Here is a 70544-nt window from a genome sequence, read left to right as displayed (position 1 = left end):
CTGCATGCTATTTCTTCCCCTCCATCACCCTTCATTCCACCTCTCTTTCTCTCATACTCACTTTGTACATGAACATCTGTTGTCTTTCTCCTAGGACACAAAGGAAACCAGACATTCACAGAGATAAAAAGGCACACGTTTGCACACACGAAAAAAAAAAAACATGTCTGAATCTGCAGAGGCCGTGGCAGCCAACGTAGGCACCCGTCGGAATGCGACCATTGAGATATCCAACATCACCAATAACTACTGCTTGCTCAACCCCAGGTGAGTGCACATTGTTGGGCTCCATCAGTAAATTACACCGGTCAAGACATAGTGGAACAAAGAGTGTCTCAAAAGCACAAGGCAGAAAACCGCAGTGATTCTTACAACTGTCTCCTGGACTCTTCCAGCCCATTCATTTCACTGCCACAATCCATACCTCAGAATGTAAACCACAATTTATGCACCAGTATTTGTATTTGCATTTGCAGCCTGTGTGGTCACTTCTCCTGCTGCAGCCATGTTTGGCCACTTGGGAGTTTGCTCATTGCTCATTTACATAGATTTGCAAGAGAGACACTTATTCAGAAACGGAGTTTGTTTGGGAGAAATCACACATGCAGAAAAATATAAGGCAATTGAAGTAACCTCAGTCTAGATTTCCATTACTCATTGGTCGTTTATCCAAATGAACTCTCTTAGACTTCTCTTGATCTCCTGCAAAAAACATATGTTACAAATGCATTTTTGTTATAACTGTATATAACCAGTATATAACCCCCCCCATATTTTTACATAAGACCTTAGGCCTTACACTTTGTACTCTTTCTACCATTGTACAATTTTGTGCTATGAGAAGAACCTGTTGTCTGCAATTCCACTAAGTAGTGCATTCTATATGTAAAGTGTGATGTTGTGGGGAACAGGGTCTTCCTGGAGAATGGGGAGACGTTTAACCCCCCTCAACCCACCGTGCGCCCCCTGAAGACCGAGGTGTGCACCTTCAGCAAAACCAGCGCTAAAGCGAAGGGCAGTGTGGGGGTCATGACCTATGACCTCTTCGAGAGGAGCCGCAACGATCACATCGAAACTCTGGCCATCATGTGGTCTGTGCCCTGGGACTACAACCTCTACAAGAACTGGTTCGCCGTGGGGATCTACCCCAAGAGCCGAGCCTGTGACGAGTCCCTGTACAAGGAGATGTACTACGAGAAGAACCAGCAGGGCTTTGTGAGGGAGGAGGCCAACGGCTCGGGCATTAATTATGTGGGAAGCTACCTGGACATCAAGGCCACCATGTCCCCCTTGGGTAAAGCCATCATGAAGGTGGAGGTGTGGGACAAGCTGTTCACCCCTGCCGGCCAGCAAGCGTACTGATGAAGAAGTAATGGCTGCTAGAGAGACAAAGCGTTATGCCACATTTGCTCACTGTTGTCACATGGTCAAGGAAATTAAACAATAAACAACTATATGTGTGCTGTGTGTTGCTACATCATCGCCTCCACTCACTGAGCAGGTCCCAGCTCAACAAAGTTAAGTCTGAAACTTTTAGGAATTCGTTATGCATCCATGACCAAAACTAATCTAGCATTAGAGCATTCATCCCTCTCTTCATAGCATTTTAGTCTTTTATACATAGGATATTTCAAACAGCATCTGTTATTAAACCTACTTTAGATAATCTTTATAGTCTGTTTATGAATTCAACTGCTAATATTCAGCCTTTCATCTCACAGTCTAGCAGGTGTACTGTTTCCATTCACTGGAAGCATCTTTATATGGGAATGCATTTTTTTTTCTTGAATGGATCAAAGGCTGGCTAAGCTCAGGAAAGCTCCTGAGCCAAACCCACTGTCTGCTCTGACTCATACTGTGTGGGCATTGTGAAATAAATATGGATTCAATAGAAGATGTGCCTTGCCTCTTTCATCCCAAGAGCAAACAATCAGGAGAGTTCTCCAAACAGGTGAGACCAGTTTCCAAGGTAGGTTTCTCATATCACCCCAAAAAAAAAAAAAAAAAAAAACAAACACACACACCACCACCACCCTCCTCGTCCTACCTCCCACAGAACACACAAAATCCCTGGAGAGTATTAAAAAAAAAAGCTGTATGAATATCCTGGCTATTGTGTTGCTAATCGTCACGAAGCATGGGCCCTTGGGCTGTCAGTTTCTCACTTGTGCGCACCTTATCAGCACACTCGGCCGGCTCTACAGCCACCTTATCTGTAGCCTTCTCCTCCGGAACGCTCTGGACTTGTGTGCCGCCATGTGTGTCTCAAAGAGACTCACCCAACACCACCGTCTCATCGCTGGCTAACACAGTGACTCACTCCCAAAAGTATGGTTTACACAAGACGAAAGGCATTGTTAAAATAGAGAGAGGGAGAGAAAAACAGGGAAAGAGAAAAGAGCTGAAAAAAAGAGGTGAAGTGAGAGACACAGAGTGCAAAATGAGAGTGTGAATAAACTGAACACATTTTCTAATAGAATCTCTCCGCCAGTCCCCACGGTGTAGTCATTACACCCGAGCACTGTTCGCCTGTTAGTGCCACAAAGAGGAGCTGATCAAAGGTTTCTGTCAATGCTGTGGCATTTGCATGGGAGACCATGCATAATACAACAGCATTCAGTTAAGCTATTTAGGTCCAATCTCTGAAGCATTGTTGTGCAGAGCATCCAAAATGCTCCACCCAGTCTCTAACAGTTGCCAGCTTCTCTCTCACACCCCACTGCAAACGACTGTAGTTTGCGGCTTGTTCATCGATCGCAACATCTCACATTGTTCTATCAAATGTGTGTGTGTGTGTGTGTGTGTGTGAATATGTCCTTCCGTGTATCTTTCACAACCACTCTAACAAACCTGTTAAGTCGGCAAACATGTCCTGACACGGGATCAGGACAAACAGTACCATTTCAAAATATTGTCACCTAAACTGAAGTTCTCTTACCTTCTGATCTGGCATATGTTTGTCTGCCTGTGCTGACTAAACTGTTTCTTGTTTGATTTGGAGGCCCTGTCACTGGCTGATGTCCTAGTTATTCAGTTATGAGGAGATAGACAGGCAAAACTTAAGGCTTCACCTCAAACTTCAGATGCATATTCCTCCTGCCATCTACTGTATGCATGGATAGTCCTGTTAATCTTTATTCATTAGGAGGGCACAGAAAGGTGCTAGCTCCCATTTTCCCTTGTTAAAGATGGTGTCCTAATTCTGGTGGCCAGCTGTTAGAGGGAAACACAACACTCTCTATCACAAATTATCCAATTTAAAAACAATAAAGTTCTTTGATAAAGACAATACATGTTTTATGTCAAGTATTACCTGACATGGAAAAGCTACACAGTGAGCTGTAGATTCCATAAACCATATTCATTTTCGAATTGTCCATTTCAAAAATTAATTTTCATGTTGTATACATGTTTTGCAATGTATATCAGTATAGGAGGGGCAATTTCACTTAGTATCATCACTTTACCACCCCATGTCTTGGGCTCTGAAGATAACTTGGAGATAAGACTATGGATCTCCCAAGCATTTAGCATTGGCTACCCTGAAGGTTTTGGTTCCCAAACTTTTTTATTTACTTGTTTGTTTGTTTGTTTTTCCTCAGTTGTTTCTTCAGGAGACACAGGCCCTTCCCACATCCCACATAATTTAAAATATCATGATTGATGTTAGAAGAAGACCACCTGGCCATAACTTCCATTTACTCTGATTTGGACAGGTTTACCATAGAACCAGGGTCAATATTTATCTGAGCCTTTCATTAGTAAAAACAAGGGTGTCTTATATAGCACACACAGATCTTATGAAGCATGTATAGTGCGTGATGCAGAACAGTCTATAAAATAATGAATGGTTTTCGGGAGTTGACTGTTATGGTACAGTGTGATTTGTGTGAGATGTACATCATTTCAGACAGTCACATTTTCAAGTAAAGCTTAATCTCAAATTATGCTTATTTAATTTAAATACAGCCATTGACCAATACCTCTGATATGGAATATAATGCAGAGTGTCCACCTATGCCTCCAACTGTACCAACTATAAAATACCTCCTTTTGAGGAAAGAAAGTGTCACATATTTTTACAGAGCTCCCTGCATGAACAGAAACCATTTATCTGCAACTTTCTGCTGTTTCTGTGAGAGAAGTGTGCCCCCTGTTGACAGTGAGAGGCAACACTAGTCAGGCGGGCACCCTGTGTGAAACCATCTGATGTGAGGCATCAGTTCTGCTCTCCTGTGCACACAGAGCACATATGTGACTGGCCAACCCCATTCCCAGTGCCCGCGGTTGCTGAGGAGGGAGCCTGGAACCACTGACAAGGAGAGAGGGGCTCCAGGTCTGTGAGCCTTTGATAGCACGCTCCGAGTGCTAGAGTATGTCGCTCACACACATATCCAGAGCCACAAGCATGTGTGTGTGTGTGTGTCTTGCAGACTTCAGATCCGCCATCCAGAACCGCCTGTGGACAGAGCAGTTTGTTTCTTTTGTGTCTTCCAAAAAAAGTTTTCGGCTAGCGGAAGGCTCAGTCAAAGTAGGGGACCAGAGGATTCATGGCGTGCAAGTTGTGGGACAAAAACAAAGCCTTTTATTCTTAATTGCTTGGGAGAATCTAATGTTGATCATGTCAATATTATAGACAACAGGCTCTGAGTGTGGGGATGCTGGGTAACAAAGGCTTGCCTAGGAGGGCATGCTGCTTTAGATCCATACAAGATCCTGTGGAAGGAGTGCAGACTGTTGATTGAAACCGATTGAGGACAGAGGAAGTTCTCCCATGTGTCTTACAGGGGCTGCCAAGTAGTTCAATGCAACAGAACCAGTAGCACATTTGAATTAGAGTTGTTCTTACTTCTCTTCTTTCCATGGGTGAGACACTTTTAAGAAAAAACAACAGAGATATGTTCCAGGCTGCATGCAGACAATTGTAATTTTCCAGTCAAAACCCCCTTATACCCCCCCTTACAATGAAGCAGTATAAAATGCATGAAAAGTGTTAGTAATAGGAGACTTGTATTTCTTCATATTCAAAGATTGCCATCTTCTGGTGAACTGAAGTGATAGCCATAAGATATAAAGCTTTGGTTTGTCAATTAGTCCCTCCAAAGTGAAATCTTGTGAAATTCAAGGATATCAAAGTATTTCCCAAAAAGCAATAAAAAGCAATACAAATATGCATTCATTTATGCATGTTTATTATTATTTACTATTATTTATTACTATTATTTTTATTATTGGGGGCATGAGGGGATAAGGGAGCGATAAGGCACATAAATCAGAACAATATGCAAAATAATGTTTTCAAGAAAATAATTGTTCACGGTTCTGATGAACCTTGAATGCAACAAGTGAACATCCTGCTAAAAAAGGAACGTTTGCAAGTCCTCTGGCCAGAAGAGAACACGGATGGAGTATGATGGGCAGGGGTCTCTACACTTACACCGGCTGAAGAGGGGAGAAGAAAGGTGAACAACAACAACACAACAACAATAATAATAACTGTACCGCATAGCGGTACAAAATATGACCGCCGCTCAGTCCTGTACATCCGTTCCGCGAAAATAAATCACACTTCAATTTGTCTCCATATTTTACTCCATCCCCCACTCTTGAAACTTTTGTGTATGCTTGTTTGGCATGCCTGAGTGTGTGTGTGCGGCTGCACAGAAAGTACCCTACTGGTGCTGAAAAGGTGAATAGATTGTAGAATAGCCAAAGAAGATGTAGAATTGTTATAAAACCTTTAAAATCTCTAAACAATCACAAGTAGGGCAGTTCATCACAGTTCATCCATTGCAACTGGATTGATGAAAGGTCACTTACACCTGTAGGCTACATTGTATTTGGGAAAAGCAAAAGGTATCAGCATAATGTTATTTATTTATTTATTTTTATGTATTTATAAACAAAAACATCTCTGTCAGTTCCATGCCGTTTTCAATAGCTATCAAAACAAAGGTCATTTTTGGATGGATGGATTTTTTTGTGAATGTTTCTTCTTCTACATAAGATTTTAGTCATCTTTAGTTCATGTAATACTTTATTGTCAATGCACAAATTAAGTAACAGTAGTCTGAAACGTTATTGTTAATGCACAAATTAAGTAACAGTAGCCTAGTCTGAAACGAAGTGCTGTTTTACATCTAACCAGTGGTGCAAATAACTGACATGTCCAAATGGGCCTTGATGAAATGCGCCGCTAGACTGTTCATACACATTTTAACGGGCCAACGCTTGAAGAGCTTTTGTCCGCTATTGTTAGTGCAAATATAGGCTGATTCATGTTCCTTGCATTGTTTAACTGAGGTCCATGGCTAGTCTGGCTTTCATCAGACCAAGCTCAATCTTTAAGAAATCAAAAATAAATAGCGGGGCAGATCAGGCTGGGTTCACCCAGCCTAGTCCATAGGCACCCGATATTGTTTAATTTTTCCGATTGAGATATACACGCTGGCTATTCTAAATGCAAAAAATGCATCAGGGAGTTATGACAAAACGGTAACTAACAAACTAGATCCTAATAGAAAGTTGTTAGCTTCCCTAAGCTACAGGTAGGATTATAAGGCCTATTGACAACATAAATTGTCAATAGGCTATGCTGGCTTACACAAAATAAAATCTCCTTTGAAACCAATGGCTTTACGCCTTTACAGTATCAAGCCGGACTTAAACTGTCATATCGCGGGCGAAAAGTTGTAATAACATTCACGCAGCTCCATGAGTCAAGGAAAGCGCAAATGAAGTAGCCACTTCTAAATGGGACCTACTACACAGTAGCTTAAGGTGTTTTGCTAAAACAACCATAATGAAATGAAGGTGTCATTGTTTGGATACTTCACACACACGTGCTTTTAATTTCACAGACTACAACTACCAAGCTGTAATCAAAGCACATCGATTCCCCTCTCACACCCTGCACGCACTTAAAACAAAATAAACAGGCGCCTCAGTCTCACGCATGTATAGGCAAAACTGCATCAGACCGGGTGTAACGTTGGTAAATCTTCCATTGCACAGAATGATTTTGTAGCACGTGGCAATAAATGACAGTCGAAAGATACAAACAGTGCTGCTATACATTTGTTTGGTATAACCGCATTTATAGTTTTCTACAAATGCAATAAATCAAATGCCTCCATCACTCAACCAACGCTTAACGGTAACATTACCTAGGTCCTTATTGATATTACAAGATTAACGCACCTGCAGTAAAACCAAGCATGTCCGATAAACATCCTCAGATTTATTTCGGCTTCAAGAAGAAATGGGAATTACACTTCATGTGAACATCGTCCTATCCTTATTATGACCGCCCTGCAGCCAAGCGGGCGGTCATATAGGTTTAGTCAGATTTTTTTTTTTTTTTTTTCGCATGTCCAAATTTCCGGCCAATGATTCCCGACACTGAAAGACCGGGTAGACAAAACTTGGTGGGCATGTAACCCCATATGGATAGCATGGAACCATCGTTTTTCGTTTTGATCTGTAGCCCCCCCACGCTGGACTGCACCCCCGAAAGGAGGGTAGGGCAGACACAGTTTTCTGTGAATATCTCGAGAACCGTAAGGTTTAGAGGACCACCTTTTTTTGTATGTTGATCTCAAGGGGCCATGTCAACCCATTCCATAACCACTAATTTCATGTATAGCGCCACCTAGTTAAACACAAAAAAGTAAAAAATGAGGTGTTGTAATTGTAGGTATCTGTGACCTAACATAGTCAAAACTGCACGAAATTGGAAGTGTAGGATCATTTTGACACCTTCTGAATGCACGCCAAGTTTCGTGGAATTTTGTTCATGGGGGCCCACACAATAAATTAATTTATATTACTATACACCAACTGGCCTGTAGGTGGCCGGAGACAGTTTTCTGTGAATATCTCGAGAACCGTAGGGCCTAGGAGGGTCCACCTTTTTTGTATGTTGGTCTTAAGGGGCATGTCAACCCATCCCATTACCACTTATTTCATGTATAGCCACCTAGTTAAAAATTAAAAAGCAAAAAATTAGGTGTTTTCATCTCAATATCTCTGGCTGACAAGGTCAAAACTGCACGAAATTAAAAGTGTAGGATCATTATGACACCCCTCTGAATGCATGCCAAGTTTTGTGTACTTTCGTTCATGGGGGGCCTTACAATAAAATAATTTATGTGTACATTTAGTGACGTACACCAACAAGGATTCCTGGACACTGAAAGACCGGGTACACAAAACTTGGTGGGCATGTACCCCACATGGATAGCATGGAACCGCTATTTTTCGTTTTCATCTGCAGCCCCCAGCTGGACTGGACCCCCGAAAAGGAGGGTAGGGCAGACACAGTTCTCTGTGAATCTTTTATGGTATGTTGGTCTCAAGGCCCACATCAACCTGGCTCATAATCACCATTTGTGATTTGCCCCCCCCCCCCCCCCCCCCCCCCGTAAAAATGAAAAATCAGTAGGATTAAAAGAAAGCCAAAATAAATATTCATCATCATCATCATGGCTGCATTTTCAGTATTGGTCGCTTATCGCTTGTCCACTAGATGGCGATCGCTGCAGTGAGACGTAATTTTGTTGGAAGTTAAAAAGTGGGTTGGAAAAACAATGGACGCTTCATACAAGGACTGTAATTTACCGCGCAGCTTAACATCTAATAAGGATAGGACGATGTTCACATGAAGTGTAATTCCATTTCTTCTTGAAGCCAAATAAATCTGAGGATGTTTATCGACATGCTTGGTTTTACTGCAGGTACGCTAATCTTGTAATATCAATAAGGACCTAGGTAATGTTACCGCGAGCGCTGGTTGAGTGATGGAGGCATTTGATTTATTGCATTTGTAGAAAACTATAAAATGCGTTATACCAAGCAAATGTATAGCAGCACTGTTTGTATCTTTCGACTGTCATTTATTGCACGTAAGTAAAAATCATTCTGTGCAATGGAAGATTTACCAACGCTACAATCGGGTCTGATACAGTTTTGCCTATACATGCGAGACTGAGACGCCTGTTTATTTTGTTTTTAAGCGCAGCAGGGTGTGAGAGGGGAATCGATGTGCTTTGATTCCAGCTTGGTAGTTGTAGTCTGTGAAATTAAAAAAGCACGGTGTGAAGTATCCAAACAATGACACCTTCATTTCATTATGGCTGCTTTAGCAAAACACCTTAAGCTACTGTGTAGTGGGTCCCATTTAGAAGTGGCTACTTCATTCGCTTCCTTGACTCATGGAGCTGCGTGAATGTTATTACAACTTTTTCGCCACGATATAACAGTTTAAGTCCGCTGATACTGTAAGGCGTAGCCATTGGTTTCCAAAGGAGATTTTATTTGTGTCGCAGCATAGCCTATTGACAATTTATGTTGTCATTAGGCCTACCTTATAATCCTACCTGTAGCTTAGGGAAGCTAACAACTTTCTATTAGGATCTAGTTTGTTAGTTACCGCTTTGTCATAACTCCCTGATGCATTTTTGCATTTAGAATAGCCAGAGCGTGTATATCTCAATCGAAAAAATTAAACAATATCGGGTGCCTATGGACTAGGCTAGGTGAACCCAGCCTGATCTGCCCGCTATTTATTTTTGATTTCTTAAAAGATTGAGCTTGGTCTGATGAAAGCCAGACTAGCCATGGACCTCAGTTAAACAATGCAAGGGAACATGAATCAGCCTATATTTGCACTAACAATAACGGACAAAAGCTCTTCAACTTTGGCCCGCTAAAATGTGTATGAACAGTCTAGCGACGACATTTCATCAAGGCCCATTTGGACATGTCAGTTATTTGCACCACTGGTTAGATGTAAAACAGCATTTCGTTTCAGACTAGGCTACTGTTACTTAATTTGTGCATTAACAATAACGTTTCAGACTACTGTTACTTAATTTGTGCATTGACAATAAAGTATTACATGAACTAAAGATGACTAAAATCTTATGTAGAAGAAGAAACATTCACAAAAAATCCATCCATCCAAAAAAATGACCTTTGTTTTTGATAGCTGTTGAAAACGGCATGGAACTGACAGAGATGGTTTTGTTTATAAATACATAAAAAATAAATAAATAAATAACATTATGCTGATACCTTTGCTTTTCCCAAATACAATGTAGCCTACAGGTGTAAGTGACCTTTCATCAATCCAGTTGCAATGGATGAACTGTGATGAACTGCCCTACTTGTGATTGTTTAGAGATTTTAAAGGTTTTATAACAATTCTACATCTTCTTTGGCTATTCTACAATCTATTCACCTTTTTTCAGCACCAGTAGGGTACTTTCTGTGCAGCCGCACACACACACTCAGGCATGCCAAATAAGCATACACAAAAGTTTCAAGAGTGGGGATGGAGTAAAATATGGAGACAAATTGAAGTGTGATTTATTTTCGCTGAACGGATGTACAGGACTGAGCTGGCGGTCATATTTTGTACCGCTTATCGCGTACATCTAGTTAGATGTTCGCTGGCGGTAAATTACAGTCCTTGTATGAAGCGTCCCATTGTTTTTTCCAACCCCTTTAACTTCCAACAAAATTACGTCTCACTGCAACGATCGCCATCTAGTGGACAAACGACTACTTCTCGCCAATACTGAAAATGCAGCCATGATGATGATGATGAATATTTATTTTGGCTTTCTTTTTAATCCTACTGATTTTCAATTTTTTTTTTTTACCGGGGCAAATCACAAATGAGTGATTATGAGCTAGGTTTATGTGGGCCCTTGAGACCAACATACCATAAAAGATTCACAGAGAACTGTGTCTGCCCTACCCTCCTTTCGGGGTCCAGTCCAGCGGGGGCTGCAGATGAAAACGAAAATGACGGTTCCATGCTATCCATATGGGGGTACATGCTCACCAAGTTTTGTGTACCCGGTCTTTCAGTGTCCCGGAATCCTTTGTTAGTGTACGTCACTAAATGTACACATAAATTATTTTATTGTAAGGCCCCCATGAACGAAAGTACAAAAAACTTGGCATGCATTCAGAGGGTGTCATAATGATCCTACACTTTTAATTTTGTGCAGTTTTGACCTTGTCAGCCAGAGATATTGAGATGAAAACACCTAATTTTATGCTTTTTAATTTTAACTAGGTGGCGCTATACATGAAATAAGTGGTAATGGGATGGGTTGACATGCCCCCTTAAGACCAACATACAAAAAAAAGGTGGACCTCCTAGGCCCTACGGTTCTCGAGATATTCACAGAAAACTGTCTCCGGCCACCTACAGGCCAGTTGGTGTATAGTAACATAAATTAATTTATTGTGTGGCCCCCATGAACGGAATTCCACAAAACTTGGCGTGCATACAGAGGGTGTCATAATGATCCTACAATTCCAATTTCGTGCAGTTTTGACTATGTTAGGTCACAGATACCTTCAATTACACCACCTCATTTTTACTTTTTGTGTTTAACTAGGTGGCGCTATACATGAAATGAGTGGTTATGGAATGGGTTGACATGGCCCCTTGAGATCAACATACAAAAAATAATGGTCCTCCTAAACCTTACGGTTCTCGAGATATTCACAGAAAACTGTGTCTGCCCTACCCTCCTTTCGGGGGTGCAGTCCAGCGTGGGGCTACAGATCAAAACGAAAAAAACGATGGTTCCATGCTATCCATATGGGGTTACATGCCCACCAAGTTTTGTCTACCCCGGTCTTTCAGTGTCCCGAAATCATTGACGAAATTTGGACATGCGAAAAAAAAAAAAAAAAAAAAAAAAAAAAAAAAAAAAAAAAAAATATGACCGCCCTATATGACCTCTTGCCAAGGTCATAATAACAATACTAATAATCATAATAATAATAATAATAATAATACTTACTAAAGTCTGAAAAGACCTTAGTGGGAGACACCTTCTTGCTGCCTAGTTTTGGCATCTGATTGAAAAGATAAACATCTCTTAAAACAATGTGAAACATTGTCATTGTGTGAAAACAGGATATTTGTGGGAAATATAAATAATAAATCAAACTACATTTAGTCAGTGTTTTGTAGTACCTTTATATTGAGTCTCCTTTTGGGCTTCTCCCTGGCAGTTTGCCCATTTGCTGCTCCCGGCACAGGCTCAAAGGAGGGTGCAGCACTTGGGACAGAAGTGGCTTTAGCATCACCCTGGGGCAGCAGTTCCCTCCTCAGTGCTGTGAGCAAGATGTTATCAAAGGACACATCCTGTGTCTCCACTGCTCTCTGCAGGACAGCCTCAGGTCCAAACTCCTTCAGGAGGAACTTATCCATGGTTTGGTACATTGCCTGAATCTTTACGTTGCCCGGATAAGTGTAGAAGTTTAGACTTCCTGAATGGCTGCTGAACTCAGAGAGGATTTTCTCAATCAACTCCCTGGAGGAGTCCATCACGTCAGCAGAAGCAGTTGGTTGATCTCTGAGTTTGGCCAACAGTCTTAGCATTAGAACAGTGACCAAGCAGCCATTGTCACTGCTGCCCGAACCAACCACAGAGGCCACAGGGGAAGAACACGCAGTTATGTCTCCATCAGTGATGGCATCTGAGTGCAAACTGGTGAGCTGATCAGAGAATTTAGAGCTTGATGGTCTGCTTGCTGAGCTATGAGGCTGCTCCAGTTCCACTGTCGACTCCACCTGAACGATATCCATTACTTGGCTAACCATCAGCCTGGTGAACAGCCCTAACACGTTTTTAAGTTTTTGTGAGGCAGACTTTGACTCACAGCTTGCAGTGCCAGATCGTGTGCTCTGGCTCCTAGGGGATGACGGTGTGCCTCTGACATTGTCCTCTGCATTAGAGGGAGCAGATTCAGAATAGCACAATTCTGACAAGAACCTCTTGATCAATCCAGAAAACAGCCCGCCATAGTGACCTGGGACTGCATCAACCAGATGGGGAACTTCTCCCTCAGTGACACTTTTCTCTTTGTCAGGGGATGACAACCTAACCTGGGCATGTCTCTTTAGCTCAGAATCAACCATGTCCATTACTTGGAAAGTCATGACTCGAGTGAAGAGATCTGCAACTTCACTAAATGCACGTGAAGGGGAAGTGGTGTCTCGATCCCAAGTTGCAGTATTAGGTCTGGAAGGATCCAGAGAGCTACGTGGGCGACTGCTGGCATAAGAGCTGGAGGACATTTTGGACGAGGCCATATCTTCACCTGCTTTCCATGTCACAAGGGGGAGAAAGTATGGCTGCAGTAAATTCTTGATGGCCTCCTCAGCATACGTGTAAACTAAACGAGAGGCGCTTAATGTCCGCTTCGGAGATCTCTTTACCGTTGCATAAAGGACGGAATCTGAAACGCTTTTGCCGGCAGCCACAGGAATTGAGGTTGGACTACTGTCGTGAAGAACACCCTGAACCTGACTGACAAGGTTTCTGGCGATCTGGTGAATGCTTCCACTGGATACCAGCTGTTCCAGGATTGTAGTGATGCACGTCAGATCATGGGATGTATCTCCATGCTGCGCCACCGTAGTAGCTTCAGTGCAGGCAGAGCCATAGACCGATTTACGCAAGGTTGCCAGGGCACCTTTCATCCTGCGCACCAACTCACTCACAGGTCCACCAGCCACTTCAGGTGAAGAGGAGGAGGCACTACTCTCATTCGTCAGATCAGTCACCAGCGAGTTGGGAGATGTGGCTCGTGAACTACGGTATGGCGCTGATGATGGAGACCTTGAGTGAAGATACAATTATTGAGAAATGTTCTTAATATTTCATAACAATAAAATCTATGTGCATGTGACCTGACTTCTGGAATATTACTGACTTCATGTGAATTTGGTCCTTGCTTATATGCAAACCCTTTAAGCTACACAAGCTTTAGTTTAATTTGAATTACTGTCTCTCTCTCTCTTTCTTTCCTTCTAATGAATTGCGTAGCCACAAATGGAATGTTTCTTCTTGATTCTACCTTTCAGTCGAGGTCATGACTGAGAAGGTTGTGGGCGTTGAGGATCTGCTGGCCAAAGCTTCTACGTCCTTCGCCACACAGACATATGCTGGCAGAATAACAGTAATGGAGCTCAGGCTCACAATCTTCATGACGGCCATACACAGTTCAGTAAACTGCATCCTTGTCATCTGTGGTCAACAAAAGAAATCATATTGTGCACATAATGCAACAAAAACAGATAATGGAACGACATCTTGGTACAAAAGGTAATTTAGGAGGATTGAAAAGTTTAACTTAGTTGCCACACTGTATTGTAGGGACAGCCGTACTCACAGGAGTATGCAGCATGCTGCTGAAAACCATCCAATCCCTAAGAAAAATATGAAGAGGATGTTTAAAGAGGACCCTTTGTAATCTGCAAACACCTATTATTTAAGTGCATCATTGTTTGAATAGCTAGTAAGAAATAGGACTCACTCCTCAGTGAGGTTTAGAATGTATTCCTGTAAAGCATAGAGGTCCGTCTTCTCCTGAGGGGAGCCTTGGGCAGATCCTGAGCTTGAGCCATCGGAGAGTCCTGAAGAACCAGGCTCACACTGAGAAGGATCTCCTGTACGTGAAAATATACCAAAATATTTCAGGGTCACTAAATGCAAACAGTTTACCTTTAATACCAAACCGTTATAGGCCTACGGACATCAAAAGAAAGAGTCCAGTTTCATTAAAAAAATGTCACTTACCTTCCATGGCTGTGAGATTCTGATTAACCACTTCCTTCAGTGTCTGTAAGAAAGTGACCTTTTTAATTATAAAACCAGTCTTTCACTGAGACTGAATTGACAAGGACAAATGACAAATACAAGGGATTCATACTGTGACTGGCATAATATGTTAGACTCCAGCTTCAGAATGCTACATTATGCCTGCATCACAATGGTAAACTATGTCATAAACAGAGCCATACAGAGGCCATAATAGGCCACTGCAACATTGTAGCCATTTTCACCAAACCCTTCATTTCCTGAAAAAGGTTTGGGAACACTCCATTGGGAAATGTTTCCATTAAAGTGGTGGTGGTAGAGTTCGCTGCTAGAGGAAGCAAAGTGTAGCAGTAGCACCAGCAAACATCAAAGACTTGCAGCAAAGGCATTTCTTTCCTTACTGTCAATTCAGTTGATAATCAGTTTGCAAAGGTCAGTGATGAAGTAGGAGGTAACGTTAGGAATCCCTGATCAACATAATTTGTATGTTGTTAGGCTAGAAGAATAATTTCAAACACTAAGTCCATGACCATTAGAATGCTATGATCAGAAACATTCCCCAATGGAGCATTCACAGAACCTTTTCACAAAGAGGATATGGGTTTCACGAAACTAAGCTAGCAACATAATTAAGGCAAGTGGACATTTTTTAGGTCTCTTTGCATGGTTACCTATTAGAATGGCTATGTTAAATGCTAGGTCATGGGATCTAAAGTCAAGGTCACATAACATATCTATTTCAATCTATGCATATTCTCACATACCAACCCTCAGTAATGGTGGCATACACTATGCAAATGGCATACACTGTATGTAGACGTTAAAAGCCCATTCCAGACGTTATTTTGCCACTACCTCCACCTTAAAATATCGCATTGTATGTGCGAAGAGACGGCACCTGAATAAAACAACAATCATCCTGCTACAGGACTGCTGAATGGCTGAATATGATTTTCTTACTCATGCATGCATTCATGGGAAGGTCCAGGGAAAAGTTAGCCTGGAAAAACCCAGACAAACATGTTAGCGAATTTGAATTCGCTCTGCAGGTTCGCTCTGTAGGAGGCCATTGATGCCCATTTCCAATGTTCCAAAAACCCAGGCACCAATCACAATCGCTAATCTGGCGTGGGGGAGACTTCATATGATGAAAGATAGAGTAGAGTGCCTTCAAAACAACCAATGGCTGCAAAGTACATGCCCTCATAGCACAGCTTGTAGGCACTTTGGCTGCTTTAGCCGCTAGCTGGCTAACTCGGGTCAGACAGCACTGATTTTTTAGCACTGATTTTTTTCACGTTTTTTTCCGACCGACCTTTTTCGACCGACAAAACTGAGCTCCTTGTTAAAATTGTCCGGTGTTCTCCTTTAAACTGAAGCAGGAATGGTTAACATATTTCTCTATAACATTACAACATCAAAGTGAATAAAATACAAATAAAATACTAGTTAGATGTAGGACTTCAAATTGGTTTGTTTATCTTTTCCCCAACTAGCGCGGAAACATGCAGACACACTAGCACAAGGCGGCAATTCGTAGGCTAGGCTCAATAAGCTCTATTGAGATTCAATGGAGGACCATTTACGATAGGATTTTGGGCTACACAAGTCAACGCAGATCAACATCTTGTTAGTATGATCAAATACATCCACACCGCTGACATTATTTTGAGGAAGAAGTACAGTAGCCATCAAAGCTCAAGTAGCTCAGTGTAGCCGGCTGGCCTTACATAGTTGGGGAAATTAGGGCTTTTTCGGCGCAAATTATCTGCTGAAATTATGTTATCAGAACAAATTTTTTTTTATATATATATAATACAATATACATATATTATTTTTACAATAATACATCGTCCGATATCGTGCATCCCTAAATTTAACTGCTAGCTGCGCCCTAGTAAGTTGTAAGTCAATGAAGACTTTCCAGACCCACACTCCTAGGAAAAGTGTGAGTTCCGTGCAAAAACATGCAATAAGGGCGACAGATGAGGTATATGACACATGTATAAAATTGTGTGGGAAAATGTCTGCCTTTTAAAAGCAGGTGTAATCCAAATTCCGGTTAAATACGCCAATTAAAGAAACATTCAGTATTCAGACCACCAATTCTGTATTTTTGTACCATGTCAAAAACAACCTTTTGTTTGCCTTTTAATGTCTTACTTTTGCTCTTTTCTGTCATCTTTCCTCAATGCCTGCTACACTATTAAATCTGTTATAACCTAGCTGCACAAATATTATGAGTATTTTTTAAGTGGTATTTCCCCTATTTATTTCATGGCTAATGAAATAAATAGTAATGGCTATGGTTACAGTACTTAGCAGATGCTTTTGTACAGACCAGTTAGTGATTACAGTATGTGTGTTTATGAATTGTATTCCCTGTATGGCTTTTGTGTTTCCTGTCTAAAGGGCCTATAACATTACACACGCATTATGAAATGCATTATTGCCAATGGCTTGTGCGCGCAAGAACTGGTCTTTTTTGCCTATTTTGCCTAACTATTTTGCCGCTTGGCCTCTCTTGTGTGTGCCGCGGTCAAAGTTCAATCATGTTGAACTATGACCACAGCGTGCGGCAAGCACAACAATTTTTTTTGGGACGTTACCTCAACTAAGAGCAACCTAGCGGCGAGCGCACCGCATACCGTGTGTACAATGTGATAGGCCCTTAAGTTCCTAAAGCTATCCTGTAATGTGTAAATTAAACTATTCGAATTTCGCAGCCTAATGTATATTCACAACTGTGACTTGATTTTATGGTCCTATACAGGCTTAGCCTAGTATTAAAACCCAATTTTGTAATGTGACCCTGATAGGACAATTTGTAACATTCACTACAAATCAACATATTATGTGCTTTCTGGGACGAAGTACACTACACTTTTTGTACCAAACATGCTTTTTAAAATACATGATCACATTTGATGCTTAATCAACACCCTTGAGATGGGCTCTCTAACCTGTTTCATAAAAAAATACCATAGCCTATTTCATGATTTTGAAAAAGGCCTAATGTATGCCTGTTGCATTACAGAAAGACAGTCCTATTTCTTAAAAGGCCATAGAATTGTAGACATACTAGGCTATAAAATGGTTGAACACGAAAGATGGCACATAATAGATTTCTCCTAATTTACAAGTAGGTTCTATCTATGTAGAACTAATGTAAACTTACCTATTCTTTGTGAAGTTTTCTATTCCTATTTAAATGACCACATCAAGCATTTCGACCATGACCGATGCCTAGCCTACATGCAATGAAATGAAGATTCTAAAAACTTTAAACCTAGCCTACTAAAGCACCATTATGACGTAGACACGTGTCGGCCCAGGCCAGATCTGGCAGTTAATGTCAGTGATGGGGAATAATAAAAATGTAGCCGCTGATATTCATTCGACATTGATTATAGCTTATTTGTAGTGTCTTGAGTTCAACACACAAGAGTTTAACACCCTCGAAAAAAATATGATATCAGGTTAGTCCTATCCTTGTCCTTGTGCAGCAACTTGGAGCAAAGTGTATGTTTGGGTGTAGCCTATCACTGAATAGCAGCAGTACACTCATAGACTGCTTCATTTGGCACATGTGCATTGAGTGGGCAGGCTGGGGAAAGAGAAAAACAGAAAAATGTGCACCTGTTTCACTGCCCTTGCCATTGTCGGCATCTGGAAAAACGTAAGAAAGGGATCCTTTTCTAAAATTGTTTAAACATAGTTCCAGATTAGCTCGTTTGCCAGCAAACGCTGAAAACAATAATCTGTGGCACTCTACTAGCTTATGTTTTATTTTAAAGACGTGTGTGTGCTCAGTCCATTGATATGAGAACTTTTTAGAAGAAAAAAGCAAGGGTTCTCGAAAAGCAGTTTCAGGTAAGGCCTACATGAGTGAACGTGGATTTGAAAATTGTCTGATTTCCGCCGACTACTATAAACTATTAACTGTGGAAAACATGATGTAAATAACACAGCAGGTATGGAACTATGAGGCTAGGCTAGTTTATAGCCTTAGCTGCTGAGGGCTAAACTTCGCAAAACTTAAGTAACAATAATAAATGTGTGCAAATACACACACGCAAGTGACGCTGATACTCGAGGTATAATGAAACTACAATGAATATTTACAATTACTTACTAGTCACGCACAGGTTTTTGTGGCTACCTCTCCCTTTTGGAAACTCTAAAATTGATATGATAGCTTTCTTCTGTCTCTTGACCCCCTTTCGTTTCCCCCTCTTCCTCTCTATGAAGCGGGTTGAGAGCAGTTAGACATTCTCTGGGGCAGTGCACGTTTAATATGGAGCCCAGGAGGTGAAATTGCAAGAGTTTTTATGTTTTTGTATTACTAAATTGTACATTTTACTAAATGTTGTGCTCATTCTAGTAGATTGTGCACTCATTTTAGTCAACCGTGCTTGTTCTACTAATTCTACTAATTTTACTATACGCATACTTATTTTACTCATGCGCTGAACACAACAAAACAAAATCTCTCATTGGGTCCTCAGGCTCTGTGTAATAAAATGTGCAAAGGCCTAAATCGTTTGCAAGTTTTCACTACATTGTTAGTACATTTTCATGAAATCCTTTACATGTTAAATAAACCGTTCACACATTTACACTAAATATTCCCACATTTGAATGAAATGTTACATGTTTTAACTTCTCTTTGATTCGTGGCACTTATGGATATAGACTATTTAATAAAACTTCATTGTAGTTTGTGAAAATCACTTGCTTAGCACGGTTTTCTTGTTAGGAAAAGTAATTTGAAGAGATGACTAAAAAAAAACTTTAGGTTTACATTGTTGGCATTAGAAGATGCTCTCAATAGTTGGTCGCTTAGCCTATGTTCAGATTGCTTCTTTATTTGACAAGAAAAGTTGGCCAGGGCACTGTTTTAATTTGAAAATCCACTCGCAGCAAAAAGCAGTTGAAGGAGTTTTACTGCCATAACAAAGTGTATCACAAGCTAATCACAAGTTAACAATGGCTAACATGCTAGTTTTTCAAACGACTGCAATAAAGACCCACGTTGACCATACCAGTATATTGGCCCTACGGCACGCTGTTTTTTGACAGCTGACCAATCACAAGTGGATTACCGAGACCTGTGGTCCGGCTGCTTTTTGGAACAAAAACGATGGCAGATTTTTTAAAAGCCGAATAAGTGGTCTGCACAACTTCTTGTCAGAAAAAATACGCCTAGTCTGTACGTAATCTTAAGGCCCATGAAAACTTCATGGTTATCGCTGAATGTATACACTCAATGAATCTCACAATTCCGGATTCCTTTATACTGGCAAATCAACTTCCTAGTAAGACTCTTTTCTGTCGTTGTTGGGAGCAACGTTGACGATAAAGAAAAATAGCTTGACATGACGAGTAAAAAGACTAGCCTAAATGAACGTGTAGTAGGCTTAAAGCATCGTGAATGCAGCATGGCTGCACTATACCACCACGCCACTATGAGTGCAAACTATCAATTTGAGAGCTCACGACCGATGATCCGAGGAATATTTTCATTCATACATTTAAAAAAATATAGATTCAGAATTTTAAATAAACTTTAAGACAACTGACTGACTACCATGCCACCCAAAAAGAGGCCGCTTTCGTTCAGCGTTCAGACTTCACACGTTTCGGTTTTAGCAAAATGCAAAAAATAGCTCCAGATAACATAGCAGCACAGATGCCTCATGTGACTGTAGCGGAAGCTAGCTCTGCAACTAGCGCTAGTGAAGATGTCACAGCCACTGCTGGGACACTGACTGATGATGAGGAGATAGAATCTGAAAATGAGGATGAAGAGGCTGGGATCGGGACTGATACAACGGAGGGACTGCCGGAGAACTTGGGACTCAATCATAGGCGATGGTGGAAGGGAAAAAAATCCCTGGCTGTTTACAGACAAGGGTGGCCTTGGATGCACTGCCTGTAAGGTAGCAAAGACACTCTTGCTTACAGAGAAAAAGACAGGTGTACATTTATCGGATGCCTCGATTAATGGGACAGTGAGTAGCCCTGTTCAAAAGCAGTTGCGGAAAAAAAATGACCAATCAATCATGACAGTATTGCTCACAACCGAGCTATGGAATATGGAATTAGCAGACCTTAAAAAGAAAGATGTCCTTCCTACAAAAGTTGTGGAATTAAATTCCTCTGCGTTAAACGTGACAGCCAGTTCATTCAGGGCAGCTTATACTGTCGATTGCCTTACACAAAATTACACCATTATGAAACTCAATGAGCTGAATGGTGCTTCAGTGGGCCCTGCTCACCGATCTGACTACTCCTGTGCCTCCATTGTGCAGCATATTGCAGAAGAGATGAAAACAAAACTTATTTCTCACATTAAGCCACTTGATTCTCGTGTCAGTATAACGCTAGACGAAAGCACCATTCATGGACGTGCTTAGATCATATATGTGCGGTGCGATGTCACAGTGAATGGGGATATGGACAATCTATTTTTTCAATTAGTTGAATTGGACCGGGAACGGACTCGGAAGCCATTTACAATGCACTACTCAGTAGTCTCAAGGGAGCTGGACTGGATACGGAATTTCTTCAGAAGAACTTAGTGTAAGTGTAGATGGGGCTGCGATTCTAACAGGGAGACAGACGGGACTAATAGAAAGATTGAAGAAGGATTTCCCCCGACTACAGACTGTGCATTGCCTTGCACATCGTTTGCAGTTAGCTGTCAGTGATTCATTGAAAATTGTGGCAGGGTGTAATCATTTGGAATTTTTCGCTTTCCACGAAAAATGCAAGGGAGCTAGAGCAAGCTGCCGCGGAATTGAACATGCAGATTCTTAAAATTGGCACAGTTTCAAGACAGTTAAAGCTGTGCTGAAGGACTTCCCTGTGTTGGCACGTCACTTTACAATGGCCAGTGAAGATGTCTCGCGTACCGGCGCAGAGAGGGCCAATTACACTGGTTTCCTTAAGGATCTGATGGATTTCTCTCTGATTTAGCGACCATGAAAGACGTGCTACAAGGTCTCCCTGAAATTACAAAGACGGGACACATTTTTAGTTGATGCCAGCAGACATATTCACTAAACGATCGAGGTGCTGTCTGCTATGAAAGAACAACGGGGGGAAACAGAATTGAAAGTACACACAAGCATAACCAGTGGCCTGCTCAAAGGTTAGACGCTTACCAAGACGCAGCCTAAAATAAATAAGCCCCAAATTTACCAGGCAATCGTTGACAGTCTCACTAAACGTCTTCCAGACAATGAGCTATTGATCATGTTAAAGCCTATGGATCAGCACTTTTGGCCCAAAGAGAGAACAATAGTAGGCCTAGCTATGTATTGTCCCTCTTTGTAAATACAAGCTGAGTCCAGCTGAATAAGTTCCCCAGATGTTCACTGCCTTAATTAGGCTACCGTTCAATTAATTATTTATTTTTGTGTTAGACCTTTACAATTGCGCCTGTACAAGTAGCCGGAGCTGGGCTGAAGCCACAAACAACATTTTCAACAAAAACCTTTTTCTACTTTCAAGTCTCTTCTCAGTCCTCCACCACCGCTATCATCTACTTCACTGTCAGCAGATGACTCTGCAATATTTTGAACCCTGAAAAAAGTGCCCAGTTTGATTAGCTTTTAAGGAGGGTTTGCCTTGTGTTGACATGGTGGCATCGTTAGATTCTTTCTCTCCTGTTGATGAAGAAGAGATTTCTCTACTGCTTCAGCGAAATCGTCCCAACATGCCCTTTAGATTCTGCCCTGTCTACTCTTATGCAGTCTATCGCCTGCTGTACTGTCGACCGTCACGCATGTGTTTCATTCTTCACTTAGTTCTTGAATAGTTCCTTCTCCTTTTTAACAGGCAAGGGATACACCTTTGCTCAAGAAAAGTACACTTTTCATGTACACTTTTCAACTCCTGTAAAGACCTACAGACCTGTCTCCCTTCTTCTTTTCTTGTCATAGGTTCTGGAGAATGTGGTCTTCAAGCAAGTCTGTGCCTTCCTATATCAGAACAACCTACTAAACCCTAAGCAGTCTGAGTGGTCATTCTACTGAACTGCTCTTCTGTCTGTGACTAAATGTGACATCTAAAAGTGGCTAAATCCTCTGCTCAGTCATCAGTATTAATTCTACTAGACTTATCTTGGTGTTCCCAGCTAAAACAGCTATTCCCCAACAGATTAACATCCAGTTTAACTCATCTTCACTGACATCAACTAGATCGGCATGTAACTTGGGGGTCATAATTGATGATCAACTTAACTTCTCTGTAGCCTCAATTGCAAAATCATGTTGGTTTGTCCTTATATTAGGAATGTCAGACCTTATCTGACACAAGATTCCACACAACTTCTTGTACAGACCATGGTTATCTCCAAACTGGACTATTGTAATTCATTGTTAAACCTCTCTAAGAATGAACTACTAGAATTCCCAGCCAATTGCGTGTGTCTGCATGTGAGAGTGCTTGCTGTAAGTGTGTGTACTTGTGGGTCTATGTGCATATGTGTGTGTGTGTGTGCTTGTGTGAGTATGTGTGTGTGTGTCCAATTGAGTGAACTCCTCCTCTATGTGTGAGACTTTGAAGAACATCTCTCGCTCCCCTCCTCAGCTGAATGTCAGCCTTTTTTCGGCCAGATGTGGTGCCTTCTTTAATTTTGCAAGTGAGTAACCAGCCCTACATGCCCGGATGTTCTGACTCTGGAGTTCCACCACGTTCACTTTCCTAGAGTTTGAGGATGCATATTTTAATGTGATAAAATATGAGGATGCATATTTTAATGTGATATCCTCAAGCGTGGTCGTAGGGTCGCTTGCGCCAGCCACTAGTGTCATTAGGAGGCACCAGTTCTTGTTCTGTGCTGTACAGTTGTCCACCTAGTAAATTACATGCTTCGCATTAAATGCTATGCCACTTCCCCTGCCTTCCTCCCAGCAATGCCTTCATGCCATGTTATGGAAGTACTGTTCTTCTAGGCAAAAGAAATTTCCCGACACACCAACACACCTACACATAGAACATGCATCTGAACTGTTCTACTGTTGGGCTACCGTGCTTACATACAAAATAGCTTGTTAATCTTGACTCTGTTGACTCACGTTCCATGCAGTGCAGTACAACGAAGTTGCAACGTAATTCTTTCATGTCCAAAACTATTGTTGTTGTTATTATTATTATGACCGCCGCACAGCGAAGTCAGTTTTTCGTGTTGATTCCCCCCCCCCATGCAGCTGACTGTATAATGTGATTAGGCCTATTTCTGAGATTCTTTTTAACCATGACATATACACAATTTCGGGTTGAAAACGTAGCCGAATCTCAGAAATAATCACGTTATGTAGTCAGCTTAAGACGTCTGCAGGTGGCTACATGAAGTCGAATCCCCCTATTGGCCTGCACATGTGTGCACGTAGTGTGTAATGTCGTGATGTGTAATGTGATGAACCATCTTATGACATTGATTCTCAGAGAATGTTACGTTAAGTAGGCTAACCTTCCATTTTCCAAACAAAAAATCAAAAGATGAAGCAAACCCGACCTTTCGCGTTTGTGTTGGGGAGCAATGTTCCAACATTCCATTTACTTACTATGCGAGAGTAGGGAAGAACTGGTAGCCTGACGAGCCAGACCCACATCAAGATGTAGGGTCTGGGAACTTACCATAGGCACTGCTCAATCCGAGGAGCGGGATAAACGGTTGTCTTTCAAATTTCCTCTGCACGCAATAGGATAGCGCTACAACTCATGAGTCCCATGCATTTTCCCACCAGCGGAGCTAGTTGGCTAGTTGATCAAACTTTGCATACTTAAAAAAAGCTTAAAAAAAGCTTAACTCGAGTCACGATTCAATGACCGCTGTTCGCCAGCAGCAGCATCCATCTTCTTTGTTTTCAAGTCGCAGGAAATTCACGCGGAACTGTCGCCAACTCTATACACCAGAGGTTCCCAAACTTGAGACTGCTGAGGCCCACATTCAATTCTGAAAATGTTCTGCCACCCACCCAAACATTTTATTCACAACTCGAGACTGAGATAATTATTAATTTAATGTAATTCGAACAGCAGCTCTCACAAGCTTAAAACATGGCAAAAATCATAACACCATAGGCCTAAATTGTTATATGAGGTGTGCAACATACACACATCTGACAAATGTACAGTAAATTAAACATACATTTAAAATACACATAAATCAGGGAGTAAAAGTTAACAGACAGCTCTCACAAGCTGAAAACGCATAGGCAGACATAGGCCAAGCTCTAAAGACCAGAAAATGCTTAAAGTCCATAACTTTATTACTCCATAACATAAGTCCATAACTTGTTAATAGAGGTGTTCAACATGAATGGACGCTTTACATAAATTGAAACATTTACAAAACTTCAATGCACTGCAAATCATGTTAGGAAGTTACCTAACCTAATGAAAAGGGTGATACTGATGCATAGCACCTGTCAAATTCTTGATGTCTGGCTGAATGGATGTCAGCTTTAAGCGGAGATCAGGCTCAACATTCAGTTTATTCCAATACTTTGTTTTTAATGCCACAAGCACTGAAAACCCAGTTTCACACCGATATGTTGTGGCAAAAGGCATCAGAAACAACAATGCCTTGTTTGACAGATCAGTGTATACATCCAGACATGTGCTAAGTCCTCCTGTGTGAAGACAAGTTTTAAAGCAGTATTGCAAGATAACTCCACAAGGCTGTCTTGCTCCCTTGAACTCAGACCTGCGAGGGCACCCTCATCATGTGAGACAAATGGATTCTGTATCCAGCTATGTTGCTCGCTGAGCACCGGGAACAAACAACCGGGGAAAAAAACACAAACAACTAAAGCAAAACAAAAGGCCAATAATTGACACTATTACTGTTCATTAGTGTCTATTGAATATGTTTTTAAAGAAATGCTGCCAATTTGGTGTTTAACTTGATGTTATACTTGATAAGTATTGATAAATGGTGCATTGCCACTTTAAGAGAGTCTAAACTGTTCTCATAACGTCCTTTTGCCAGCTATTGCTCTCAATGGATAAGGCTGATAGGCACTCTAGCCTTGTTTGTTTGCACCACATTGACAACACAATATTAAGTTATTACAAGGAGCCTTCATTGTTAGGATATGGAAACATGTAATGAGTTGCTGCTAGCATGACATTTCTGTTTGCAGTTGGCCATTAAAAGTGCAGTATGAGCATGGTAGCCACCTAGCTATCTGAATGGAATAGGCTATGTTTCAATCGGCATTATGCTTAACAAACGCTAGTTAGTCTGTTAACATTCATATTTGCAAGCCTCCAAGTACAGACATCATCACTTTAAATCCTACCTGTTTCCTTTCACGGTCCACTTATTTAACTGCTGTTGCATCCCTTTGACATGCCATCTCCTTTTCCCTCTTTTCTTTTTCTATTTTAGTCGCCAACAGCTTTTTTTTGCTGTATCCATCTTTTTCCATAGACGGCAACTCACTACTCGTGAGGGCCTATCTGCTCGCCTAGCCACGGCCCCCACTCCCTCTTCTTTGTCAAAATTCCCACGATGGAATCTTATGAGATAGGGCTCTACCTAGCCTGTTAGTCCCCTCCTAAAATGTTATAGAACATTGAGAAAATGTTGAAATGATTTAGAAACGAACAGCAGTAGCTACATATAGAAAATACCAAATATATAATTTTATTTTGTTTACCATCGCTTTGGCGCCCCCATGGAGCTGTGCCCCTATGCGCTGCATATAGCGCATACCCACTTTTTGCGCCACTGCCCCGGAGCTGCGTCTTGTAAATTTGTAAATGTAAATTTGCACAGCAACAATGTACATATGTTTACAACAGTTTGTGGATATTACCCTGACTGAGATATTCTTCTGTTAAAATGGAAATTAAAGTAATGTTTCAAAGTTAAGTTTGTACATGACAGCAATAATGTGCACTCATGTTACATGGATATTATTTTTTGACTAAGGTATTCTGCTTTTATCATATAGTAAATTTCTAGATGTAAAATCACATCCAGGGATAGTGGGGGTCACCAGTCTCTGGCACGGTTATTTTGGGGGTCGCGGGTTGAAAAGTTTGGGAACCCCTGGGTTTGACGATAAGTTTTGTCGGTGGATAAAAGCAATGTACACCAGCCCTGTTTCTTTAGTGAAAACAATACACTATCAAGACGGGTTCCAATTCAAAGAGGTACAAGACAAGGAGACCCTCTCTCTCCACTCCTCTTTACTATCTACATTGAAGTTCTTGCAATAGCCATAAGACAAAATAAAAATATTACAGGGATAGCAATAGGGAAGGAAATACATAAATTAGCCTTTTATGCAGATTATATAATACTTTACTTGACTTCACCAGAAAACTCAGTACAACATTTGGAGTGATTGAAGAATATAGTAAAACTTCAGGATATAGAATAAATAAAAGTAAATGTGAGGGTTTAACCATTGGAATGCAAATGAATCAATGGCTGAAAGATAGTTATAACATTAAATGGGAAACAAAAACCATAAAGTATTTAGGTATTTATAAAGTAATGATTTGAATGATTAATATAAAAACAACTATGCTTCTTTGGAATTAAAGATAAGACAGGACTTATAGGTGGAATTTAATTCCTGATGGAATATATAGTAGAGTTGAGACAATTAAGATGATGGTACTCCCACAATTACTTTTTTTTATTTCAAGCACTACCAATCACACTGCCACCAACATTCTTCACTACATGGACTAAGAGAAGTACTTCACTACACCTGACCAATGTGGAAAACACAGCTTACGAACAGCTTGTTGGAGAGGATGTGGTGAAGGCAAGGCAAATCATACTCACATTGTTTTCTCATGTTTGGTAAGAAAGTAATTTTGGGAAGTGGTGGGAAGAGCCGTTACACATATCTTGGATTTAAAAGAAACCCTGACACTAGAAAACTTGGCATAAAACCCAAGATTAAAGCAAAGTACTGTAATCTTTTTAATATCTTGAGACTAACGACACTTAAACAACTGACAAGGCTATGGAAACAACCTAAAAAACCTGTAATACTTTCATGGTACAATACAATAGAAAAAGTTTTGGAAATGGAAAAAATTATACTAAAAACTAAAAATTGTTCAGAAATATGGAATAAAACTTATCCAGAACACATACTCAACAAAATAAATAACTACTTTGAAAATGCATGTGTATAATAGACCTGCCTCTACAATGACACTCATACACACTGACACTCTACTATGACACTCATACAGGCTCACACTCATGCACACATGCATACACTCAGTGCTCAATTTGTAAAGTGGGAGGTGCCGGAGCACAAAGGGGGGGTGGATCCGGTGACTCAAAACGGGGATTTGAGGTTACGGACCAACAACAAAAAAAACCTGCGTACATAGCTCTGACTAAAAAAAAATAAACAACGCGGTGTGTACACCAGGGCAATGTTTATTAACTTCAGAACTTGCAACACACTGCACTGCATGGGTGTAAAATGTAAAAAAAAACATTATCCATTATCAAATTATCGGAAAAAAATAGACAAACACGATAGGCAAATAAAACATATAGGCTATAGTATGCTATATATTGCAATGATGACCATAGTTAATAAACTAGATACAGCTATAATGATTAGTAATTTCTGATTGACCATCTGAATACCTATCTGAACCCCTATCCCCCCGATCCTCCCCAATCAAAACACATCGGAACTGACACATAATATGACACAGAGAGGGAGCGGGAGACACAAACACTCACGTGCGCACACACACACACACAAGCGCGCACACAGACCGGGAAAATAGGAGATACAGGGCAACCAACAAAACAGTCCAACAAGGGGCTAATAACCCTGGCACTATGCTATATATTGCAATGATGACCACCCACACCCAGTAATCAATGATCAACTAGATAAAGCGTGGAAGCGCGATTTCTTCCTACCGTAGCCTAGGCCTACTTGTCCAAAATGGCCCATACAGCATCCAGACCCCCGGCCTCCATTATCCTGCTTCTTTTTCTACACCTATGTCCTTCAGAAATCCATGACCTCACGTAAGGAAAGGGGTTAAACTGGGCAAGCGGCGGGCCGACAAGGCAAATGGGGAGGAGATGGTAAGCCCTGATGACATTCCGCAGGCTATCGATGCAAAACTGCTGGCAGAGCGTATCAACTTCTCTCTCCCCGAACAGCGCATCACCCTCCTGTGACCAGTATTATGGATATGTGGATGAAGCACTTTCAAATCCTTGATTAGCTTGTTGTATCCTGTTTGGTCTTTCCCCTATTTCTAAAGACTAATAAGAAAGATATCAACATTGAACACTACACAAACAGTAATTTATTTATTTTTCGTTTAGGCGATTTATTTTTTATATTGACTTAATTGACCGATCCAATAAAAAAGGTTCCGGATCCAACGTCGGAGGTGCCGGAACATGTTCCGGCGTGTTCCGGCTCAAATTAAGCCCTGCATACGCTCATATACATACACACATGCACACATGTAAGCCAATTTATTTATTTTACATGGTTTCAGAGCCTCATTTGACAGCACCTCTGAGCACAGTACACAGACAGGCAGAGGATCATGTTCAGGTCCCACACTTGTGAATCCTTAGCCTAGAAATCTAGACGCACCCTAGCGGCAGCTAGTCTAGCAACTCTCCGTTGGCTTGTGAACTCGAAAAATTTAACTTCTATCAGGCCAATCAAATCGTGTATAGAGTCGTTAGGCGGGCTTAACATAATGATTGATGGCAGAGTTGCAACGGTTTGTCTTGAATTCCCTGCTACTTGAAAACAAACTAGATGTACCGCATAGCGGTACAAAAATATGACCGCCAGCAGTCCTGTACATCTGTTCCGCGAAAAATAAATCACACTTCAATTTGTCTCCATATTTTACTCCATCCCCCACTCTTGAAACTTTTGTGTATGCTTGTTTGGCATGCCTGAGTGTGTGTGTGCGGCTGCACAGAAAGTAGCCTACTGGTGCTGAAAAGGTGAATAGATTGTAGAATAGCCAAAGAAGATGTAGCATTGTTATAAAACCTTTAAAATCTCTAAACAATCACAAGTAGGGCAGTTCATCACAGTTCATCCATTGCAACTGGATTGATGAAAGGTCACTTACACCTGTAGGCTACATTGTATTTGGGAAAAGCAAAAGGTATCAGCATAATGTTATTTATTTTTTTTTTAATTTTTTTTTTTATGTATTTTAAACAAAACATCTCTGTCAGTTCCATGCCGTTTTCAACAGCTATCAAAAACAAAGGTCATTTTGGATGGATGGATTTTTTGTGAATGTTTCTTCTTCTACATAAGATTTTAGTCATCTTTAGTTCATGTAATACTTTATTGTCAATGCACAAATTAAGTAACAGTAGTCTGAAACGTTATTGTTAATGCACAAATTAAGTAACAGGGGTTGGTGGTGGTCCCGGGGACGAAAATGAAATTTTTCCGTAAAAAGTCTAGTGGGGCTACATACCCACCAAATTTCATGTACCCGGTGGTTCGTGTCCAGGGTATCAATGACCAAAAAAATTCAGGGAGTAGATGACGGAAAAAATCTTGAATTGTGTGCATGTGTGCGCAGTACAAATTTATATGTTTATGTGTGGGGTGTGTGTGTGTGTGTGTACAAAAGCGTGCTTGTGTGTTTTGCCTGCGCGATGTGTGTTTGTGCATGTGCATGCATGCGTACATATGTCTACTGTGTGAGTATGTGTCATAATTATGATTACTGTAAATGTATGTGTGTGTGCGCAGTGTATCTGTTTATGCACATGTGTGCACATGGAATGGGTTAACATGACCCCTGGAGGCAAACATACGGAAAAAAATTGGTCATCCTAGGCCCAACAGTTCTCAAGATATTCACAGAGAACTGTGTCTGCCCCACCTCCTTTGGGGGTCCAGTCCAGCGGGGCTACAGATCAAAACGAAGAATGATCGGTTCCATGCTATCCATGTGGGGTACATGCCCACCAAGTTTTGTGTACCCCGGTCTTTCAGTGTCCCGAATCCTTGTTGGTGTATGCGTCACTAAATGTACACATAAATTATTTTATTGTAAGGCCCCCATGAACGAAAGTACACAAAACTTGGCATGCATTCGAGGGTGTCATAATGATCCTACACTTTTAATTTCGTGCAGTTTTGACCTTGTCAGCCAGAGATATTGTGATGAAAACACCTAATTTTTTGCTTTTAATTTTTAACTAGGTGGTGCTATACATGAAATAAGTGGTAATGGGATGGGTTGACATGCCCCCTTAAGACCAACATACATAAAAAAGGTGGACCTCCTAGGCCCTATGGTTCTCGAGATATTCACAGAAAACTGTCTCCGGCCACCTACAGGCCAGTTGGTGTATAGTAACATAAATTAATTTATTGTGTGGCCCCCCATGAACGGAATTCCACAAAACTTGCATACAGAGGGTGCCATACAGAGGGTGTCATAATGATCCTACACTTCCAATTTCGTGCAGTTTTGACTATGTTAGGTCACAGATACCTTCAATTACAACACCTCATTTTTACTTTTTTGTGTTTAACTAGGTGGCGCTATACAAGAAATGAGTGGTTATGGAATGGGTTGACATGGCCCCTTGAGATCAACATACAAAAAAAAATGGTCCTCCTAAACCCTACGGTTTTCGAGATATTCACAGAAAACCTTTGTCTGCCCTACCCTCCTTTTTCGGGGTCCAGTCCAGCGGGGGGGCTACAGATCAAAACGAAAAACGATGGTTCCATGCTATCCATGTGGGGTTACATGCCCACCAAGTTTCGCGTACCCCGGTCTTTCAGTGTCCCGGGAATCATTGGACGAAATTTGGGCATGCACGAAAAGAAAAAAAATCTGACTAAACCTATATGACCGCCGCTTCGCTGCACGGCGGTCATAATAAGATGGATGTTGCTGTTGGCGAACAGTGTGACACGAGTTAAGCTTTTATTAAGTTGGCAAAAGTTTGAACTAGCCAACTAGCTCCGCATGGGACTCATAGCGCTGTCCTATTGCGTGCAGAGGGAATGTGAAAGACAACCGATTATCCCGCCACTCGGACTGAGCACTGCGAACGGTAAGTGCCCAGACTCTACATTTTAATGTGGGGTCTGGCTCGTCAGGCTAGTGAATCCTAATGACAGGTAGTCACCGGAGTACTTCCTACGAGTCCTTTTCTTCAAAGGTTCATCGCTGTGAGCTTCTGATTTGCTTGAAACATTAACTTTAGGCCCAATTTTTCCACCTGACAACCAGCGCTCCATTATTATTCACATTAATGTGTCTTATGGTGCTGGACATTTAGTTGCTTGGAAACAAACAATGTATCGGAAAGTTACCTATCCACTCGTGCCCTATTTCTGCCCGAACGTGTGCCACTTATACAAACCACAACCAAGACTGCGGATTCCTAAACAAACGCAAAACACAACACACAACAATCACATACAAATACATGCTAGCCTAGGTTTACTGTAATAACAATGTAAGTGCACAGATAGTAGCTAATACAACCTCAAATAATTTCACAATCAAGACCTCCCTCGAGACATTAAGTATGCCACGGCGGGCTAATAGAACTAAAACCAAATATCCTACGTTTGGTGGTTCGGTTGTCAGCACTAGCTGTTTTCTGTTTTTCTGTTAACAATGTAACAGTGTGTGATCCCCCATTGTTTTTAAATCTTGTAGTGTGTAGATGTTTCCGATCAAAGAGAAGATCATCAATTGAGATTATTTTTATGTGTGTGATGCCACCCGATTTTAAAATCCTGTAGCTATAGGCTAGTTTAAGACCGACATAGTAACAGTTCTAAAATCGTGATAGCCTTGTTGATAAACTGCTTATTTCTTTAATGTCTGGAGCATTTGGTCCAGTGATCTTTGAAGTTGCTGCGGCTTTATAAAGTTTATGATGATGGCGGCACAAAATTCATAATCCATAACTCGCAATCAGATTTTTTTCTTGCTTTCCAACCGCGGTAAGAAAACATCCATACTGTCCCAGGCCTACTCTGCGGTACATCTAGTTATCATTATAAACAAAGATAGCTAAAAAAACTCTGAGATGAATGCAAAGTTTTTATTGAAATCAGGTGAAATAGGTTGATGTGTGTGTGCATGTGTGTGTGTAAGGAGTGGGGCAGCTGATTGTTCAAGGTTCAGATGAGCCTTGAATGCAGCAAGTGAACATCCTGATGAAAGAGAAGCGCTTACGAGTCCTCTGTCCAGAAGCTGCAGTGGCAGCATCAGATGGAGACTGAGGGGCAGTGGCCTCTGGATGTTGATCAGCTGGAGAAGGAAATCCACATAATTAATGAGAAATGAGAATAAACTTTATAATTATTCTACTACTAATGATAATAATAACACATGGAACTGGAAGAAAATCATATTCAGTATTGATAATAGAACTACACTATAAATGTCTGATAAAACTTGCCAGAAAAGCCATTGGTGGGAGACACTTTCTTGCAGCCTCTTTTTGGCATCTGATTTAAAACAAAATGATGATGATGAGGTTAATTACCTGCATAAATAAACAGAACAATGTACAACTGTGAGAAAAATAATAACAACCATAGCATGAGTCCTACAGTATATTGTACCTTAATTTTTAAGCTCAGTTTGGGTGTCTTTAGGGTAGTCCTGCTTGTTTGCCCTTCATCTACAGCAGGGACTGACTGAAGAGAGGGTGAAGCACTATGGGCTGATGGGACAGAAGTGGCTTCAGCATCACCCTGGGGAAGCAGTTCCCTTCTCAGTGCTGTGAGCAAGATGTTATCAAAGGACACATCCTGTGTCTCCACTGCTCTCTGCAGGACAGCCTCTGGTCCAAACTCCTTCAGGAGGAACTTATCCATGGTTTGGTACATTGCCTGAATCTTTACGTTGCCCGGATAAGTGTAGAAGTTTAGACTTCCTGAATGGCTGCTGAACTCAGAGAGGATTTTCTCAATCAACTCCCTGGAGGAGTCCATCACGTCAGCAGAAGCAGTTGGTTGATCTCTGAGTTTGGCCAACAGTCTTAGCATTAGAACAGTGACCAAGCAGCCATTGTCACTGCTGCCCGAACCAACCACAGAGGCCACAGGGGAAGAACACGCAGTTATGTCTCCATCAGTGATGGCATCTGAGTGCAAACTGGTGAGCTGATCAGAGAATTTAGAGCTTGATGGTCTGCTTGCTGAGCTATGAGGCTGCTCCAGTTCCACTGTCGACTCCACCTGAACGATATCCATTACTTGGCTAACCATCAGCCTGGTGAACAGCCCTAACACGTTTTTAAGTTTTTGTGAGGCAGACTTTGACTCACAGCTTGCAGTGCCAGATCGTGTGCTCTGGCTCCTGGGGGATGACGGTGTGCCTCTGACATTGTCCTCTGCATTAGAGGGAGCAGATTCAGAATAGCACAATTCTGACAAGAACCTCTTGATCAATCCAGAAAACAGCCCGCCATAGTGACCTGGGACTGCATCAACCAGATGGGGAACTTCTCCCTCAGTGACACTTTTCTCTTTGTCAGGGGATGACAACCTAACCTGGGCATGTCTCTTTAGCTCGGAATCAACCATGTCCATTACTTGGAAAGTCATGACTCGAGTGAAGAGATCTGCAACTTCACTAAATGCACGTGAAGGGGACGTGGTGTCTCGATCCCAAGTTGCAGTATTAGGTCTGGAAGGATCCAGAGAGCTACGTGGGCGACTACTGGCATAAGAGCTGGAGGACATTTTGGACGAGGCCATATCTTCACCTGCTTTCCATGTCACAAGGGGAGTAAGTGGCTGCAGCAAATTCTTGATGGCCTCCTCAGCATGCGTGTAAACTAAGCGAGAGGCTTAATGTCCGCTTGAGACTCTTTTACCGTTGCAGAAAGGACGGAATCTGAAACGCTTTTGCCAGCAGCCACAGGAATTGAGGTTGGACTACTGTCGTGAAGAACACCCTGAACCTGACTGACAAGGTTTCTGGTGATCTGGTGAATGCTTCCACTGGATACCAGCTGTTCCAGGATTGTAGTGATGCACGTCAGATCATGGGATGTATCTCCATGCTGCGCCACCGTAGTAGCTTCAGTGCAGGCAGAGCCATAGACCCGATTCATATAAGGTTGCCAGGGCACCTTTCATCCCTCCTGCGCGCAACTCACTCACAGGTCCACCAGCCACTTCAGGTGAAGAGGAGGAGGCACTACTCTCATTCGTCAGATCAGTCACCAGCGAGTTGGGAGATGTGGCTCGTGAACTACGGTATGGCGCTGATGATGGAGACCTTGAGTGAAGATACAATTATTGAGAAATGTTCTTAATATTTCATAACAATAAAATCTATGTGCATGTGACCTGACTTCTGGAATATTACTGACTTCATGTGAATTTGGTCCTTGCTTATATGCAAACCCTTTAAGCTACACAAGCTTTAGTTTAATTTGAATTACTGTCTCTCTCTCTCTTTCTTTCCTTCTAATGAATTGCGTAGCCACAAATGGAATGTTTCTTCTTGATTCTACCTTTCAGTCGAGGTCATGACTGAGAAGGTTGTGGGTGTTGAGGATCTGCTGGCCAAAGCTTCTACGTCCTTCGCCACACAGACATATGCTGGCAGAATAACAGTAATGGAGCTCAGGCTCACAATCTTCATGACGGCCATGCACAGTTCAGTAAACTGCATCCTTGTCATCTGTGGTCAACAAAAGAAATCATATTGTGCACATAATGCAACAAAAACAGATAATGGAACGACATCTTGGTACAAAAGGTAATTTAGGATTGAAAAGTTTAACTTAGTTGCCACACTGTATTGTAGGGACAGCCGTACTCACAGGAGTATGCAGCATGCTGCTGAAAACCATCCAATCCCTAAGAAAAATATGAAGAGGACGTTTAAAGAGGACCCTTTGTAATCTGCAAACACCTATTATTTAAGTGCATCATTGTTTGAATAGCTAGTAAGAAATAGGACTCACTCCTCAGTAAGGTTTAGAATGTATTCCTGTAAAGCATAGAGGTCCGTCTTCTCCTGAGGGGAGCCTTGGGCAGATCCTGAGCTTGAGCCATCGGAGAGTCCTGAAGGATCTCCTGTACGTGAAAATATACCAAAATATTTCAGGGTCACTAAATGCAACCACCTTATCCTTAAAACTCAAACCCAGGTCTACGGAGGTCAAAAGAAACTACAGTCATGTTGAAAATGGCACTTACCTTCCATGGTGAGATTCTCACAAAATGTTTTCTTCACTGTCTGGAGGAAAATTACCTTATTAATAATGAAACTAATCTGTTCACTATTGAAGAGATAACATTTTTCAATCAAAATGGCAAGGGGTTCATGAAGGAACTGTCATACTGTACAATAACTGAACTACAAGGTATGCTACATTATGTCATTGCCTGCATCACAATGGTACATTATGTCATAAACAGAGCTGGGCCATAAGTGCATTCACCAAATTCACTAAATGAGCCACTGTAGGCCTAGTGAATTCACTAAAGTTTGCAAACAGTTTTCTATATGCTATTGTAAATTCATATTCCGGTCTTACTCAAAACTGTACTAATTCACATATTTTTGGTCCCCAATGAAAGTTTACTCTTATCATCCAGAAATAGACCCTAGGTCAGGAATGTGAAACTCATATTATCCAGTGGGCCAGATTTGTTGGAATGAGACCTCGAGGGGGCCACTGCATTGGTCATTGGTCAATTAAGTATAAGTAGTATAAGTATATACTCTTTTGATCCCGTGAGGGAAATTTGGTCTCTGCATTTATCCCAAGCCGTGAATTAGTGAAACACACTCAGCACACAGTGAACACACAGTGAGGTGAAGTACACACTAATCCCGGCGCAGTGAGCTGCCTGCAACAACAGCGGCGCTCGGGAAGCAGTGAGGGGTTAGGTGCCTTGCTCAAGGGCACTTCAACCGTGCCTACTGGTTGGGGTTCGAACCGGCAACCTACAAGTCCGAAGCGCTAACCAGTAGGCCACGGCTGCCCTAGTCCTAATTCTGTATGGGTACCAGAGTGTTGTTTGATGATATACTCACTTTATATGATATACTTTGCTATACCCACTTATGAGCTAACAAATACAAAGTAATTACTGCTGTCATATAGAGATGCACCGATAGATCGGCTGGTGACCGGAATCGGCCGATTTTCACGTGATCGGCCATGACCGGCGACCGGCCGGTCAGTCTGAGACAAATGCCGATTTTATGCCGGTCAAATACACTCGTGCGCCGCAATTGTAACAACACCCAGCTGAGTTTGCAACGTCTGAAGAAGCTAGCAACCAGGCCAACACTCAGGGCTGGATGTAAGGCTACAAAGAAAGCGCTAATAGGCTACTGAGTTTTTCTATGCAGCAAACGCTGTGCTTTACCATTGGCCTACTGCGTGGAATTTACTAAGCTGTCACTTCATTAGGCTACGTAAACATCGCTCATCACCGCCCGTCACTGCCGCTAATTGCGTGCCCACAGCTGAACCACAAGCCTGCTGAACGGAGATAAACGACTGCGACATTAAAAATAATCAAAGATGTCAACAAGCAGCGACATACAGTAGCCCTAGTAGTTCTACTCCACTGAAAAAAAATACTCTAACTATTTATTGCATGTAGACTAGGGCTATGTCTTAAAATACCCTAGTCTAGCAGATTGAGAAGTGGATGTCGTGAAAGTGAACAAACGATAGCCTATTAGAAAGGCAAACAAACGTTAAAGTTGCTTTTGACATAGTAGCCTACAATGAAGAAAACGGATGCTCTGAATACTGAATCAGTCGTCTCTGAAAGTTTCTATAGCCTAATTGATGCATTTAACCGGAATTTGGATTTAAATCTTTCACCGCAAAACAGACGTGCACTGTTTTCATATGGTGGAGCACCTAATCGCTATTAGCACTTCTCCCATGTGTTTGCGTGATACTAGGCTGCTACCACTTTTCCCTCCCCCTCCCATAAATTCATCAATGCATATGAAAATATGTTACATGGTAGTATGTTCAAATGTATCATGAAAATTGTTCTTAAATCTTTAGTTGGATATTGGATGTGAGAAGCATAAAATGGGTGTTCCATAACTTAACTTAATCCATAATTTGATACTGCATCTGAAGTTAGACTTGAAAAAGAATCTGTTTGCTCACCGGTTCCATTTTTTTAAACAGCCATTTCATCATTGATAAGTTGATTACACGTCTATATTAACATGTTCTATCAAAGAAAAGATAGAAAATAACTGTGTGTGTGCTGTAAAATGGTTAGAAGAAATGAAATTGGAATCGGCTAAAATCGGTATCGGCAGGTCAAACTCTATGAAAAATCGGAAATCGGTATCGGCCCAGAAAATTGCAATCGGTGCATCTCTACTGTCATATACTGCTCTTTTCTCCCTTGAAATACTTCCATTTCAGTTTATTTTTGGCCTCTTCCTTCCTGAGGATGGTTTGTAGTGCTAGTGCTAATTTATCATATCATAGAGATAATGCTTATTGCACATTAAGCCCCCCCTCATTTGCTGGCGGGCCTGATCTTGCCTGGGCCATATTTGACCCCCCCTATCCTAGGTAGTTCTTGTCCTTTCAGTGCTCTAAACTATAGGCCACTGCAACATAGAGGATTAGGATAGTGGCCAGTGTTTAAACCTAGGCCTCTTTCCAACTGCTATTCCTCATTGCCTGACTGCTCTCCCAAGGGGGTCAGATCTTCATGTACACTTGATAGTCAGCAACCATAGAGTAGATGCACTGGTTGGGTACTCAAAGTCACGGGGTCGAATGTCAAGATGTAAGGTCCTACATGTGTTGGCCTGTCTGCAATTAGAGTCGGTGTATTTACGAGTAATTCCCTCTGTTTCCTGTCCGAGTCCCTGAACCTACCCTGAAACTATAGACCAATTTGGAGTAGACGTCATAATTACATACTAATTTACATCACTGGAAGTTGTGCATGCAAACTGGTTGCAGAAAATGACTAGAAAAGCATAAGGGTTATGTGTGAGTGAGGCTAGGTTAGGCTATTTGGGCCTATATGAGTCTAATAAACCACCACTTTGACTAAGCAAATTAACTCAACTCATAGCCTTGTTGTCTCCCCGGCAACATGCACATACTTTTTAATAATTGTAGGGGTTCACAAAAGGGTCAATGAAGTCATTTTAATGGATAGGCCTACAACTATTTTACCATCTTGTAATAAGAACCTGATTGATTAGATAGAAGACAATTAGATATTAATCAGACATACAGTACACTACATTTGCCTGTCACTCTTTGCCTATGCTTCTTTTTTAATTATTTTATTTGATGCCGATGGGCTCTAGGTCTCTTACTACCACCTATTTCGCCAATTTAACCGTTAATATTAATTGATAGCCTATTACTAATAAATGTATCACTGCATCTCATATGGCATAGCCTAATTCTGTACCTAATTGTTATTTATATATACATGCATTTAGCCCAAATTCATACATTGTATTAGCTACTAAATGACTGGGAGACTTATCTAGTAATAGAGATAGATAGATAGATAGATAGATAGATAGATACTTTATTGATCCCCACAGTGATATAGGCCTAGCTCTAATTTCAGGGAGAAAATGCATCCTTAAAAAAGGTTACAGTAGCCTACTATATTAAGCACGTTGTGCTCTGTGCTTGAAAAGTGCTATATAAATAAATTGTATTATTATTATATTAGCCTATATTAACACAGATGATGACCCAAAAGATCTCTCCAGGACGTTAGATCTTACCTGTCCTGAATGAAGTTTTCTATCTTCCTATTTAGTTAAATATAGTCTGAAGCATTTCTGACCATGTCTAAGGCCTAGCCATCATGTGGAACGAAGACTGACTAAAAATATCTGAACCATTAGGCTATGTGTAATTTGAGCCTACATTACGTTGGCTATAGAAGCATTATGACGTAGGCCTATGGTTGTGGGCAGGTGTAGTGTAGTAGCCTAGTCTACAGACCAGACTAGACAACTAGGCTACAGTAGTCTGAAAGGTGATTCAACATGTTTTGCGCCACTGCCCCAGCGTTCAATAAAATTACCCCAAACTAGCCTACATGCGTAGCCTGTCCAAGATTATCTAGTATGAAATAACGCAATGAATGTACACTGAACGTTTTTTGTAGGTAACTTTACTTAACAGGCCCAAAGTAGGCCTATGGTAGGTTACTGCTCTGCCTAAACGGACCTCGGACCTCTAAAAGCTCTGCCACTGCAATCTGGCGGCTTCCCGCTGGGTGACGCATGTTGTTGCAGCGGAAGTCTCTCGACGTTATTGTTACAATCGGCCAAGATGTCGGGCTCTGGCGTAGGTGTTGCACTGGCTAACGCGCGCCATTCAATTCGAGAAAATGCTTATGATAATTGTGGTACCGACGATCGCATGGATGTTGATTTAGACTCTGGTCACTCTGTAACCGATCGGGGAGACCTGGAATCTGGAAATCGTGCCACTTGTTCCTCAAACGGCAGTGGCGGAGAGGACGATGACGGAGAGGCCATTGATAGGGAAAGGGAAGCCGGGGGCTCGAGTACACCGCGCTCGGGCGATGGAGCAATGTTGGGCGGTGGAAGGGAGCAAGAGGTCACGGTAGAAATTGGGGAGACATACCTCTGTCAGCGCGCGGACAAAACATGGCGTGAGTTGCAGACTATTTAAAACCATGAAATGAATTACGATAACAGTCTATTTACCTGAAGGAATCAATTCGCAGTTAATGTTTATAACATTAAGGGTATGGGTGAAATTATGTTTCTCCTTGGAATGCTATCCAGATAGTGTTAACTAGAAATAGTACGTTAAACAAATGGCTGTTATTCATAATGGTAAGAGGACCCATACCAGTCAGCTATTTAGTTAGCTTCTAGTAATTTTACATCTCTCTGGACAGCTGCAGAAAGAGATTACTAGCCTATGAATCTTAGACGAGGTTTCTGTCTGCGAGCTTTTATTGCCGTATTCGGCTTCAATAACGTTAATGGCTAAAGTCAGTAGGCTAAATAACCTTAAATGTCTTTGAAACCAATAGGTTTCTTATCTCCAACTTGTGCTCTTTCACTGCCCAGCTGGTATTATGTCTGGCCATACAGACTTAAACTGGCCTAACACAGTGAAGTTCCTATTAAAAGCATACTCGTTTTCTAGAGGTGCCTTTTGTGAGTGGGCCAGTCCCTTGCTTGCAGATCATTAACATGTTCATTTCTGTTTTCGCCCCAAGATTCTGCCGAGGTCATCCAGTCTAGATTGAATGAGCAGGAGGGCAGAGAGGAGTTCTACGTCCACTATGTAGGATGTAAGTACTCTCGGTACGAACTGGAAAGAAACACTTACACGCATGCAATATCACCAGCAATAGTGGTTCTACATACAAGCTCGTTACCTCTCTCAGCTTAAAGATCTGTATTTTTTCTCACTCTGTGCTTACATGTCTTCCCTCTCCTCTAACCCTGTCCTCCTCAGTCAACCGGCGGCTGGACGAGTGGGTGGGCAAGTCTCGTCTGGCGCTCACAAAGACGGTGAAGGACGCGGTGAGGAAGAGTGTGGAGGAGGGTGGGGAGCTGGGGGATCAGCCCGAGAGGAAGATCACCCGCAACCAGAAACGTAAACATGATGAGATCAACCATGTCCAGAAGGTACTTCTACCCCACCTGCTGCTTGATCAACTCCTTTGGAATAAATCACAAGTGTTACTTTTTGTCACTGAGCCCCAGCTGTAGTTAAGTAAGTACAGCTCTTGCTTATTCTCTAATGTACATTAGAGGTCCATCAGACAGTGTAATGTAGCAATGTTTGGTAGGTTATTTCAGAAGTCTGTTCATTCCATCCACAAAAAAAAGGATACTTTATTATGTCCTATTTTGTAGTCACTGTATACTGTACACTGTAAACCACAATTGGAAACTGGTGTATCGCTAATTGCTGTGTTTTGTTTGTTTATCTGTTCTAATGTTATATGTGATGTTCCCCAGACGTACGCAGAGATGGACCCCACCACAGCAGCCCTAGAGAAGGAGCATGAGGCGGTAAGAGTCTGAGTAGCCACTTAGTTTTAACTCAGGACTGTAGTTGTGCTCTGCCTGTTGCAGTAAAGGCCCAAAGAGTTACTTATGTGGACTTTCACCATCCTTCGCACCTAGATCACCAAAGTGAAGTATGTGGACAAGATCCAGATCGGGAACTTTGAGATCGATGCCTGGTACTTCTCGCCGTTCCCCGAGGACTACGGAAAGCAGCCCAAGCTGTGGATCTGCGAGTACTGTCTGAAGTATATGAAGTATGAGAAGACATTCCGCTACCATCTGGTGAGGGCATTAATCTCAGTCATTTTCATAATTTCATGCTTTATATTACATTATTATACGGCTCTTCACAATGCAAGTAGAATGCTCCATTGACTTGAATGGGATTTCCGAAAGTTCTAGCGGTCATTATTTCTTGGGAAAGGACCTCTGAAAACAAGAATTACCGCTGTCAATGGCAACGGAGTTTGCGTTTGGAATTTCATTCAAAAGTGAAAGCAGACGGTTGATCAGCTGTGTTCTAAAGAATGTTTGATTCAAGTTCAGCGTGTGTTCTTTAACTATTTGTTTCTCAGCAAAAGCCACGACGAAACGGTAACAAATAAGTGTAAAGAGACATATCATGGAGTTTATTTTTTTCGTTTTGGCAAGTAGCCGTATAATAAGCGGGATAATGTATAGAACGCCGGTCATTATGGGGAAAATAAGTCCCTTACGTGTGGTTTCCTACTCATGAAATTGATACATGTTCATTTGAACACTTTCCTTTTCCCTAATTCTCTTCTGCTCGCCATCTTCTTATGCAGACTCAGTGCCAGTGGCGGCAGCCCCCAGGAAAGGAGATCTATCGCAGAAACAACATCTCTGTGTATGAGGTGGACGGTCGAGACCATAAGGTAAGAAAGTGACCGTCATATAAGCTGGCATTGTTCTCTGCAGCAGTGTGTGAAATAGATGCCAGAGTACAACAACCCCAGAGCATGCCTTAAAAGCAACAAAAGAAAACAAGTTTAATATTCCGGTAAAACACTAAGCCATCGGATATACAGATTCAAAAGTTGGTCCACCCTTCGGTCAGACAATAACCAATTTAACCTGCCAGTAATACTGTGAAGTTCAAAGACTAAATCCAAAATAAAAGGTGTTAGTTTGGTGATCCTGATCTCCCATATGTGCTCCATTCTCTTCCATTTCTACAGATCTACTGCCAGAACCTCTGTTTGCTGGCCAAACTGTTCCTAGACCACAAAACATTATACTTTGATGTGGAGCCATTCATCTTTTACATTCTGACAGAGGTCAACAGACAAGGGGCACACATAGTGGGATATTTCTCCAAGGTATCGCTTTGTTGCTATTGCATTGTATTGCATGTGTATCATAAACATTGTTATGCTCATGTGGTTTGATTTGCATTGTGATGACTTATACAGTCACACTGTGTCACTCTATGATCCATGATCCACTCTAAGGCCAAAAAAAGATTTACATAAAATCACTGACTCTGATGATGTTGCACAAACAAGAAGACTGCCTTATTTATTAATATAACCAGGGTTCCTACGCAGTATGGAAAACCTGGAAAAGTATGGAATTTGATTTTAGTAATTTCCAGGTCTGGGTAAGTATGGAAAAAGGGTATGGAGAAATATTTGTGTTTCCAGACTATTGCATCTACAGTGCTAATCACTCCATTCAGGTCATAATAAACCATTCCTACTGTTGTGTAGCTTAAGATGTCAGTCCACATCATCAAGATACAATTGAATGGGGGTCCTCAAAAAAAAATCTCCCACAAGGCGACCCTGGTACCAAAACCAAATCGAAAACCCCAGTTCTATGCACGTGCCCTATACCTAGCTCTGCTATTTTCGGCTAAAACACTGGTAGACTGTTTTGATTTTGTAAAAGTTACCAAGACATGGATACTGCATTATCTGATAAACTGTTATTGCAAACAAATAATACTGTTTACGGTGATTTCTGAGGCCTCTGCCAGCAGTGCACTAGTCTCCAACATATGTAGTATGGTGTATCAAATGTGAGTGCACCGTCCAACACAGCACTTCCCCATCAAAAAGTATCCAACAATGGGCAAGTGTTTTCTAAGGGCTAACAAGTTAATAATAAACATTATTATACAGCTCTTCACAATGCTAGTAGAACACTCCATTGACAATATCTAGAATACGGTCAGAAAAATCTACCGAGAAGTTTGAACATTTGAGTATGGAAAAAGTATGGAATTTTGAAATGGAAAATGTGTAGGAACCCTGTATAACACTTTGACATAATAGAGTGAGATGATGGCTGACAGTCTGATTTTCTGTGTGCAGGAGAAAGAGTCACCCGACGGCAATAATGTAGCCTGTATCCTCACACTTCCTCCATACCAGCGGAGAGGATATGGAAAATTCCTAATAGCTTTCAGTGAGTAATATGAACTGTTGTCCCTGATTCTGCCTCAACGAGCATCTTTTCTCACTGCAGAGAATTGTATTCCTGCTGGAGAAAGTGGGTTTGACTGTTTTGACAGAGCTAGTAATGACAATGATTGGCCTCTGGGTGGCAGGAAGTATACATTTGCTTCTCCTGGCTTGTCCTGTAGTGGGATATGCGCTGAAGGAAAAGAAGAAGTTGCACTTGCCCATCTTCCTGAGGTGACTGCGTAGTGCCATTTACTTTCTGATCTGTTCTTCACCATTCTAGGTTATGAGTTGTCAAAGTTGGAGAACACCGTGGGCTCGCCGGAGAAGCCGCTGTCAGATTTGGGGAAGCTGAGCTACCGGAGCTACTGGTCCTGGGTGCTTTTGGAGATCTTACGAGATTTCAGGGGAACGCTGTCCATCAAAGACCTGAGGTAAACGCTCAAGAATCTCACATCAGCGTGAAACATCTTTCATATTGACTTAAGAGCGCTTGTTTGAAGAGACATCACTTCTTTGATCCCTGAGTAGTTTTCTGTAGTCAACTCCACCTGTGTTAACACATCCATTTTGAGTAATTACCAAATGCCACATGCTGACTCGTTGTTGTTTGAAGTCGTCTGGACCTGAGATGTATTGAAGAGACACTCCCCATTCTGACCTCATTGCACATTCTCTGCTTTGCAGTCAGATGACGAGCATCACACAGAGTGACATCATCAGCACCCTGCAGTCGCTGAACATGGTGAAGTACTGGAAGGGCCAGCATGTCATCTGTGTCACCCCCAAACTGGTGGAGGAGCACCTGAAGAGTGCTCAGTACAAAAAACCCCCGATCACAGGTGGGTTTGCGTGCATTCGTGTGTGCTTGCACTTATTTGTGTCCTATAATACATGTGCTCAGTACAAGAAACCCCAAATCACAGGCGTGTGTGTATGTTTGTTTGTCTGTGTGTGTGTTTTAATATGTGTGATGTGGTTATGACTGCACTTGGGTCTCTTTGTCTCTTAATGGGTCTGTTTGTCTCTCGGCAGTGGACACAGTGTGTCTGAAATGGGCCCCACCCAAACACAAGCAGGCCAAGTTCTCCAAGAAATGAGGTCCATCCAGAGGCACCCTGGCTATCCTCTCATACTTGCCATGCATCAGAGGTCTCTCCTATGGTTCTCCGTTCATATTCTTAGTGATAAGAGCATATATTGTTGCACATTGCGATCTGTTGTTTTGTATTTTTTTTTTTTGTTTGTTTGGATTTTTAAGTAAATGGTTCTATTGTACCCACTGCTGTGTTGTCTTTGTTCATTGTTACAGAGTTACTGAAATTGTGTGTGTGTGTGTGAATTGAATTTTTATTCAGAACTGTATGCACCTCTGAAATTAAAGGTGTAGTTTTATAACATACTTACACCAGCAATAAATCAATAGAAAGTAAATCCAAGAGCAACATTCCATGAAATTAAAGGTGTAGTTTTATAATAAACATACTTACACCAGCAATACATTAATACAAAGTAAATCCAAGAGCAATATTCCATGATATTGTATTATGTGCGTATTGTGAAGCTGTTCTAAGGATGTCCGCTCAACCTGCGCACGTCACGGTTGTGTGGCGCAGTGCTGTCAGTTCTCTGCAAGCTTTGTAGACATCAGCTGTTTGCATCCAGATAAGGCAGCAGCCGTGGATATGGCGTCTAGTGGTACGTGTAACTTATATGTTGCCTAACAGCTCGATGTAGTTCACACTGTTCTCTGTTTTTTTATATTGCAGTGTCTGCGTGACTGTCAGCAATAGGTTATTATCAAATGTAATAACGTAAACCGATGCAAATTATCGCTTGTTCGATGCTAGGACTGCAGAAGGTTGTTAGCTATCGTTAGCATTTACTAGCATCTAGCCGTGTGACCCGAGTGCTTAGTTAACGTTTATGCTGTAATCTCATGTCTTCCTGAAAGTGTGTTGTTGCAAGAATATCAGTGTGACATTATTTAAAGTGATGTGAATTACAATAAAGTTAGAGTCAGGAGATTTAGGTAATCCTGAAGAACATGTCGGATCCCACCATTTTGTTCGCTAAGTCTCGTCTGTGCTTAATGATAAGCGTCACTCTGCCTAGCTACGTTCCCGTGACCTACATTTAATATATCCATGCAGACCCGCTGAACAGAATTATTTGTACGACGCATGTGTCGTGATAGTAATGTGTTACTAATAATTGCAGTAACGCATGACCAAATTGACTCAATAATGTGATAGTAGTTAGCTAGGCTAGTTTGCTATAACGTTAGTCAACGCTAGATGCCGTTTGGTTGCTATGGAGCAGGGGATACATCATTTCTAGTTATGGTATAGTCTATGGTTCTAGCACAGCTGCTATTACCCTCTGCTGCAATATTGTGACATTGCGCTTTTTACACTTTTTTTAAAAATGAACAGCAACTTAAATTGAACAGTGAATTACACTGCTGTAAAATAATAAACGGCGAATTATGAATTAATGTTAACCTCCAAAATGAATGTGCTAGACAGCCTATGACCCCCCAGCCAAAACCAAGCCACTTGATAATCTCACTGAATTGAGCCGGAAACCTGAATGTATTTGATTGGTCTAGTTGGAACATTGTTTGCCAGATTTTTTGATAGATTTTCTCTTTTCCCAGATTATTCCCAGAGTTCATCCCATGGGTAAGTGGACATTTTACTGAGGCTGTAGTCTGTTGTGGATGGATAGATTACTTACAAAAGCTTAGAAAAACAAGACAGAATTTTTTTTAATTTTGATAATATATTGATAGATATATCAAAGATTTTGATAATATATTGATAGAAGTGGTTTGTGTGGCTTACTGTTATGTGTTGTCTTGGGTCAACAGATATGGGGCTTATGGTGGACAGTCGGGTGGTGGTGGTGGCAGCTTTAACCAACCCCAGGGCCAGAGCTACGGCCAGCAGCCCTACAGTGGCTACAGCCAGAGCCCTGAACAGTCCTCAGCCTCTTACAACCAGGGCAGCTACAACTCCAGCTACGGGCAGTCTCAGTCAGGTGCCTGAATTTACATGGAGGGGCGCTGCTAGAAAATTTGGGCCCTATGACAGATTAATTCTGGGGCCCCCTGTCATTCCGGGGCCCATAGAATCGTCCTAACTAAACCCCCCCCCCCCCCCCAGCGGCGCCCCTGTCTACATGTCCTAATGTGACCTTGGACTGCCTGTGACCAACTTCTCCTGCTTGATTCCCCTCAGGTGGATATGGCTCTCCGCCTCCATCCCAGGGCTATAATCAGTCCAGTCAAGCCTACAACCAGCCTTCCCAGAGTGGCTACTCCCAGCAATCCTCCTACCCCAGCTATGGCCAGCAGCAGTCTGCTTCTCCTCCCTCTGCCCCCAGGTCAGTAATGAGGAAGACGTCATGATGGAAGAGAATCTACTCTGTAGTATTAATATAGTCATTTAGGATGTGATAGTCTGCCACATAGCTGTCATTTACAGACATACATGTAACAAACTGAACAATGTCTATCCATCCGTATCTATATAGTGGTAAAACCAGGTCTGTTGTCAGAGTTTGACCTTGTTGTTTGTTGCTCTGTATATGCATGTAACTGCATTTGTTTTCTGGTTCTGGATTGTTTTCTCAGCTATGGCAGCAGCTCCCAGTCATCCAGTTATGGATCCCAGAGTGGCGGTTACGGGAGTAGTGGTGGACAGGGTGGAGGTTACAGCGGTGGCAGTGGTGGACAGGGTGGAGGTTACAGCAGCGGAGGCAGCTACGGCAGCAGCGGGCCTCAGAGCGGAGGCTATGGTGGGAGCAGCGGCGGCCAGGGTGGAAGTTACGGGGGCAGCGGGGGACCGCCGCCATCACAGCACGGGGGTTCGGCCTACAGCCAGACGCCAAACTACAGCTCGCCCCCACCACAGAGCTACGGACAGCAGAGCCAGTACGGTCAGGGAGGAGGTAAAATGCTGATCTTTTTGTTGTGTGTAGGTGCTGTTTCATTTGGCTGCAAAGCCTGCATTGTGCTTTTTACATTTACACTGCTTGGATAACTTGGACCCCCCCTAAATATATATAATAAATAAAATAATAATAATAATAATAATAATAATAGTTGTTCAGCTAATAGGCCATGGTAACATCAAAATGTATTTGAGAATCAGGATGGGGGAAAAAACGATATATATATATATATATATATATATAATATACATATATATAAAAAAAGTGTTAAAAACCTAAAAATCTGCTTACGTGTTTAGTAGCATATGATGCAAAATAAGTTGCCCATGGGTTTCCTTTGATGTGTCCTTTCCCTAGGCTATGATGCCCCGGACTCCCCCACAGGAGACAGTGGGGCAGGAGGCTTCAGGGGTTTGGACGGCGGGTTTGGTGGCCGAGGCCGCGGAGGCGGCCGGGGCTTTGGAGGCCGTGGAGGAGATGGGGGGTTTGAGAGGGGAGGCCGTGGAGGACCCAGAGGACCAGGAGTCATAGGGTAAGCATCGAGCCATGCTCTCTCTCCCCTCACTGCACAGTCCCACAGGCAGCTCATGTCAAGGTGCATGAATTAATCTAATACTCCAGATGTTGGAGGGTACGTGACTCAGCAAATGAAAGTATAGAAGTGCTAAAATGCCTATTCCTAATTGTCCAGCCTTCTCAAAAACTAATTTACTTGAGATATGGTATGTGTGAAGTGTGAGCTGTGGTCACCTAAGTTCTGGTAACCTAATGGATGTACACTACCTGGACCTTCATATGATGGTAAGAATGGCCAACAAATCAGGTGGCATGAAGCTGTAACATGGTTTTATTGTGTTCACAATGTTTGAAAAGAAAAAAACATCTCTAATACTATTGCTACCAAAGAGACTTCTTACTGTTTGGGGTTGTCCTCACTTCAACTGGTAACAAGCGTTACATGAGGTCTAAACACTAGAGGGTAAATTGCTTCTGGAAAGACTGAGGTAACACAGATCATATAACGGATTTTGGGTTTATTGTCTCTACCACACCATTGTGATCCAGTCTTGCTGTGCTTTAAATATCTAACTCGCACATCTCAACAAGTACAAAGCACAAGTTCTGGCTAATCTTTGTTATATTTGAATCTTGTTGGCATCATCTCAGTGGATGATGAAGGTATCTGTGACCTTTAACCTTTGAGATGGTAATCCTCTGAGCTTTGTGGACTGCCATCCCAGTCTCCACCAAGTATTCTCACCGCTCAGTGTTGTCTGACCGTAGCTAGGAAAGTCTGTGGTTCACAATGCTTAAAGGGGGACTCAGAAAATATCGATCACTAGAGCCCTAAACTAAACTAAACCATGTGGCTCCTCGGGGAGTCTTCAGCATTGATCACAGCAGCTTTGAACTGAGACATCTGACTGTGACAAGGAACACTGACTTTATATGTGATTCAGTGCAATGGTGTGTTACATATGTGAGCAATCCTGTCAAGAGCTTAAGTAAAATACAGCAGGAAACATTTTGTCCTTTCAGAAAGTAACTCGGCACTCACCAAAGGGTTAGGGCCCTGTAATCCAATGTCAGACCAGGTGTTTATAACCACAGCATGCGAACTCCAAAACAGTGTCACGCATTACACTTGAATCCTTAAGTTACATTTGGATGCACTCTTTTCTTCCAAACCTATGTAAAGGCACTGCTGCAGACTTTCTACACTAGAGGTAGAGGTAAAAAGTACACACGTTAGACATACCGCTCAGTTTGGATGTTTTTGTAGCTCATTATTACCGAAACAAAAAACTGCTCTGTAGTCCTAAATGCTGGTAACTGTACTAAATTGAGAATGGTATTAATATTAACCTATTTACTGGTTGTAACACATAAGTGTTCGTGGCATTGGCTCACATTTGTCATGGTCCTTGATCCCTTACCTCTCCTCCCTCCTCCTGCAGGGTGACAGCCATATGTGATGAATGTTTTAATTATTCTACCAATCTCCTCCTAGGGTCTCACGTCCATCAGGGCGTGTTGTGCTTGGCTTTGCTTTAAAAGTAGGAGGGGTAGGGCACAAGGGGCTAGCCTGCAAATATCCTAATGGGGCTCTGACAGGGTAGCCACAGTTGCAGGGAAAGGGTTTTTAGAATAAATCTATGTGAAAATGGGACTTGATATGGTATTGAAGCAGAGTTAACAGCTCAAACACAACAACTCAAAACCAGCAAGTCATGCGAAGTGATCAAAGGAAAGAGAGCAAAGAAATGAATTCATAATAGATGTGATTGGTAACGTTTGGTTGTTGTATTGAGTGGTGACTCAATGAACTTGGTAAAAAGGGCAATTAAAGTCTCACCAAAAAGAAAAGTCCGTCAGAATGCCAAAGCATCTTTCAGACATCTCCTCAGTGGGATAAGCAGTTGCTAAGAGATGTGATCCTGAAAGATAATCATTTGCTACTGCTGCTGCTGTTAAATCTAAGGGTTAGAGGCATTTGAAATATTGACATGAGGGTCGGGAAAGGAGCAGGCGAGAAGAAAAAAGAAAAGAGGGAAGAGGGGTGGAGATGGAGTCACTGAAGGGTGGTCCTGACCCCCTCAAAGCCACATTGTGTGGGGGAGCAGGGAAGGTCGGGCTCACACACACCAGAGGCCCAATCGTCTTGCTTCTCTCTCCCTCTCCATCAGCACGGCCGATCGAGGAGGATTCAATAAGTTTGGTGGTAAGTGACAAACTCTTTAAATGAGACTCTAGAAGGGTTTACAAAAAAGAGGGCTTTCTCCAGCATGTCTGATCCACACATGGGAGGTTACTCTACTTAACAGTGGGGGAAATCAACTATTCAGTTCATGCTTTTCATATTATGCGATTGACTAAAAGACAAAAGGACTATAAAGAATGGCTTCTTCCAGTCAATAATACCTGTATGGTTAGACGTAAAATGTAGATATGTCAAATGACAATCTCTAAATTGATAAATTCGTCTGTATCATGTTTGTTGTGTGTGTTCATTGTGGTTGTGGTTGCACATGGGCTTTGGGTGTGTCTTAGGTGTATGTGTATGGGGGGCCTGGCTTTCATGTGCATCAAGAACACAGGCTGCTTGATACTGCCATACACAATAATATGTTCATAACAAAATGCGATCAGATGGTTAGCTGTTAATGTTATATATATATATATTGATGATTCTTTCCACTTGGTTGGTTTTGTTACCAGTAGATATGTCGTGATATTTAATAGATCTGGGTCAATGGTCATGGTAAATTAGATCAAACTCGCAAGTTTTTTTGTTTTGTTTTTTGTTTGTTTTCCAAACTTGTCGACTTTGACTTCATATTTGACTACCATCCTGGATGTCCAATCTGTGACTGAGTTTGTCAGGGGTTTGAGTGGAGGAATGCGAAGATTTTAAGATTACCTTCAGACGAGAAAGTCTCAGGCTAATCAAGATGTCTTGCATACAGAAACCCTTGGGAATACCTTTTCACATCATATGCTATTGCATAAATAAAAACACGACAAATACCAAGTCTTGGCATGTCTCACTTAAGTGTTTGCCTTCAAACACTGATGTGGCGTCTTGTCCAGATGTATCAAGTGTACCAGCAATATTTGGTACTGTCACAGAAGCAAAATGTACCAAAGTTGAGTTGATTTCAGTCATGGATGTGTCCTGCACACATGCAATACTGGTCCATTGGTTGATCTTGTGAACTGCTGCCCAGACACACTGAAGAAACAAAAGAAATCTGCCTTTGTACGTTGGGGAATGATTCATTTACTTGTCATCACATTTTGTTATTGGGAGCCCAACACTACCAGAGGTATTGTGCAAGTCCACTGGGTGTTTGCTGGATTAGCTTTGGGTTGCACTGCAATGCATTCTGATTAGTGCTTTGTTTCCTTGGTAAGAGTCATTTTCAATGCACATGTTTCTCAGAGGAGCTAGGAGTTGATGTGTGTTTCCATTATGCTGGTAGAATTGTTCTGTTGTATCCAGTTGAACTTACAACATTTACATTTATTTATTTATGCGTTTATGTACAGTACAAATGTACATTGGTATGCGTGGCCTTTTGGACCGAGAGTTTTAGCACCTTTCTCCACAACCTCAGAAACATAAAAACCTAGAGGTACTCAACCCTAAACCTCAGCAGATGTTAAGTACTCAACCCTAACCCTCAGCAGATGTTATGTACAGTGCGTTGGAAATGCTATCTTTATTACATGTATTTGCTTAGTTCAGTTGGTCTGCAAAACTGAGTTCCCAAATGTTCAAACCAAACAAGCTGTCATTTCCGAATTTATTCTGCAAGGCAGCTTAATAATCCTTGAAGGACAAGACCCAGAGGTCCTTTACTTGAAAACTCATGGATGTCCAGAAATGCAAATTCAGAGTGCTTTGTTGACATGCCAAAAGACAATTTAGAGCATTTTGTAGGAGTGTCGAAATATGGGTTTGGTGAAGGTGGGATAAACCTTCACAGACACAGACAAAATCTCTGGATCTGTTTGAGTGAATGTGAAAGCCTCTTGAGCTGATGAACTGTATGCACAATGTAACATCAAGGAAATAAGCTGGTGATGAAAGATTTATTGCTGTTTCACAACGTCTCTCCCATGATTGTTACTTTTTTTTGTTTGTTCTTTTTTATGTGATGTGGCATTAATCAAAATGCAATATAAACACCTAATGGGACTTGGGGAGAGATCAGCCGAGGTTTGCAAAGCATGGTTGACCTCTGTCTACCTTTTCACAAAATTATGAAATAGTCTTCAAAAATCACAAGGATGTGTAAAATGAATGTTGCCCTCTCCAACTGTGACAAAAAATGCTTCCATCTACACAAGGAAAATGCAAATATGGTTTTGGATATGGTACCTTTTTTGGTGATAATACCTGTAATAGCACTGTGAGAACTGTAGGAGTGTGTTGGTAAATCAACTCATGAGTCTGACAACTTCTGAGATCAGTCATGAATCAGCAGTTTAGCCATGTGTGTGCTTGTATGGGTGTACACATACATTTGTAAGTGTGTGAGGCGGTCGGCGTTGATGTGTGTGGTTCTGCGTGTGGTCAATGTGAAGCCTTAAGGGATTGGGTGGACTACAGTTAGACCTGCGGTCTAAAAGGCCAACCCTGTTCTACAGTTTCCAGAAGGAAATGCGAAGCATGCTCAGAAGTGAGGGAGATACTTTTTAAGGGTTTATCTATTTGAGTTGTGTTGGTGTATCTATTTGGGTGTTTCCTGCAAACAGCTAATGTTCCTCCCTCTGTCTTGTCAGGCCCCAGACCTGGAGGAGCTGGAGGGCCAAACTCAAGTAAGTAGCTTATAGTCACCCAAACCAGCACTACCTATAGTTACCACTTCAAATATGTTAATGCTTAGAGACCTGGCCCTACCACCAGACGTTTTTGTGCCTTGTTGCTTATATCCGTTTTCAGTTTTTGTAGGTGTGGATCACAATGTATATCTGTGTATTAATGTATGCCTCTCTCTCTCTTTTCCACAGTGCAAGATCAGGATAACTCTGACAACAACACCATCTTCGTCCAGGGTCTGGGTGATACCTACACCGTGGACGCAGTGGCTGACTACTTCAAGCAGATTGGCATCATCAAGGTACATCTGCCTTTTCTCTTTGGTCATTTCAGTTATGTTTAGCCAAATATCACATGCACAGGTGTTTGACCTGGGGACAGTCGTGGCCTTACTGGTTAGGGCTTCAGGCTTGGAACCGGAGGGTTGCCGGTTCGATCCCCGACCAGTAGGAACGGCTGAAGTGCCCTTGAGCAAGGCACCTAACCCCTTACTGCTCCCCGAGCGCCAAATGTCCCAAAGACCAAATGTCTCTCACAGGATCAAAAGAGTATATATATACTTATACTTATACTTATACTTACTTGACTCACAAGTGTTCAGCTTGTTAGCAACTGTTTTGGCTGCAAACCTTGGCCTCCACCTCTCCACAGTGCTAGCATTAAAATGTCTCTTCAAACATTTTTCTCATTTCATGCAGGCAATTTTGGAATGTATGTTTCCTGAAGTATACTTCCTAATCATTACTATTATTGTTTTTATATTGCAACAGAAATGTGCCTCTATCAAGGTCATTTTTCCAGGTCAACATTGGTGTTAGTGCTCACTTCATTCTCTCCCTTCGCATCTCAGATCAATAAGAAGACAGGCTTGCCCATGATAAACCTCTACACAGACCGCGACAGCGGCAAGCTGAAAGGAGAAGCCACCGTCTCCTTCGATGACCCGCCCTCAGCCAAGGCAGCCATTGACTGGTTTGATGGTAAGTTGGATTCATTGGTCAGTTCTCCTATAGCGATAGATTTGGACTTATCTGGCATGTCTGATTGGCAAGGTGGCTAGTTGGCAGGTTTTGTATTGCTGTTGTGTTCATCAGAATCGTCTGGCCCACAGTGTGTTCTGATGTCTTCTTCCAACTTGAATTGAATAGGGAAAGACTTTAACGGGAACCGCATAAAGGTGTCCTTTGCCACCCGGCGGTCAGAGTTTGGACGCGGTGGAGGAGGAAGCCTGAGAGGTGGTCGAGGCAGAGGGGGTGAGTTGTTGTGTGCGCGTGTGTGGGTGTGTGTGGGTTGTGTGATTAAAAAGGCGTGTGTTATTAAAAGGTGACTTGATTTGATTAGTCCTTGTGCAGCACGATATTGGGGGTCAGTCCCCGCAGAGTGCGGAGTCTCGTGCAGAGCGTGTGCTGTCCCCTCCTGCAGGGCCCATGGGCCGGGGAGGATTTGGAGGTGGTCGAGGAGGAGGATTCCCAGGCAACAATGGAGGAGGAGGAGGAGGAGGAGGCGGCGGGCGGTGGTGGTGGTGGTGGGCAGCAGAGAGCTGGAGACTGGAAGTGCTCCAATCCGTGAGTTTGTGGCCATTTACTGTTGATTGGTCTTGCAGGTCCAGGTTTAGAAGTGCATGTCACTTCTATTGGTAATGTGGTCATATATTGATGCAGGACTTGTGGGAACCTGAACTTCTCCTGGAGGAATGAGTGCAACCAGTGCAAAGGCCCTAAACCAGAGGGAGCTGGAGGGATGTCACCCTTGGGAGGTGAGAGAGGAATTGATGGATGGATGGATGGATGGATGGATGGATGGATGGGCAAGCAAAATAATGGGTTTTAAGTTGGGGAGTTTTCTGCATAGATGTTAGAGTTTTTTTAAACACTAAACACTTTAAACAACAATCTTTCACAACTATAGAGCTTGTAATGAGTTTAACAGTAGCAGCTTATCAAAGTTTGTAAAAGCAATACAATGTTAATGCAGCCAAGAGAAAGACTTTTTTTTTATAAAGTTTTTTTTTATCTCTCTGTTTGCAGGAGGAGGAGGAGGAGGAGGGGGCTTCGGGGGAGACAGAGGGGGCAGGGGTGGCTTTGATCGCGGAGGATTCCGAGGTCGTGGGGGAGACCGCGGGGGATTCAGAGGGCGCGGTGGGGACCGTGGAGGCTTCGGCCCAGGAAAAATGGATGGAAGGTGAGCAGTCTTTTCCTTGCTGTGAAATAAAAATCATACTGATACTGTAACTCTCATGTGTCTGACAACCACTGTGACTACACTGCTATCAGGATTACACTGATTATGAGGGTGGGTGAGGATAATGAGAGTGCTGCTTTTGGTGCGCTCGCAGGTCAGACCACCGGCACGACCGCAGGGACCGTCCCTACTAAACTGGAACCTGGATCCGAACCTTCACTCCTGCACCAGTTGCCACTCCTCAACCTCATCTTGGGACCAGCAATGACTCTTCCTCCCCTTTTATATACAGTGTTTTCAAGTTCTTGCTTTGAATGTGTTCATGTCCTGTGTGGGGAATCAGGACCTACTTTTTGGATCATGTGACACATACAGACACACACACACACACCAATTTACTCACATATTCTTCTATTTATCTCCGAGGATAGTGTTACTTTGACCTGCATCCATGTGTTCAAGTGTTTGTGTTACTTTAATCTCTCTTGTTAGTGTTTGTTGGGTTTAATATTTTGGTATACAGAATGTGTTACAGAACTAAAAGAAACTACACTAATTGTATGACTCTACTTTCCTTTTTATAGCAACAATAGAGTGAGTGGTTGCTGACTGGGTGTACATATGGAGAAACAATTTTGAAGATGTTTTTACATGATTTTATATGGCTCATGATTCTTATGACAACAGCTAATCCCTAGTGAGTTTGATATCACAATTCTTTTTTGCACTTTGTTTAAAGGTACAATTGAAGACTGGAGAATGACATTATGGTCTTTAGCCTCCGGAGGGCAGTCTTTCAACTACTTTCCACTGCTTTGGAATTCCAAATTTACACATTTTAGTTCTCAGAGCCAATTCTGCCAGTCAACAGCTGGCAATGAAGCCTGTGAGAGGCATAAGTTAGGATAGCAGCCGTATTCCGGGCCTACCACAGAGAATGCCTGTGTCTCTGGCATCCGCACCAACACAAAAACTGAAGCTTTCCTTTGAGAAGTTGCCTTTTGCAGGTGTGGTTGTGTCACCATAAAGTCAAAGGGAATGTTGCATCCAGTTGCATCCCACTAGCAGGCATGGGAACACAGAGTCTGGATGAACACCAGGAGTAACAGAGGACTGAGTTGGAATCTAATGTGTATACAATATAGTGTGATGAAAGGGCATATTCAACGGGAACAGTATGATGACCTAATGTACATAGCTCCCCAAATCTCTCCCCAATGACCAGTTCACAAAACACAGATGTCCAAGATCCTCTGCGGGTGTTCAGGGTCAAGAATGAAAGCGCTTTTGTATGTAGAACAGATTATATTGTACTTCTGGTCTAATCTCCATCCTGTCTCTGTGTAGATTATAACTTGATTAACCAACACTTCACATTGATAAGAGGTGAAATGTGTATCGTTACATCATTTTTACCCCTCATATCAATCAATCAGTCATTTTTTAATCCAATAGAGAAATTTACATTATTTAAGTGCTGACTCCAAGGTGTTGTTATTCCAAGAGAATGGTTTTGCTACATTACAGGTTTACAAATGGAATCAACAAACACTGAAGCCATTGAGGAAGGGAAGCACAATGACCGGTTTACAAACTCTTAATTTATCCTGAACAATACATGACACACTTCATGTTACAAAGTACATCAACAGCATGAGTACACAAAGAGTAAATATTTATTTGGTCATTCAAACTGAAAGACTCTCATTGGCTTTCATTGTCATACAAAAACAGCATATTGCCATTACATTGTTATTGCATTATTATGTTATCTAAAAATATATCTACGGCATGGACAAATATACCAAACCGGGTGCCAGAGATGAGAGGAATCCTGAGGGTACTGCCAGGCGCAAGCCTTGCAACCCTCATTAGGGGACAATGCCCGGAAAACATTTCTTGCCATTGTGCTGCTGAGGCTTGTCCTCAACCCTGACCCCCCACTTCCTCTGCTAATCGGAGCAGTCCATTCGGGCCATCCTCAACGCGACTGGCCTATCGTTGGAGAGCACACCCTGATTTTCCTATCAGATGATGCTGGCCACTATTCTTATCCCTGCTACATTCATCAGTTAGGTAAGCAGTTGGCTAATGGAGACTAGAAAAACTTCTCTTTTCCCAGTTATTACCATTTCAAAATACATATTATTTATTATTATTATTTATAATACCATCATTGGCTGCAATGCCCTCGTCTTGTGTTTTTTTTTTTTTTTTTTTTTTTTCCTGCGGGTATCTCAGTTGGGACAAACAATGGCCCTGTCACTCAGCAAGCCTTTGGGGCCTTTGTCATCAAAGTGATGCCAAAATTACTTAAGTGCTTTGAAAATAATGTTTATATGAATATATAATTGACTGACAACCTCTATCCTGTACATTAGTTTAAAATATGTAAGTGGCAGATTCTTAAATGGGTAGTTCCCGTTCTGAAATACTCAATCTAGAAAAAACATCATAAAGCCAGCCAAGTATTGGAGACCGTTTTCATCTCCTGTCCACTTCAACAATGTGCAATTCACCCCAAATGACATCACTGAAGACATAATTTCTAGTCAAAACTAGATTCCAGAGTTCACTTTAAGTTAGGCCACTTCTGATTGGTGAGCATGCCTGGTGCATGAGAAGCACATCATTCCAGTGAGGTAAGCTTCACTATCTATCACACAAAGAGGATGATATAAATATAAAAATCATGTGACATTAACCATTGGGAAAAAGTTGTGGGCTGCACAATTATTATAATTGCATTAGTTCAAATTGTTATTACAACTGAAAATCAAATAATTGTGCAGCCTTATGTCCAAGGCATTGTGTTAAAAAAAAAAAAAAAAACATAATTTGGCATCACTCCAATCTGAATGGATGGAGACAGCAGAGCATGAGATGAGCTGCTTGAGATGATGTTGGAGAAGTGTGTGTATGTGTGTGTCCAAAGCAGCATGGGCAGCAGCGTGAGCAACAGTGACCACACGTCAGGACCTGCCGTCTCCATTCTTGGTCTTCAGCACAACGAGGATGACCATGGCAGGGATGAGGCAGATGGGCGTCATGACCAGGGCAAACACGATGCTGGGAGGTGGGTCCCTCAGCTCCTCCACGGCACAGTCTTGAAAGAATGTGGTGTGAATGTCAACAAAAACCTTCTCCACATCAGGATTAGGCCATGGAATCAGCAGACAGTCAGCGATCTCCTCTGTGCACTCTGTGAAGGTGTTGTAAGGCCTATGGCATTTAAAGGAGAGTTATTAGTTGTAAGTTTCCTTCCACACTGGATTAATATTAAATAAATATCAGATAGCCTACTTACTCTTGCACCATATGCCACTGACAAAGGTTTGTGTTGTTAAACTGATTCATGGCACTTATAAAAGGGTGGTAACAAACGTGGTCATGTAGAGCTTTGTAGCATTCACTCCTTGCTAGGCCAAATTCCTCACAGACAGAACAGTAGTACTCCCGACAATGAGTGGTTTTATTACCACAATCTGTAAGGTAACGGTTAAAAAAATCAGCTTATTTCATATAAATTGCTTAGGCAAGTAGGCTTAATACCAGTTTGGCGCCTTCATCTAACCAGTTAATAATTTAAATGCTTATTAATGCCCTTTCTGAGACCTAATGATGAGGACAACGATAAAAAAAAAATCTTTTTTTTTTATCTTACCGTATGTCGTTCTGTCGGATTTCACCATTCCGTTGGTATCTAAAGAAAAGAGAACATTCCTTGTGAATGAAGGGAGACATGTTCTAGAAGGCTATTCAACTTTAAAATACAAGCCTGCATCGCGATCTCCAGCCAGAACTAGTGACTCCGTGCAATATTTTGACAGAATTCATGAAGGAAGAGCATGGTATACGTTTACAGTCCAGTTTAATCACACTTACGGAAGAAAACAGAGAGGAACACTCCTAAAAAAGTCAGGGTTCCCCTCATGACAGAGAAATCGAAATCGAGGCGGGACTTGCTGACCGTCTGCAGAGGCTTCCAAGCGTGCCGAACAGCACAGGGCATAACAGGAAATGCAAGAGGGTGGGAATGCAACGCGCTGTAACCTCCGGTTACCAGATGTTGGGGTCTTATCAGCGGTTACCAGTGGATCCTGACGGCGCCGGGACTGCCCACTTTTTGACCGCTCCTATCGCTCTTCCTTGCTCTTCCTTTCCATCTCCTCTCACGTCTCAGTTTTCATGTGGAGAGGTGGGTGGGTAATATTGTAGTTTGCCCTGTCCACGTTTCTTTTCCAAACGTAGGCAACCCAAGACCAGGTGCAAAACTTTCGAAGAAATAGCCTAATCTTTTTATTATTTTTCTTAGGCTACCTCTACTCGTCAATTGCAATTTCATACATCAGGTGCTTTTCTGAGTTTTCAACCATCATAAGAGGACACTTATTTCCTTGTCTGGCATGGCTGGGCCACAACATGCACCTTCTTAGACTTAGAACGTTTTGGACCAGTCACAGTTTCAGAGCTTTAGTTCAAAAGAAGTGAGGGAGGCGGTCCAGAGTCCTTAGTGAGCCAGGCGCTTTATGTAACATTTGCAGGCTGTTTGCCATGTGAGTGCAGTCTTGGTAAGACTTCAGACAACAAACAGTCTTTTCTGGACATATAAACTACAACTTAAAGACTTGTTAGAAATGTTCAGATCAAATTTTACCCTTTTGACTTATATATGCATTGGCAGCCGGTGCCTTTAGATTGCTGACTTGTTACAATGTGCTTTGGCTCAGTGTTATAAAGTGGTGTTGCTGTCCCTTGCCTGTCATATTGGGTTGGGTTGTGTTGTGTTTTGTAGGTTCGTTGTTAATGAGATTTTAACATGATCTGGTTGAAGGAGACGGACGCGTGGATATTGCTGACAATAAGGTTTTGATTAACCTTTGACACAGTCCATGTGTGGGCCATGTGGCCAGTCTCACTGGTCCTGCGCTGGCCGGCAAGCCTGCCCTGTGTGTTTGCTGGCCTGAAAAAGATTCCCCATGGCTGTTGCTCTTGGCAGTTAACTCAATATCTGTTGTGCATTTTCTCAGCAAGAGGCCCCTCCACAAGTATGTTTGTTCTATCTTGACTGACTTGATCTCCTGTGGACTTATGCTCACATCACATCTCACACATGATCACAGAAACCCATCTTGTGGAACACGGTCAAAAACACTGCTGCTTGCTTTAACCATAATTTCCCAAAGAGGTTAGAGAATCTTTCGTATTGTCAAGTTGATTGGTATCGACCTTTAGATACAGGAGAGGCGAGTGGAGAAGGTCCATTCCTTTGTTATTTGTCACATTTTCCCTTACATGCTTTCATCACTTGAGTCTTCATCTCGATGATGGTTTGATGTTGGAGGTACACTGGTGCGGAGTTCCATGACACCACTAAAGCTATAGGACCTGCCTGATTGACAAGGGATGTGTTTTGTCTTGTGTGTGTGTGTCTGTCAGTCTTGTATTTAAGGCATTACAGTATTTACTGGGCCTGGCCTTCTTTGAAGACATGATAGGGTTCAGCTTTCTGTGCATGCATATAGAGTAGAAAAAGGTTCTTACTCGGCTTGTGTGTTTCATGTGTAGGCACTGGAGAAGAGGGACGGACAGTCTCGGTCTAAAAGTCAAGGAGGAGTTTTATGTCAAAATTCATTTCAAACTTACATTTGTGCTTTGTTTTGTGAAAATCAAGGTGGTTATCAAATCAAATAACTGAGTAAGGTTAGAAGTCACTAATGTGTCCCTTGTCTGTGTCTCGTCTTGCTGCAATCTATGAGAGGCCAGGCTGCTTGGTAAATATACACAATGATGGGTAGAAGATTTTAAATAACAGGTAAAAGTCTCACTACATTTTGATACACTCTCTTTCCACTCAATATGAGAGATCTTTGCTCCTGTGTTGTTGTAAAATGGGCTAATGATGTCTTATTCATAAGGCCCTAATACAATACCTGCTTTTGCTCACATATTATGGAGCAGTCACACACATTTTGTCCATTATAGCATGCTATTGACCTGATAGAAAATGATCATCTCAGTGGATTAGAATATATCCAGTATGGTACAAACATCCATCCCAGCTTCTTCCTCGGCTAACTGAACAAAAATCTGGGCTTGGCTGACTACATTTATCCAAAGAATTTGGAATGTATTGCATCCAACAGATTACAAGTTTAATATTGCAAAGACCCAAATCTTTAATGTAGATTTCTCACCCAGATTTGCTTGGTGCTCTCTGGATCCTTCCTGTCCCCCATGTTCTTGCTCTCATTCACCAGAGCCCTGATGTTTCCCAGCAGCAGGCTGGTGTAGATCACTATGAAGACAACACAGTCACACACAGGGCCTCTCAGAAAGAAGTCTTAATATAGCCACTCACAACACAGTGATGGTGTGTAATGTGCTGTTTCATTTACAGGCATGCGCGACACACACACACACACACATTTATTTATTCATTTAGCAAGTAGCTTACAAAATGCAGAATGAGAATGCAGAGGTTTAAGTCATTTGGTCGAACAAGATAGTGGTTGAAAGAAAAGGTGCTGCATACATGATAAGTGCAGCACACACACACACACACACACACACACACACACACACACACACACTACATAAATATAGCAAGGGAGTGAAATCTATGATATGTTAGACATATTTCTCTTCTAATTGAGATTCAGTGCCAAGTGAGTCAAAGAGTTGCTGAGTCTGTGGGGGACAGGGTGGGAAAGGATGCTCTCCTCCCATTCTTCCTGTGCAAAGGGTCTCGGGTGGTCATTTCCTGTACTCCTCACTGTGGTACACAGCAGTAAACACTGCCTCGCTAAGCCTAGCTATGGAAATTAATATTTCTCTCTCAAATTCATTGACATTACTGTAATATTTATTTACTGTAATATAACTATTATGTAACAGGTAATGTGTGCATGTAGGGGAAACAGCTTTTCTTAGCAACAACAAATAACTAATGTTGACTTCAGTTGTCAGTGTGTGTTCATTGTGTGTGTGTGTGTGTGTGTGTGTTCACTAGACTCATTTATTACCTCTACATCTGTTCCCCAACACACTCCCTCTGGCACTCCAAAACTGCCTGTGAGAATTCAACTCTCACGTCAGCTTAGCACAGCTACGCAAAAACCCAGTGGTCTAAAACAGCTCTGTCAAACTCTGTTTCTCCCTCTTTCTCTCTCTCTCGCTCCTCCTGTCTCTCTCTGTTCCCCCTTTTTGTTCTACATTTATTTCACCAGTAACAGTCGAGTAAGAATAACACAGCTTACCCCAGACGAGAGGAGAAGGAGCGGGGACCCAGGCTGAGGTTCTCATGGTGTCGGCTCGCCTCTGTCTCTCCTCGGCCAACTCTGAGCGCATGTGAGAGAGAGAAAGAGACACTCGCCTACGGCAGGAAAGCTCTATAAAAACAACAGGAAGTGTTAATTTCCTCAGATGGGTGGCGAACACTCACAATGGGACTCCAGCACCAGCAGCCTCTTATGCTCTCTCTCTCTCCCGTCCCACCACACCCAAATCCTTTTTTTTTTTCTTTCCATTTTCTGGTGTGAGCCCCTCTCTCTGCCCCTCTCTCTCTCTCCCTCTCTGCCTCTCAATCTTTCTCTCTCTCTCTCTCTCTCTCTTAGCCTTAGAATAAATATAATCTTCCATGCAGATTCCTCTATCTGCATCTAAGACACAGTCTGAACATTGAAGCCTTCCCTTGTTCAGATTTTACCTTGTTCAGATTTTACCTTTACCTTCAGGCGTCAAACACATACACTACGCTAATGTAAAGCACAATAAAATAATAATAATAATAATAATAATAATAATAATAATAATAATAATAATAATAAACCAGAGAAACATCCCAAATGCTCCTTGGGAACACTCAAGACCTGCTGGGTTTCCATATCTAACCCTGACTGAGAGAGACTCCATTAGGTCAATGTAAGCCATAGCAGTGTACCAAAGATCAGGACTTTCAGGCTAACATGTTCTCTTGGGAGAACATTGACACAAGTGTCCTACCACTGCTGGCAGCCTCTGAGAGACACCTGTCACTCTGGGCTATAGTGTATATGTACCATACTGACCCCGCAAAGCTGTGGCACTGTTTCTGGACCTGGCAGGGGTGGAACAGTGGAACTAAATGAATTTGAGCAATCTCTCTTAAACCTTTGGATTCAATTACTCTGTCAAGAGTCAGCGTGACAATTGATGTGTTAAGCTGCATATGAGTTCAAATGACCACCTCACCATTATAATTTTGCCAGATGTTGATGAAAGCCTTCTGAATGAAAACAGGTTATCTGTGTGAGTGTGTGTGTGAGAGAGTGTGTGTGTGTCATTGCGTTTCTTTGCCTTTGCGTATTTCCAATGTCTGTGTCTGAGTGTCTGTTCACTGCCTCAATACTGACTCTCGGCTATCTCTGCATTCCACCCCTACCACGCGTTTATCTCATTCACAAATACCTCCCTGTGGTCTGTGAACAGACACTGGGACATCCAGTCAAGCTTGGGAAGGGTTTATGAGAAGGCAAGCCTCTGCTTCGCTGATGTCCAGCGCAGCACTACCGCATGATGTTAGATAAATAACCACTGTGCCTCACTGAAGCTTAAGATCGTTGCCATGTGAACAGACATCGAATAGACTCGAAGCACCACATGTGCCTGAGTGCAAAACTCCAAGAGTGACCTGCTGTCTTCTCTTCCACTTCCTGGTAACTCCTTTCAGAAGTGTTTAGTTTTTTCTCCACAGATTTCAGGGACTACTGGTGGAAATTAAGCAATTGTTGCTATAACCTGGTCCAAGACATTTTCTCTTGTATTACAAGATTAATGTTTATATGTGCATTGTCCCTGTTTCAAATAAATACATTTCCATTCCAGTATACTTTAAATCTGACACTAAGTTTTTGTAAAACACGTTGATGGTATCCACTATGTGTTAAAAAGACAGTGTTTTCAAATGTTTCTCCGTCATCACAGACGTAGATGACATAGGTGTAGTCTGATTGCTACACCCTGAGCACTGCTGGAGAGAATCCAGTGAACCACATATGGGTCTCTCTCTCTCTCTTAGACCGCTGGGTCCGAACCAAAGACTCGGAGCTCATATAATGTGTTTTTGCTGTGTTAAAGATAAAGCCTGATGACAAACACCCCCCACCCCACCCCCACCCAGCGCTGGCCCTAAGGAATGGCTTTCCCTGCTGCTGACGCACGCGTGGCCCAGACGCTCTCGGTGACGCACAGCGCAACACATCATGCTGCACAATCACAGTGTTTACCGTTAACACAGCTCTGGGACTGGGCAGTGTTTTAGCTAAAGTGCACACACATACACACGCATATAATCACAAACACACACACTAACTCAGCTGTTCCCTTCCCTCTTTCCCTCTCAGCTGGGCTTGGACCAGGGCCTTGTGAGTTCAGAGAGGCAAAATTGTTTCCACATTTTCGTCCTAATCAGAGTTGAGTGTTTCTTCTCTTGCGCGCTGGCTCTCCGTTGATCGCACACTGTAACTGATTTAATGACCGAGGAACCGTGGTGTAAGAGCTGGCTAGAACACTTACTACAGGACAGGGGCCTAAGGAGGAGCTAAGGGTAACTAAAGGTCACTCTGCACCACAGACACATCCGATGTGGAACAACGCGCATGGGAGCACAACGCCATCGAGGATGACAATGTGTTTTATGGAGAATGATTTTTCGCTCACCAAAGACCCATGTTGTCTTACGCAAACATGACCAATCTCCTCAACAAATGTTGTCTCAGTATCAGCCAGATGTAGGCAGGGCCTGTATTACAAAACCAGATGATTGTGGTGATCACTACTTTGAAGCTTTCTGCAGATGTTTTCCTTCTTGAGTTGGTGGACATAAAGCCAATGTATGTGCACATAAAGCTTTACATAGAAAGGCCTAGGGATGTGATAGCCCAACAAGTTTGTCTTTGTTTGCCTTTTACCAGTGTTTTTTTGGTTACACTTTATTGACAGTGTCGACATAAGAGTGACATGACACTGTCATGAACGTGTCATAAACAAGTCATAAATGTTTATGACATAACGCTTCTGTTATTAAGCGACATTCGGTTTTTGTCATAACAAGTTAGGGTTAGGTTTAGAGTTAGGGTTAGGGATAGGGTTAGGATCAGGGTTAGGTTTCATGTGTCATGACAGTGTCATGTCACTCTTATGTTGATACTGTCAAGTAAAAGTGTTACCGTTTCTTTCAATTCAGTCAGAGCTATAATATTACATGCTTGGGCCACCTTGCAGTAGCCTTGTGATGGTTTATCATATCCTTGAGATCTCTTGAAATCATTGTGTAACTTGTCACAATAAACTTCAGGCATCTCTCAATTATTACTTTTTATATGAGTTTGTTCTGCAGGAATGTTTTGGTTCTGTCTCCACCCTGGGGGCAGTATGTTCTACCATGAACCTATACTTAGAAAACTTCATGTCTACTGAGGAGGTAGATGCAGAAACAAATACTGTTTCATACACATTCCTGGTGTACTTCAAGTCCAAATGATTGTGTTTGCGATCTAAATAGCATGTTTGGGTGATTGTTAATTTAGATAAACATATAGGCCTAATTACCATACATGTCAATTAAGAGAACATAAAATAATTAACAGGGTGTTGAAATCTATTCTATTTGTCTGTCAATCAAAAACTCCTGTTTTATCTGCCCATGACAATACCATGTCTTGAGTCTGAGTAACAATCTGATAACATACTTATGTTTCTATTTGGCAAACACTTTTAAGCAGTGACATACAATAGTGAAGGAGAAGGCAATTAAAATAAGTGTGACAATCTTCAGATTCAATACAACATTGATGCAAATCACAGTGTATTGACATATTTAAGCATTTGGTATTTGGTAATATCATGTGGATGGATGTGTGGATTTGTGACAAACTGAGACTGAAAATGGGCTAAGACTCTAGTTTCTGTCAACCAAATGAATGCTATACAAATGTATGGAAATATCCTAAACTGACACTAGTTCATTAAAATCACCATGGTTGACTTTCTTGTTAAAATGACACAAACCAGCTCAAGATGTTTGCCTAGTAGTTCATAATACAGAGATCACAGGATCCCCTCGGTTTTGAAGATACTGATTCCTGTTCAGAGCGCCAAAGCCAACAGAAAAAGGGTAAACTATTCAACAAAATAGTTTCCGCAGATAAGAAAACAGGCTTTCCCCTCTGGCCAGAGTTGGCTTTGGCTCTAAGGTCCAGGATAAACAGCTGGTCAGCAGGGGGGCCCTCGGCCAAGGAGTGGGATGACTCAGGACTCCAGTGAGGGGAGTGGGAGAGAGCGATGAGGGGGGTGAGAGGGCTGATAAGGGTTGGGATAAGGGATGAGGAGGAGGACCACTGAGGGATGAGGGATGAGGTGACCGATGAGAAAGATAACCAGTGATGAGCTGGGGTAGATAAGGAATAGATGAGATGAGAGAGAGTGATGAGAGCCAGGACATTTCATCAGTGATGGGAGCCAGGATATTATATGATGGAGTAATTAGAGTGAAGTGATGGGAGAGAGGCATCAGTGGCAAGGAAAGTAATGGAGAAACCAATGATAACGAACATAGCCTGATCAGTGATTAACAGTGATAAATGTAATGATAAAGAAAACAAAAAGGTGGAATGTTTCACAACTAATTAAAGGGACACCAGGCAAGCCTGATGCTTTTTCTCTACGAAACTCCCCCTCGCTCAGTCTGAAGCTCTTTTCCTTTTCTTTGAGTCTTCCGTCAAGGGTTTTCACTGCTTCTTCGCCGGCTCTGCCATTATACACACATTTGCAACAATCTCTAGCGTTTCGTTAGCCTGCCTCTGTGCTGTAAACTGATCCTGCTTCGGTCGGCAGGTAGGATACACAGAACTTGCAAGTGGGATATTCTTCTTACAGGCAGTAGGGGCGGGCGAGAGAGCCTTCATTCGCCCCGTAATGGGTCATTTAACTATATACCGATTTACGAAGATGATTAATTAACGTTGCCTGGTGTCCCTTTAAGGTAATTGGCAACATGATTGGGTATGAAAAATAGCATTCCAGAGAGGCAGAGTCTCTTAGTAAAGATGTAGGGGTATTCATCACTTTGTTTAAACCTGTAAAATTATGAAACAATTTGTAATGCTTTTTAACATTAAATTGTGAAGTATTTGGGGAGTTCATCATCTACAGTACATAATAGAATTAAGATATTTAGGGAATCCAAAGAAGTCTTTGCAAACAAGGACTAGAGCTGAAAAACAATATTGGATGGGCGTGGTCTTTTGGACCTCAGATGGCACTGTATCAAAACCAGACCTGTTTCTGTACAGAAAAGTGTTGTATGGGCTCAGGAAAACCTCTGAACCAGTCTATGAGCACAGTTGGATACTCAATTCAGAAATGCTAGTAAACTTTACCATGCAACAGCCACAATTGTATTTAGACATGATACAGAAATGCCACCGGGCCTGAGCTTGTTTAAAATGGACTGAGGTAAAGTGGGAAAAGGTCCTGCGGTTAGACCAAAATTCTTTTTAGAAATCATGGACTCATCTGGGCTAGAGAGGAGAGGGCTTATCCAAGTATCCAATCTATCCAACTTGTTTTCACTAGTTCGCCCGTCGGCATGATTGCTATACTGAGTGTAGAAGCTAAGCGCGTGTTTGGCATGGTAGCTGGCCGTGGTCATGGTATGCCTGAAGCGGAGATCGCGATAGAGCGATGGCCGCTTGCACCCCCAGTGTAAGGAGGATGCGTAACTGGGCTATCAGTGAAATGGAGGAGTAAGGGAGGAGGAGGGATAATTTTCTGGCCCTTGCCCTTGCGCGTGTGGCGATGGATAAGGAGGCCGGCTTAAATACCCTGGCGGCGGAAGACAGGCGAGTTAATTGCTGTCAATCATCCCTAAGGGCTCCTCCCGAACTTTGTTTAGAAATAATCATTTCACTAGTTTGCCCGTCGGCATGATTGCTATACTGAGTGTATAAGCTAAGCGCGTGGTTGGCATGGTAGCTGGCCGTGGTCATGGAATGCCTGAAGCGGAGATAGCGATAGAGCGATGGCCGCTTGCACCCCAAAAGAGCAGAAAGGAAGGCCACTACCAAAATTACATTTGCGCTTGCTTAGCAAGTCATAGATCCACTAGATGGAGTGGATGTACAGTAGGACTGATAGGCATCTGTGGACCAACGGCTCAGTATTTGATTGATGCTCTGATAGGCCAATGCATGCAGCTGTAGTAGCAGCTCCTATCCTGAATGCACAGAGTAGCGGCCTGCGGGAACTGGATTTGACAAGGATATATATTAGAGTCTGGAACCTGTGACAAGTGATGGGTACCCTTCATCTGAGATGAAGAGAGCAGGCTAGTAGGCGATGCTTGAGCTGACCGATATGAGATGTAGTGTGATGGGTATGAAAGCTGAGGATCTGAGGCAGAGTTGGATATGAATGGAGTGTCCTTTTCAGAACTGATCGGTTTAGTCTGATTAGTAGTAAACGTATTGTGTCCTGGTCTAACTCTCAAGATCTGCCATCGGGAATGAAATGAGACGAGGGGCATGTAGACTCACTACATCTCAGCAGCCCAAAGGAGGCCGGTAAACATGGAGGGTGAATCAGATTGCTGAGACATGAACCCCTTGCAAAGTATAGTGAGGCAAGCGGCAAGTACGCAAGAGTGGATCTTCGATTGTGCTTGCTCAGCGGCGGACATTCGTGTATTGCATAACCATGGGAACGATGGGTGTCAGGGTTCAGCAGAGCTGCTGCCGCGAGGGTCTCGGGGTTCAGCCGAGACGTTGCTGCATGGTCTTGGGGTTCAGCGGAGTAGACATTAGATGGGTCCAGAACCTTGGCGGAGCTGTTCCTAAAGGTCCTATGGGCTCGACGGAGCTGCTTCTGCATGGGTCCTGGGGCTCGTTGGAGCTGTCGTTGCCTGGGTCCTGGGGCTCGGTGTAGTTTTTGCTGCATGGGTCTTGGGGCTCAGCGGAGCCGTTGTAGCAGGGTTGCAGGAGCTCAGCGGAGCAGTTGCTGCGTGGTTCTTGGAGCTCAGCGAAGCAGTCGTTACATGGGTCTTAGGGCTCAGAGTAGTTGTTGCTGCATGGTTCTTGAGGCTCAGCAAAGCTGTCGTTGCATGGGTCCTGTAGCTCTGTGTAGCTTTTACTGCATGGGTCTTGGGGCTCAGCGGAGCCATTGTAGCAGGGTAGCAGGAGCTCGGCGGAGCAGTTGCTGCATGAGTCTCCCTGAAGCTGTCAGCGACGCAGTCCCTACCGGAGCTGGCTGAGACCAGGTGCTTGCTAACTCGTAAAGAAAATAGGGAGCTAGCGAGGTGAGTTTGAACGGACGCCTCTTCATGAGTCGTGGCGTGCTGTACAGACGTGACTCCGGGAATGGAATGGAGAGGGGGAAAAAAAGGGGGAGGGGAGGGAGCAGTCGTCGGAACGACTGGAAGAGGGGCAGCGGGGCGGAGGGAGTAGCGACGCGGTCGCTACCGGGGCCGTCTGAAGAAGTGGAGTCGGATCCGGAAGTACGGCAGAGATGCTGCGGGAACGAAGTCGGTGGTTAAGAACCTGGGCTGCTGGCGTGGCTGTGGCTGAAGCAGCGGAGTGATACGCTCTGGAGTGTGTGGTGCAGGAAAGCGCTGTCAAGAGCAGCCTGCTTCCTGGTCAGCAGAAGAGAATGAAGAGGGAGCGGGAAGGAGAAAAGATTGGTTTATAGGACTTAAATAGGAGTTAAAAGACGGAGGAGGATGGAATTTCCGACCTACGGAACAAGATGTCGCGGAAATGGAGTGCTGCGGATGTGTGCCGCTGTCCAATGATTGGAGCAATGCAATAGCGATAAGGTTTTTTTTTTTTATTTGCAAAGCTTATATCAGTGAACTAGCTTGTTTCTATACCCCATAGAAGATACATGAAACGTCGTGAATTTAGTCACGATAAGTCGAGCGACGAGTAAGAA

The 70544-nt window shown here is 42.3% G+C and overlaps 6 protein-coding genes across 8 annotated transcripts in view; 3 read left to right on the top strand and 3 right to left on the bottom strand.

The window, feature by feature from the left end:
- The window catches only part of apnl (actinoporin-like protein), a 2356-nt gene extending 904 nt beyond the window's left edge, over positions 1-1452 (top strand). The window contains exons 2-3 of the mRNA XM_048246365.1: positions 95-267; positions 912-1452. Coding sequence (XP_048102322.1) covers positions 164-267; positions 912-1362 — 555 coding nt within the window. The 5' untranslated portion in view covers positions 95-163 and the 3' untranslated portion in view covers positions 1363-1452. The remainder of the gene's footprint in view (positions 1-94; positions 268-911) is intronic.
- Positions 1453-5239: 3787 nt separating this feature from the next.
- LOC125296566 lies at positions 5240-17884 on the bottom strand. Of its 2 annotated transcripts, XM_048246537.1 has the most exons (8): positions 17812-17884; positions 14613-14655; positions 14350-14482; positions 14206-14242; positions 13891-14060; positions 12002-13652; positions 11826-11880; positions 5240-5442 (listed from the first exon to the last, which is right to left on the bottom strand). In XM_048246537.1, the coding sequence occupies exons 2-8, from the start codon at positions 14617-14619 to the stop codon at positions 5315-5317; spliced, it is 2181 nt and encodes a 726-aa protein (XP_048102494.1). In that variant the 5' UTR covers positions 14620-14655; positions 17812-17884; the 3' UTR covers positions 5240-5314. The 2 variants fall into 2 exon arrangements, with proteins under 2 accessions (XP_048102494.1, XP_048102495.1); XM_048246538.1 differs by lacking the exon at positions 17812-17884 and having other exon boundaries at positions 14613-14743.
- Positions 17885-32713: 14829 nt separating this feature from the next.
- On the bottom strand, positions 32714-34416 carry LOC125296690. The gene is made up of 3 exons (XM_048246733.1): positions 33254-34416; positions 33088-33136; positions 32714-32936 (listed from the first exon to the last, which is right to left on the bottom strand). Exons 1-3 carry the CDS (start codon positions 34391-34393, stop codon positions 32800-32802), a joined length of 1326 nt encoding a protein of 441 aa, XP_048102690.1. The 5' UTR covers positions 34394-34416; the 3' UTR covers positions 32714-32799.
- Positions 34417-39784: 5368 nt separating this feature from the next.
- kat8 (K(lysine) acetyltransferase 8) lies at positions 39785-45394 on the top strand. The gene is made up of 11 exons (XM_048245056.1): positions 39785-40309; positions 40889-40963; positions 41131-41303; positions 41640-41693; positions 41808-41972; positions 42497-42586; positions 42890-43030; positions 44027-44120; positions 44400-44550; positions 44804-44958; positions 45152-45394. Exons 1-11 carry the CDS (start codon positions 39964-39966, stop codon positions 45214-45216), a joined length of 1509 nt encoding a protein of 502 aa, XP_048101013.1. The 5' UTR covers positions 39785-39963; the 3' UTR covers positions 45217-45394.
- Positions 45395-46413: 1019 nt separating this feature from the next.
- On the top strand, positions 46414-55077 carry fus (FUS RNA binding protein). Its single transcript, XM_048245486.1, has 11 exons — positions 46414-46418; positions 46989-47158; positions 47359-47503; positions 47754-48070; positions 48431-48605; positions 50761-50795; positions 53591-53700; positions 54250-54379; positions 54548-54652; positions 54822-54872; positions 55061-55077. Exons 1-11 carry the CDS (start codon positions 46414-46416, stop codon positions 55075-55077), a joined length of 1260 nt encoding a protein of 419 aa, XP_048101443.1.
- Positions 55078-57238: 2161 nt separating this feature from the next.
- On the bottom strand, positions 57239-63042 carry ramp2 (receptor (G protein-coupled) activity modifying protein 2). 2 transcript variants are annotated; one of them, XM_048245054.1, is made up of 6 exons: positions 62840-63042; positions 61778-61878; positions 61125-61179; positions 59245-59283; positions 58888-59065; positions 57239-58802 (listed from the first exon to the last, which is right to left on the bottom strand). In XM_048245054.1, exons 1-6 carry the CDS (start codon positions 62928-62930, stop codon positions 58553-58555), a joined length of 714 nt encoding a protein of 237 aa, XP_048101011.1. In that variant the 5' UTR covers positions 62931-63042; the 3' UTR covers positions 57239-58552. The 2 variants fall into 2 exon arrangements, with proteins under 2 accessions (XP_048101011.1, XP_048101012.1); XM_048245055.1 differs by lacking the exons at positions 61125-61179; positions 61778-61878; positions 62840-63042 and adding an exon at positions 59466-61092.
- Between the last annotated feature and the right edge of the window lie 7502 nt (positions 63043-70544).

Source organism: Alosa alosa, chromosome 6, assembly GCF_017589495.1.
Source record: "Alosa alosa isolate M-15738 ecotype Scorff River chromosome 6, AALO_Geno_1.1, whole genome shotgun sequence".
Lineage (NCBI taxonomy): Eukaryota > Metazoa > Chordata > Actinopteri > Clupeiformes > Clupeidae > Alosa > Alosa alosa.
Note: the sequence above shows the minus strand (reverse complement) of the source record. Positions and strands in the feature narration are given on the sequence as shown.

Coding starts and splice junctions, on each gene's coding strand:
- LOC125296566 (XM_048246537.1), bottom strand. Junction 14,243..14,349: donor ATTCTAAACCTCACTGAGGA/GTGAGTCCTATT, acceptor TATTTTTCTTAG/GGATTGGATGGTTTTCAGCA. Junction 5,443..11,825: donor TAAGGTCTTTTCAGACTTTA/GTAAGTATTATT, acceptor TCCCCTCTTCAG/CCGGTGTAAGTGTAGAGACC.
- LOC125296690 (XM_048246733.1), bottom strand. CDS start 34,393: ATGGCCTCGTCCAAAATGTCCTCCAGCTCTTATGCCAGTAGTCGCCCA. Junction 33,137..33,253: donor AACTGAGCTTAAAAATTAAG/GTACAATATACT, acceptor GTTTTAAATCAG/ATGCCAAAAAGAGGCTGCAA. Junction 32,937..33,087: donor TCCCACCAATGGCTTTTCTG/GCAAGTTTTATC, acceptor TTCCTTCTCCAG/CTGATCAACATCCAGAGGCC.
- kat8 (XM_048245056.1), top strand. CDS start 39,964: ATGTCGGGCTCTGGCGTAGGTGTTGCACTGGCTAACGCGCGCCATTCA. Junction 40,964..41,130: donor CTACGTCCACTATGTAGGAT/GTAAGTACTCTC, acceptor TGTCCTCCTCAG/TCAACCGGCGGCTGGACGAG. Junction 41,694..41,807: donor TAGAGAAGGAGCATGAGGCG/GTAAGAGTCTGA, acceptor CTTCGCACCTAG/ATCACCAAAGTGAAGTATGT.
- fus (XM_048245486.1), top strand. Junction 48,606..50,760: donor AGAGGACCAGGAGTCATAGG/GTAAGCATCGAG, acceptor CCTCTCCATCAG/CACGGCCGATCGAGGAGGAT. Junction 54,380..54,547: donor AGCCATTGACTGGTTTGATG/GTAAGTTGGATT, acceptor TGAATTGAATAG/GGAAAGACTTTAACGGGAAC.
- ramp2 (XM_048245054.1), bottom strand. CDS start 62,930: ATGCGCTCAGAGTTGGCCGAGGAGAGACAGAGGCGAGCCGACACCATG. Junction 59,284..61,124: donor ACATGAAACACACAAGCCGA/GTAAGAACCTTT, acceptor TCTTTTCTTTAG/ATACCAACGGAATGGTGAAA. Junction 58,803..58,887: donor CAGTGGCATATGGTGCAAGA/GTAAGTAGGCTA, acceptor TAAATGCCATAG/GCCTTACAACACCTTCACAG.